The following is a 61,429-nucleotide window of genomic DNA, read 5'->3' on the forward strand; positions in this document are numbered from 1 at the left end:
CCGGTGGATGGCCGACACTTGGCCGGTTGGGGTAAGTTGAGATAATTTTAAGAAAGGGGAGATGAGAGATTTGAGTGAAATGGTTAAAATGAATGGAATTTGTGGGTTTTGGGCTATTTATAGGGAGGACTTTTGTGAAATTACCAAATAGTTAAATTATTTTCGCAGTCCCTGCAGGTTTGATGCGTAATTCATTTTGGTCACCTATTGTAATTTTACCTTGGAATTTTGGATTTATTCAATTTAATCCATGTTTATATTTTTCATATTTTGCAAATCGGCCCCTAACCTTTTTATTTTCTTTCTTGCGGCTCACTTTATAATCAATTTGACCCATAAATTTCAATTTATTTCAGTTTAATCCTATTTAATATTTATATTTTTTAATTTAACATTTATTTTTATTTTTTATTTTTTTTTATTTTTTATTTTTATTTTTATTTTTATTTTTATTTTTATCTTTATCTTTATTATTTGTTTTATTCTTATTTTATATTTTTAATTTAACCTTTTTTAATATTAATTTCACATTTTTAGACTATTCTAAATTTATCAAAGGTAAGTAATGCAGATCGAACTTCTAAAATTTAATTTAATTTTTAATTTTTAATTTTTAATTTTTAATTTTTAATTTTTGTAATTAAGACAATTGGGAAATCAAATTGGTTCCGATATGGCAGTACGAGGGTGCTAATCATTCCTTGACTGTAATCGACTCCCGAATCCGACATATTTCTGGTATTTGCAGATCAGATAACGGTAAGTTATGGTATCCGATCGACCAAATTAAAACGATCGGTGGCGACTCCATCGCACCAAATTAAGTTGGAACCCAATTCCAATACCACCCGAATGACGTTTAGGACAATATTTTACATAATAAATCTTGTAAATTATACAATTATTTTGATTGTAATCTAAAATATTATCGTAAAAAAGTTTATATGATATTTTCGATTATAACATAAATTCTAATTGATTGTATAAATTTTTAAAGTAACATGTAACACTTTAAATTAAAGGAATAAGGGAGTAAATTGTACGGTTTACACTCAAGCAGGGCGTGTGGAGATTCACTTCGTCAATCTGAAGATGAGTCGATCGTGTCCAATAAAGAGTATGAGCAAGCCGATCCAACCAGCGTAGTAATTGCTACAGTAATGATCAGTAAAGATTCTTGATGACCAGGTGTTAAAGCTATGAGACATACTAGTTATGCCAATGCCAATGCCAATGCCATTGCAGTAATGGCAACCCACATGATGACCATTAAAACCCACATAAAAAACCGTCGTCGCATTCGTAATCCACTTATAAGCAACATCATGATACTGAGAGACGCCAGAAATTAATAATAGAAATTAGTATATAAAAAATTAATAATAGAAATTAGTATATAAGAAATTAATAAAAAGACTTGATATAAAAAATGTCCAAATTATACCTTTTTCTCATTTAGGTGCTAATTTGGATGATCTGCAGGTCAAAAATTTGTATGCGAGAAATTAGAAAAGGTCAACAGTTAACACAATTTATGTTATTGTATATAACAAATTAATCAAAGGCTTAATACAAATAAAGTGTTCAAATTATACATTTTTTTCATATTTAGAAGTCTAAATTTTTCCGATCAATTTTGTGACCATCAATATTGTTACAACTAAGTATTTTTTTACTAGCCAAATGTTCAATACTATTAGCAATAACTCCGGCATTATTATATCAGTGAATAAATTTATCACAATTACTTGTATTTTTTTAGACTACATTTTTTTTGCATTATAATTAGCAAGGACGACCCTCCCAACTCAATTTGCTTAAGGGGTATAGAGTCTACTCTCGCTAGACCATCTGGTTGTTGGTTTAACATGTTACTTTTTGTTAAATTAATAGCATATACAATACATAACTTTTAAGATGATCGATCCTGAGACCTTCAGGGAAAGATCCCATTTCATTATTTAATTGTAAGTTTATGCATTCTATTGATCAGTGTTGGATCCAAAATATTTTTAAGGTGAATATATATATATATTAATAATATAATTTTTATACAAGGTATATACAAATACAATCTTAAAGTAGATACATTTAATAAAATAAATAATTAATAAAAATATTTGAATTTCATGATTAACACTTGTCCATCTTAAACAAAGTGTGCAACTCCGGTGCTAATGATTTTAAGAGAGATAACTAGTTAATGAAATTAACATATTTTAATATTATAGTTCTTTTTAAAATTTTGTTTTACTTTCATAATTAGAATTCATCGTAATTTTTATTCATTAATTATAAACTTTCTAAGAAACTTCAATAAATTGACTATACATACAACTGAGAATGTTTTTTTCATTTTTATTTATATAGTTTTTAAATATTAAAATAATATACATATTTTAAGAAATAACTAAATTTAATAATTTATTATAAATATTTTTAAGAGGTTAAATTTAACAATTTAATATATATTATTTTTTAATATTTTTTGGGTGGTCTCAATGGCTTTCAGCCATTGTCTAGAGTAGAGATATCCCATCACCAATATATTAAAAACTCATATTGAAAATTCATCAAAATAGTGATTTTTGTATATTAATTATAAACTTCTAAAGAAACTTCAATAAACATGCGTTGTATTGGAGAACAGTTGGATAAATATTTGAAACTCGTGGGTTATAGCAATGAGGAGACGTATTGGAATTTTAAAATGGATGGGAGTACTTGACTTAAACTTAGTGGACTTCGACTTTGCTCCAGTTGATAAGTAAAAGTTAAAATATTACTGAAGACCAAGACTTTCTCACTGTATTATAAATATGGGAATTTAAAATAGAGAAAATAATCTCATTGATCAAAAATGTCTTATAATATATAATTTTAACTAATTTTTTTTGAATTTGCCAAAATGACCAAGACTTTCTCACTGGAGTTTATCTGTATTATAAATATGGAAACAAGTGTTGGTAATGCTCAATCCCACATAGTATTGAAAACACTATTGGGAATAGTATTTAAGGCTTGGCTTTCCCACTTCCTTGTTGAGTGATAGAAAACAAGGGGGACTCTTGCGCGCCGCCGCTGCCGCCGCCTCCGTCCGTCCCGTCCTGTGTCATGTCGTGGTCGTGGTAATACGTGTCTTCGACACGTCCGCGCGAACTTCGATTTACATATTCGCATTGCGATAGTCAAAGTTCGCGTTGCGAATATGTAAACTGATTTTCGATACCGAAGATCGCGTTGCGAATTATCGATCGCATTGCGATTTACTTGATCATTTTGGCAAATCCAAAAAAAATTGGTTACAATCGTATATTATAAGGCATTTTTTGTCAATGAGATTATTTTCTCTTTAAAATAACATCTATTAATATTATGTTAAAAGAAAATTGTAATAGACTGTAAGTGAAATTTATTTCAAAATATTATTCTTTAAAGTAATTTGGATAAGATTTTCTTTTATCAAAAATAAAAAAAATATTATATTTATAGACACTCATTTTTATTCGGATTTCTTTTTATATTATGTAGTATATATTATATAATATGGTATATTATATAGTATATATGATATAGTATATTATATATTATAATTATATTTTATATTATATAGTATATATTATATATTTATATTATATAGTATATATATTATGTTATGTATATTATATAGTAAGTATTATATATATGTGATAGTATTATGTTATTTACATTATAATTGGGTTTAAAAACAGAGTCCAACTGAACCATGCCAGCCTGACTCAGCAAAGCAAGCCCGGTTAGGAGGAGAGGGTATGACCCATCCCAAGTCAACTAGGGTTCCAAACTCTAGTGGCGCTGCACGAGGGGCTCGAATGGTGTGTGAGGACCACGCGCCGGCATCACACGCTAGAACTCGCCAAACCGATAATCTCGGGGCAATTTTTTGGTGACCAAATCAGAATATTTCCCCCGATTTTCTCAGGAATATGACAATGAGTTCAACGGGAATACGAACACACAAGTAAAATCCCAGTAAAATCGGGATTTTGGTGACCTGATTCACCCTTTTTGTGTGCTATAAAAGCCTCCGGTGAGGCACTATGAAAAACACAAGGAAAATCGAGCATCAAGCAACCAAGAAACAAAACAATACACAACCAATATACGAAAACCCAAGCCAAAGTAAAAAGCAACAACATTCGAAATCAAAAACAGAAAAATCAAAGCTTAAAGCTTTGTTTCCTTGAAGGTCGTCGGGACGCGTAGAAGCCTTGTCTGGAAAGGAAAGCCACCGGAAGTTGAAGAGACATTGTTGGACTATGGTAAAACCAAAACTCTAACTGTAGAACTACGCTAGAAGGGTCCTTTTTAGGACGAATAGGCTCCGATTTTGCATATATCGAGTCGAGGAGAGTGTTTTAGGCTAGTTTGGATTTTTTTTGCCACCGGAGGTGGTGGCCGGGCGGCAGATGGGTGGCCGACACTTGGCCGGTTGGTGGTAAGTTGAGAGAATTTTAAGAAAAGGGAGATGAGAGATTTGAGTGAAATGGTTAAAATGAATAGAATTTGTGATTTTTGGGCTATTTATAGGGAAGGCCTTTATGTAATTACCAAATAGTTAAATTATTTTCGCAGACCCTACAGTTTTGACGGGTAATTCATTTTGGTCACCTTTTGTAATTTTGCCTTGGAGTTTTGAATTTATTCAATTTAATCCATGTTTATATTTTTCATATTTTGTAAATCGGCCCCTAACCTTTTTATTTTCTTTCTTGCAGCTCACTTTAGAATCAATTTGACTCATAAATTTCAATTTATTTCAGTTTAATCCTCTTTAATATTTATATTTTTTAATTTAACATTTTCTTTATTTCATTTTTTATCTTTATTTATTATTTATTTCATTCTTATTTTATATTTTTAATTTATCCTTTTTTAACATTAATTTCATATTTTTTTAGGCTATTCTAAATTTGTCAAAGGTAAGTAATTTGGATCGAACTTCTAAATTTTAATTTAACTTTTAATTTTCGTAATTAAGACAATCGAGAAATCAAATTGGTACCGAAAGGGCAGTACGGGGGTGCTAATCATTCTCTGACTGTAATTGACTCTCAAATCCGACATACTTCTGGTAAGTTGTAGATTAGATAACGATAAATTATGGTATCCGATCGACCAAATTAAAGCGATCGGTAGCGACTCCATCACACCAAATTAAGTCGGAACCCGATTCCGGGGGCGGTTACGACAATATTTTACATAATAAATCTTGTAAATTACATAATTATTCTGATTGTAATCTAAAATATTATCGTAAAAAAAGTTTATATGATATTTTCGATTATAACATAAATTCTAATTGATTGAATAAATTTTTAAAGTAACATGTAACACTTCAAATTAAAGGAATAGAAAAGGAATGAGGGAGTAAATTGTACGGTTTACACTCAAGCAGGGCGTGTGGAGATTCACTTCAACAATCTGAAGATGAGTCGATCGTGTCCAATAAGAGTATGAGCAAGCCGATCCAAACCAGCGTAGTAATTGGTACAGTAATGATCAGTAAAGATTCTTGATGATCAGGTGTTAAAGCTATGAGACATACTAGATATGCCTATGCCAATGCCAATGCCAATGCCAATGCCATTGCAGTAATGGCAGCCCACATGATGACCATTAAAACCCACATAAAAAACCGTCGTCGCATTCGTAATCCACTTAAAAGCAGCATGATGATACTGAGAGACGCCAGAAATTAATAATAGAAATTAGTATATAAGAAATTAATAAAAAGACTTAATATAAAAAATGTCCAAATTATACCTTTTTCTCATTTAGGTGCTAATTTGGATGATCTGCCGGTCAAAAATTTGTATGCGAGAAATTAGTAAAAGTCAACAGTTAACACAATTTATGTTATCGTATATAACAAAGTAATAAAAGGCTTAATACAAATAAAGTGTTCAAATTATACATTTTTTTAATATTTAGGAGTCTAAATTTTTTCCGATCAATTTAAGTGTCCAACTTTTTTCACGTTATACTTTTAAGTGTTTCGACCGTAATGGACGGTAAATATTATAGGTTGAGAATAGCACTATCGAATTTTATGTTAAATTGCTAATTTGGATGATCGGACGTTTAAAAATTTGTATGTAAGAAATTAGTAACAGTTAACACAATTTATGTTATTGTATATAAGAAATTAATAAAAGGTTTAATACAAACAAATGTTTAAATTATACTTTTTTTGCATATTTAGGTGTCTAAATTTTTTTCCGGTCAATTCAAGTACTTAACATTTCCAACATTACAGTTTTGGGTATCTTAGCTGTAACGAGCGTTAAATTATATCTTTAAGTGACATGTGTGGTGTTTATGTAATTTTAAAAATTTTGTTGTAAAAATTTAAAAAAATTATATTAAAAACCCATAATTTCTCTAAAATTACAAAAATAAAATCAAATCCCTAACCCTAGCCCTACCCCTATCATCGCTATTACCGGCCATAACTATCACCATCACCACCCTTAGCATCTCCTTTGTTGGTCGTCATCTTCTTTGTTGTCACATGCGCCGTCAGGTTGTCTGGGTATCGTGATTTTGTCGTTTGGGATTTAGATTTGTCGTTTGGGATTTAGCTTTGTCGTTTGGGATTTAGCTTTGTCGTTTTATTCATAGATTGTTTGTCAGGTTTATGGGTTTCGAGTTGTCGTGTTTAGCTGTTTGTCAAGTGGAGATTCGGTCGATGGCAACAACAGCAAACAGAGACAACAAACGTGGATATAGAGACTGGAATTAAGATTTGGTTTTGGGGTTTTTTAAGAGTCAAGAAACATTTGGGTTTTTCTATAAAAATATATAATTTTAAGTTTTATAAAAAATATAAATTTTTAAAATTTTATAAAGACGACACGCGCCATTTAATGATCGTGACGATATAGTCACCTAGAAGTGTAACGTTGAAAACGTTAGACACATGGATTGAACGAAAAATAGTTTAGGCACCTAAATGAAAAAATGTATATTTTAACACTTATTTTTACATTAAGCCATATTAAAAATTAACTTTTAAACAATTTACATGTAATATATTAGCAACAAGATTGACATTTGGCAAAGGGAGATATCTTCTCTTTTGATCTGTTAAAAAAGAAGCATTATTTAGAAAGTGTATATGAATTGAAAACGTTTTTTATTAAGCTAAGGTGATTACAAGTAGTATTTGTTCTAAATATATTCTCAATCATTTGACAATGAACGCTCAATCACTCTGCTACAGTCACTGGTGCTTGAACCCGTTACCTCTAAAAACAAAAACGATTGTAACACCCTAATCCTATACGACTCGAAAGTCGACTAATTAAGATATTACATTGAACCATCGAAATGGCTAACCCAAAAATCTTTCTTTTAAAACATGTGTAAAACCACATTTAAATTCATCAATCCAGTTATAAAACAAAAGCATATTGTTTAAGTTTACAACTATGAGGAGCTCCAAAAATATAATTCAAAATAATACAATCCGAGTATTTAAAAATAGAGTTACAACTCAATTACAAGAAGGTCTATGATGGGTACATGCCCTCGAAACGACTAAAGACGTACTATGATATGCTCTAGTTTTCTGGAAAGCTAATTGCGTGATAAGCTCCTTGAACGCTCCTCCTAAGGACTTGTGCATAGAAACATATTCAGAACGCTGAGCTCACTAGTCCAGTGCCACACTAACAACTAAATCATAATATAGGTAATCATCATGGTTAAACTAGCAAGTATGGAAGTAAGTAAGCATGCACTTGTGTTATGCTCGACAATACAAGGAATCATGGTATGGTTGGAGGGTTCGTTGCATCTTGGGACTCATACCCCTCTAGCCTACTTGGGGTAGGTTTCGAATTTTCTTCATCGGAAGCTACACCAAACTAACCCACTCCTTGTGAGTATTCAGGGCCTTACGCTTGGTTAGCAAGAAAAGTGCCTTGCGCACTAAATAAAGCATATTCAAATATTATATTCTAACCAGATGATTGTCATATGCAAGAGTAACTTGGGTATCCTTGGTGTTTCCCGAGTATCACACAAAGGCTAATTTTATGACATGTTAACTCATAAGAGTTTCTTGTATTTTTGATGTAGTTATTAGTTGTTCTTACTTATAGTTTTATTGATGAAATATTAACAATCCTTGACCCTGTCCCCATTATCCATTCCAAGCTAGGCTCGTGCCTAAATCTGCTCAGGAATATCGATACTCGCAAATGTAGTATCGATACTGACGCTTCAGTATCGATACCAACCCTTGCTATCGATACCAAAATAGTATATTGGAATTTGAGATGACTAGACGATATCGATACTCGTAGGGGAGTGATATACTAGATTTTGCTTCGATGTTTTGTGAATTTAATTGGGTATCGATACCCCTACTTCGGATATCAATACTCCTTACTCAATATTGATACTCTCATGAGTACCAATACAAAAATTGATTATTGGAATTTGAAATTCATTTAGGGTATTGATGTCATCCCTCGAGTATCGATACCATCCTAACAATATTGATATCTCTTGAAGAACGGTATTGATACTATTCTTCTAGTATCAATATTTGATCCCAGAATTGCTCCACTTGAGCATGAAATCACCCTTAACTCTACTCATTTGTCCCCCTTTAGGCCCTTAACTTTTATTAGAGTTTTATGTAAGTTTATATGAGTCAAAAAGAGTCAATTTTCATGTTGAATAGCATCAAAGAGTAAAATCTACCATGCAAGCTTTCACATGCTTCATAATCTCCAACAAGCTAGCTGATCATCTCTAATGATTCTCAAGTGGTATAGAGGAGTTTTAAATGTGTTACTTGAATTTCCTAGTTGTTGGAAAAGTTCCCAACTCAACTAAGGACCAACTTCTCTTTGCCTTTGGTCTTGGAGCACTCCCCGACTTCTTTCATTAGTCAAGACAAGATGAATGAGTTACCTAGAAGCTTGGATTGAAGTCAAAAGCACTTCCTACAACTTAAACCTACTAAAAACGAGCTAGAACCACTTGGATTCTAAACCCCCACTAAAATCTATTTTTTGGTAACCTTAGCCAAACCTGAGATTGATGGCTTGAAAGGAAGCTTAGGATGGGATGATTTCAACTCATACCTCTCGATTTTAGAAATGGGCTTGCAAGACTACCAACTTTTAAACTTTGCTAAGCTTCTTGATGGAGAAGAATAAGATAAGAATAAGGGGAGAAGACACACTTTATGAAGAAAAAGAGATGAAACAGAAACATACGTGATATCACCAACAATTAAGGGGATTTAGCTTTAGTTTAAAAAATTGGGATATTTGCTACTTTAGTCTTTCCACTTTCATGCTAAGATTAAATATGCCCTTTTTCCTCAATTATTGGGCTCAACACAAGCCCAAATCAATTAATTCTTAGGCTTCCTTACAACCAATGGGTTTATCCGAAACCTCTCTCAGTTTAGCCCGAAACTCCTAATCCGATTCGGGACGTTACAACGGTTTCTTTAATCACTGATGTAAATTTGCAACTTAAATTACATAAACCAATTATAGAGTGTGATATAACATATTTCATTTCTATATATTGGATGAAGATTAAAATTTTAAAAATACAAAAAATAAAAATAATTATATTAAGATATATGAATTAAATACATTACTTCATTACAGAACATGTACTAATAAAATATTTTGGAATACAAATCCTCTGCCCCTAAACTCTATCCCCATTTGTGCCCCTTCAAACAAATTGATCCACGTGTTCCCTTCTTTTTTATTTCTCATGTCATTTATTTTAAACATTAAATTTATTTTGAAAATTTTAAATTAAAAGTAAAATGTCGAATATAAATTACTAGGAAATGGTAGTAAAAATAATAAAATTATATTTTTTATTCATAGAATAGAAAAATAAAAATATTTTTGATTTTTATAGTTTAAAAATTTTAATTAATATTTTAATTTATACTTGACGTTTTTAAATTATAATTTATATTTTAAATTAATTTTTTAATCATAAGTGAATATAAGATAATATTGTTCGAAAAACTCTCAACTATTTGATATTGAACGTTCATACACTCATGCAGACGTGCTCAAACATCAGGGGATAATAATTCCATAACCACTGAGGTTGGCTCATGCAGATTTTAAAATTAACATAAAATAAATATAAAAATAATGTAAATAATATTATTTAAATAATTAAATTTATAAATTATTGTCAATTCAAATATAATAATAAAATTTCAAAATTTAATTAAAAATTATATAAAATTAAAAATAAATATATTAATTAATTGACACAATTTTAATGAGTTAAATATATAATATAAATGAAATATAAATTTTTATAGACTCTTTAACATATTTAAGTTGAATTACACATTTACTTAAATTATAATTGTATCAATTAATTAATATTTTTTTAATTTTATATATTTTTAATCGAGGCTTGAAATTATTTTTAAATGAAAAAATAATTTATATATTTAATTATTTAAATAATATTATTTGCATCAATTTTATGTTAATTTATATGTTTAAAGATTGACTATTAATTTAAAGTATAATTTAAGAACGCCAAGTATGAACCAAAATATTAATTAAAAATGTTAGTGTTGATGGTGTTTATACTCTTTGTCAATTATATTTATTTATTTATAATTTTTTTAAGTTGTTTGGTTGAGTTTTTAACCCTCTATTTGTACAATCCTATTTCATTATTTAATGGTTAGCTTGTGCATTCTAATGATCGATACTGGGTCCAAAATATTTATTTATGATAAACATATATATTAATAACATAATTTTTATACGAGATAGTACAAATAAAATTTTAAAATTAACACTCTTAATAAAATAAATAATTAAAAAAGAGTTAAATTTTATGATAGATACTTATCTACCCTAAATAAAACTTGTAAGGTGTAAACCCGGTGTTAATGGTTTTAAGAGAGGAAATGTTTATTTATTAATTATAAACTTTCTAAGAAGCTTCAATAAATTGACTATACATACAACATTAGAATTTAATGAAGTTCGTATTCATTTACGAAACTCTTATAAGGTGAGACGAGTTGACTTTTGTAAGAAGCCGATAACTGAGAACGTTTTTACTTCAGTTTTAGTAACGAATACACACGATCTTCATCTCTCGGACCAACCCTTGTGGGATAGTCTTATGACTAGTCGTGTTGATTTGTTTGACCAGAGGCGGCTATTAGGGCCTTAGGAGAGCACCCTGAATCCCTGATTGCTCATAGATGCCTCTAATTTTTAATCCTATCTTTTATATTTATAATTATTTTTTAACTTTTAAATTTCAATTTTTCTTTTTCTAACTGACCCCTTAACTATTTTTAAAATTTTCAAGTGAGACCTTAATTTTTTTACTTTTTTATATTTATAATTGAGGTCTTAAATCTTTTTCAATCTCACTTTGTACTTTTATAATTAATGCCTCTAATTTTTTAACCTCACTTTCTACCTTTATAATTGAGGCCATTAATGTTTTTCAATATCATTTTATTTTTATAATTAGACCTCTAATTTAATCATTTTTTAAGATTTATTAATGTAATATTAAATTAATTATTTAAGGTAATAGAATATACTTTCATTCTATAAAAATCTATTTTTAATTTTATTTAGGTCTCGAAAATATCCGAGACAACTCTATTTATCTCATAAATAAAAGGAATCCAAATCCTCTACCCGAGCTTATACCCCTAGGTGCCCCTTTAGAAAAAAACAAGCCGGATCTTCTATTCCACACATTCTAAGAACAAAACTTCAAAATCCACCATTAAAGATAACAACATAAGTATTTTTTTTATTTATTATGAAGTAATACATCTAAACCGTAAGACATGGAATAATTTATCCTACTAACTGTAATACATTAAGCTTATACATAACTACAGCAGAAGCCAAGCCAGCTGAAAAAGTTCGTCATTTTTGCTACCGCAGTTTGTGGAATGATTGTATGTGGATGGCTTTAAACGCTGCCCAGACGTGTGAAGATGGCATATTTCAATCTGATCACTGATTTTTGAAGAATCTTAACCAATCTCATTATCATTCGAATTGCGTGTCCAAGAAAAAGTAGGAGCATCAAAAGGAGCCAAGCCAACAGAGATATACTTACAGTACTATATATCGAAGTCTCTGTATGAGGAGGTGTTAAAGCGTCGACAGATTGTAGGTATGCGACGGCCATTGCAGTAACGGCAGCCCACATGGTGATCATTAAAACCCACATAAAAAATTCATACTTCAATGGTAATCCACTTATAAGCAGCAAGATGATGCTTAGTGATGCCAGGAAACCAAATGTATTAAATTTGACGAATTTGTCATATAGGCTTGGACGATTATATGCCAATATGGAGTATCCTGCATTATGAGACGTTACGTCTGAAACTTCACTCTTTCCATTTTCTTGCCAAACACCACTAGGAGGATTGATTCCCGCTTGGAATGCCATGGTCGCTAGCAAGATAGCCACTACCATCAGGGTCTTATATTGTTTTTCCACCCAAGCTTTTTTAACAGACTTCTTCCCATTTTCCCTTCTCTTTGGTTTCGATATCCCATTTGATTGATCCTGCGTGGACAATAAGATCTTCGTTCTTGTTGCTCTGAGTTCACGATTTGACAAAGGCTTGTATTTCGCACGAGTAGCTCCCATCCTTTGAAGTGACTCCACAACCTCCTTCATATCTCTTTGGTTTTGTGATAAAAGATCAAGTGCTGTGAAACCATCTTCATTCTCACAATTCACGTCTACTGTTGTGTTAGAAATTAGAAAGTTTATGGTCTGCACACAAGTTGTTTGCATTACTAATTATTTGGAGATTCATTTAAAACACTTCAAGGATAAAAAACAATTAAAAAGATACACTGCACGAGGATCAGTGCACACCTGTGTTTGTTTAGCAGCTATTGCCAGATGCAAGATGGTGTTACCGTCGTCATTCTTAGAATTCAAGAACTCGTGATCTGAAACTCTTTCCACCAACAATCGCAATGCGTCCAACTGGTTGCACCTCACGCATGCATGTAAAACTGTCTCACCTTGCTCCATTAGCACTCGAGCTGCCCAAGGTCTGGCATCAACCAGCTCTCTCAACAAACCAAGGTGACCCTTCATGGCTGCAATATGAATAGGGTTCCTCCCATCAACATCACAAACAAGACACATATCAGGGTCAACCTGCAGTAAGCTTTTCGCAACTTGCAGGTGCCCTTTTGCTGCGGCTAAGTGAAGCGGCGATGACTTGCGGGAATCGACTTCTTTGGCTAGCTCAGGCTTACGAGTAAGAATTTCATCGACGAATTCGAGATGGCCGAGCATGGAAGCAACGTGTAGAGGGGTTTCAGGGTAACGTCCAGTGATGAATCTGTCAAGAAGAAGTGCATCCTCTTGAAGCAAATTCAACAACGAACTCTTGCTGCCTTCCAAACATGCGTTATAAAGCCTCTTCTCCATTTTTTACTTTGAAATTCACAAAAACGAAACGGTATGATTCCTAAATACTGTAGTGTCCATATATATAGATAGAGGTTCAGTTGTAATAATTAGTGTAAAAGAAAACTAAAATGTAATTTAGGTTTATGTGTATGGAAGTTTATAAGCCGTCAAATCACGTTAATTCTATTTGTTGGTGCACTAATTTATATTAGATTAATATTTTATCTGTAAATTAAAAGTTGGTATATATTATTAAAAATGAAAGTAAATAATTTTTTACTAATATAATATTATCGATATAGAATTACATCTTATCAATATATTAAATTTAAATATTATTTATATATTATATTAAAATATTATTTTAATATTTTAATATAATATATGTTAGAAAAATATATGTTAGAAAAGAATGTAATTCCGAACATTAATAGGAAAAATAAAAGTCAATTTAGGAAATTAATTTTTAGGGTAAAGTATACAAATGGTCATCCGACTATAGGATGTCGTTTTGTTGAGTATCTCAACTATTAAAAATTATAAAATTGTCTCCCAACTATAATGCGTTGTTTTGTTGAGTTTCTCGGCTATTAAAAGTTACAAAATAGTTATTTGACTATTCATACGTTCTAAATTCATCATTTTATATTAAAAAATTGATGGTTGTGTGAGCTGGACGTTAACCTATTGATTATTATATGGTAAGCTTATATTTTAATGATGTATATTAGCATTAACATTGCTTCCAAACATGGCTCAACGACATAATATAAACGGAGAGTCGATCCACAAAATACATCTTTAACGATTATAATATCAAATTTTATCATATCCCAATTAACATGTTAACATTCATCTTAGACGACCGTCAATTTTTTAACATAAAAATATGAGTTTCAAACACATTAATAGTTGGGAGACCATTTTGTAACTTTTAATAGTCGGATGACTCAACAAATTAATGTCATATAGACAGATGACCATTTTATAACTTTTAGTACTAGTTGAGGACTCAATAAAATAATATTTTATAGTAAGAGGACCGTTTTAAATTTTAATTCCACAAATGAAATGAGATGAATTTAGTCCTCGCATCTCTAGATTTTTTTCTTTTAATTTTTTTATTGACTAAGAGGATTGTATCGTCAACCTTTAGTGAAGCTACCATCACCCATACTTTATCACATTTCATGTTATTTTCTCTTTTTTAATCTATTTAGTGTTTTTTATATTTAACTTTTTATGTTATTTTATTTTAATAAATATTTTTAATTTCTAATGAAAATTATGATTTTTTTCTCTTATACCACATTTTCTTTTTTTTCATTTCAGGGTCTGATTTGATGCTCATCTTTTAATAGACATTCATTACATCATTTTATTGATTTATCATTGTTTTAAACTCACATTAATTATATTTTATGGATATGAGCTCGCAATCACTAAAGGTATATCCTGATTGAGTGATTAAGTTATGGTAAAAGCAGTTTATCAATATGTCATTATTTTAATATATATTAATAATGTTTATCTTCTATCATCAATATTTTTTTTCTTTATGTCTATCATTTATTTTAATTGTTTGATTAATTTTTAACTCTATTGTAGGATCCTATTTTACTCTTTCGTAATTAGTTTGTGCGCTCTTCAAAAAATGAATTGTTAATGAAATTAGTCTCTAGTTTTATAAATTTTAGTTATATTTTATCTTTATTTTATAAAATTATCTATTATTATTAATTTTAAAAAAAAACTTTAAAAATGGTCATGTATGATATATTTCAACTAATATTTAAAGGTAAAAAATAAACAAAACATTAAAATAACTTTTTATTCTATTTCAGCAATATTTAGTAGATTAAAGGTTTAAAGCTTTACATTTAAATATACAAGTGATATTCTAGGAATCAGTCAAGAAGAGTTTTTTATTTGATTTATTTCGACTTAAAGCCGTTAAAAAGTCTGTAATTTTATTAAGGTCACGTTTAATATGATGAATCTTTACTTCCCAAACAGTGGTGGAAGATGATAAAATTTAGGATGACCAACTTAATTTAAAAAAAAAATAAGTGGTTTAAATTAAAAAAATTTAAAAATTTGAAGAGTTTAGTTTATATTTTTATAAATAAACTAGGGTCTAATTAAAATTTTTAAAATTTTGAAAGATTTAATAAGAATTTTTTAAAATTATGGAATGGGATTAAATTAATAACATTGAAAAAAATTTAAAGTTTAATATGAATTTCTAAAAGTTTTGGGGAATCAATTTTTTTTTTAATTTTAAGGGTCTACTTATACTATTTAAAATTTTGGGGGAGTCATGGCCCACTTGCCTTCTCACTACAAGAAAATGTACCTTTAGGGACAATGCAAATGGTCACTAAAAGCACTAATTTTAGACACTAAAATGCATAGTGATAAAATTTTCAAGTCATCACTATTACATTAGTGACAATCATTCTAACACTTGTCACAATTGTTCGTTTTTTGTGACCATCTATTCAACACAACTATCAATATAAATTGTGACGATTTTTTAAACTAAAAATATATTTTGTGACTATCAATATTGTCTAAGTATTTTTTACTGGCCAAATGTTCGATACTATTTTTAATAGGAATTGTAATAAATTTATTTGACACTGAAAGTATATTTTGTGACCACCAATATTGATTTATATTAGTGATGACTTAAATGAATTGTCACAATTACTTGTATTTTTGTGACTACATTTTTTGTGCATTATAATTAGCATGAACGACCCTCCCAACCCAATTTGCTTAAGGGGTCTAGTGTCTGCTCTCGCTAGATCATCTTGTTGTTGGTTTAACATGTTATGTTTTGCTAAATTAATAGCATATACAATACATAACTTTTAAGATGATTGAACCTGAGACCTTCACGGAAAGAGTGCAACGCCTAGCCACTATGCTGAGAAAGAAATATATGTTGTTGACAAAAAAATAATAATATTTATGTTAAATTGTTATTGAAATTAATTTTATTTATTTTAATATATATAATATTGATTATTATTGTAATAATTTTATTAAATTTTCTATGATTTCTCATATGAAATACGTTTGTGGAAGATAAATATAAAAAATAATTAGGTTTATTTTAAAATATAATCATATAAATATTAAGATTTAAATCTAAAGTAATACCAAACGTTCTTAAATTATATTTAAAAAATAAAAATATTTGACAATGTATTAACCCCTTGTAGTGAAAGTCCTAAATTAAAAAAGAAAGTACTAATAATTAACTGGTGTTTGCAAAATTCACATATATCTCCATAATGATCATAAATTAAACATAAAAATTAATCAATTATTTTAAAAAAAATAATCATAATTGAATATTAAATGACACTATCAAAGCTTATAGTATCATCGGTCATTTATTTCATTAATAAAATAAAAATCATAATAATATAATACAATATATTTAAAAGATTTAAGTAATTTTATTAGTCACTTATTATTCATATAGTCATTGTACAATTTGGATGGTTATTGAAATTTAAAATTTTAAAATGTATACAAACTAACATTAATCAAATTAGAGCATAAGACTAATAACAAAATTTTACCATTTGACAAACTAGTTTATCTTAACAACAATTTTAATTATTATTGATGTCAATATTTATCGCAACAAAAAGTAAAATTTTATGTGGCAGTCAACTCTATTGTCACAATAAATATCAAATAATAGTGATCACTTTATATATCATCACTATCATATCATTTCTCGCCAAGGAAAGAATTATGCCAATTTGCGTATTCTAGCAGTGTCAAATTTTTTGTTACGGTGAAATTTATATCATAATTATATAATTATAGTGAGAATTTAATTGTGAGAAAATTATAATCATAATAGTTATTACTATAATAGTGACGAAATAAAATTACATCACACTTATTTTTATGATAGTGTCGTACAAAATTTTTATCACCAAAAGTTTAATATTTATGACAAATTTACTAATAATCACTAGTAAAAAAATGTTATTGTCACAATTATGAATGATAATAGTGACCACTTAATATGTTATAACTATTACATCGTTTCTTGTTTAAAAAGGTGATGTCAATTCAAGAATTTTATTAGTGACTAAATACAAGTAGAACACAATTATTCACTTTAATAGTGATTAAGATTATTGTCGTCACAAATCACCAACTAACATTAATGACAAAAACAATTATCGTCACAAATCTCCAACTAAGATTAGTGACAAAAACAATTATTGTCACAAATCATCAACAAAGACTGGTGATAAAATATTTTCATTACAATTATGAATAGTAACAGTGACTAAATAATATATTGTCACTATTATAATTTTTTTTTGGAGAAAATAAGTTGGTGTCAATTCAACAATTCTATTAGTGACAAATTGATAATAACTTGTTTTGGTCACAATAAAACACTATTAGTGATGAATTACTTGTGATGAACTTCAAAGTTGTCAGAATTATTATCTAAAGAGTGACAAAATAAAAATAAGTCTCAATTACTCATTTCAAAAGTGACAAAAATAATTTTCATTATAAATAACATACCTTTTGTGACGAAAATCTTTAGTGTCATGGTTAAATGGTCACTAAAAAAACAACTTAATTCTTGTAGTGTGTTCCATCACTGCTCCTAATCTTGGTCCAACAGAAATTTTGTTGCATCCACAATGACATTATCTTCTAATGCAAACGGTTCATGACCAAAACTTCAATACAACCAATTTTTATTTCGATTTTCTTGAATCTCAAATTACATGCATGTTTTAAAGCATCGTGCACCACTTATAATTTAGAAAGGAAAGCATAATAAATTTTTAGACTTTGTGAACAGAAATATCTTATTGTTCCATTGTTATGAGCTTTGACCCAACCATAGGTAGGTCTTCTCCGTTGCAAAGCCTCACGTACAGTTGCATGTTGTAGCAAACCTTTGCCTTGATTAGTTGCAGCTCGAGCAAGGATAAACAACTCTCAATGGTGCTTTCATGTTCTACACATGCATCATCAAAGAAACATTTGTTTAACCTCAATTGAAACGATATTTTCTTTCTTGATTTAGTATTTTTTTCTTAAATACCTAGGTTTAAATTTAGGCACAAGTGTAGATTATGCTATCAGGCACAAGTATATATTACGCTTTCTGAATTCAAGTCGCTAAATTTTTTTTCCTTAAGCATTTAGACCACTCCAAGAGTTTTCTTTAAAAATTATTTAAATATAATATAATTTATTTATAATAAATTATATAAATACTTATATATTTTAATAAAATTTAATGACTTGAACATTTATATAATTCCATAATAATTATTTATTAAAATTGTTGATGAAAACGGTAAACAGTTCTGTTCAATGAACCGGCAATTGTTTTTCCTTTTCTTTTGTAAGAGGATTTTGGTTTAAGCTGAATTTGTTTACTCTCCTCTTACTTTATGTATAAAATAGACCTTAATTGGACTCGAGAATTAAGTGATTTAACTTATGGATTAAATGGGTATTTATTTGAAAAAAATAATAGATCAAATAAAGTATTATGTAAAAAAGCATGAATGCACGTTTGGTTACAAGTCGAATTGGATTAAAAACAGCAAGAGATTTATTGGTTTGTGGAGCTATTCCACGATACGTGGAGATGGCACTGGATCAGTATGGTCACAAGTCGAATTGTGTGTCCAAGGAGGAGTAGAAGCATCAATCCAATCCATAGCAGCACATCAAGGTGACCTTTCATGGCTGCAATAAGAAGAGGGTTCCTCCCATCGATGTCACTAACAAGATACATATCAGGATCAACCTGTAGTAACCTTTTCGCTATTTGCAGGTACCCTTTTGCCGAAGCTAAGTGAAGCGGCGATGACTTTCGGGAATCGACTCCTTTGGCTAGCTCTGGCTTTCGAGTGAGAATTTCATCGACGAATTCGAGATGGCCAAGCATGGAAGCAACGTGCAATGGGGTTTCAGCTTAACGGCCAGCGATGAATTTGTCGAGAAGCAGTGCATCCTCTTCATGCAAATTCAACAACGAATTCTTGTCGCCTTCCAAACATGCATTATAAAGCTTCTTTTCCAGTTTTTACTTTGTAATTCACAAAAAAAAAAAAAAAAAAAAAAGAGGAGATTCCTTCTTATTATAGTGTCTATATAGAGGGAGAGATTCAATTGTAATAAATAGTTTTACAATATCCTTTTTGACAAAGGGGTCGACTGCTTTTAGTCTATTAATTTATATAGATTAATATTTCATGAGTGAATTACATGTTATATTATTATTGTCAACAATTATTAAAGTAGATAGTTAAATACTCTTAATATCTTTCTTCTCTTTTAGGTTATAAGTTTAATATTCATTAGAAATAAATTCTCTTTTTCTTCCCCTAAATAGAAATTGTTAAAAAATTAGGGTAAAGTATAGTAATGGTCACTGAATTTTTCTAATTATCTTTAATCTTTCCTAGCTTCTTCATCTTTTGGTTTTAAGACAACTTAAGCTTTCCTTAAGCTTAAGTATTACCCAAAGACCATAAACCAATCTTAAATTCAATGAATAATCAGCTAGCAAGAAACTCACCTTGATAGATTTGGGGTTCACAACTAAAAGAAGAAGAAAGATGAAGAGATGTCTAGAAATCCTTTGTTTCCCCACTTATGAGCTCCACGTGTATATATCCTCACCATAGCACATCTTTAATTCATTTTCTAGTCAAAGGACCATTTTGCCCTTCTAATCATCCTTCTTTGCTATTCAGTCCTATAAAAAATTTCCATACAAGTCTCTGAACTTTTCAATTCATCTACTTTAAATCACTAAACTCTAAAATTTTATAATTTGGTCACTAACCCGGTGTTTGGGATGTTAAAGAATCATTTCCCGAGCAACAAACAAGGTTAGTCTTATTTTGCCCTAATTATTTATGTTTCTATGTTTGATTAAATACTTTTAATATTGTTCTCACTTGTATTCCTATTAGAGAGAAATAATAAGCTTGTGGAAAACCTCGACTCATCTTAAAATCCCTTCAAATTCACTACCTAAAAATGTATGATGGTACCGATACTGACCATTCAGTGTCAGTATTGCCCTTTTGGTATTGATATTTTGCCTTAAGTATCGATACCTTACTCTAATTTTTAACTATAAAGAAAGGATTAGTATCGATACTCACCTTATAGTATTGATACTTTCAGGCTAGGGTATCGATACTAAAACAGGTATCAGTACCAAATTTGACTTCGATGTTTTGAAAATATGAGTATCGATACTCCCCTGATATTTAAGTAAATTTTCTATTCTTATGAAGAACAATATCGGTACTGACTCATACAATACCAATACCCCTGCTCGAAAATACCTTATTTGGACTCAGAAATGACACTCAAACCTCCCAAATTCTCTACTATGATGTTTTCCACTTGTTATTAAGTCCTATAGGAAATTAAGAGAGCATAAATAAGGCTTAGAAACATGCTAAAACATTAAACATGAAATTTATCATGAAAATCTACTAAACATGCTTAAACTAAACTTTATAGATAAACTTCTTTCTAATAATTCTACAACTGGTATGAGTAAGCTATAAGTGTGTTACCCAGTTGCTTGAGTTGCTAAAACCTCTCTCAAATTAGCTTGGTGTCACATTTTCCTTCCCCTTGCCTTTGAACATTCTCCAACTGCTTTAACTAATCAAAGGGAAGAAAAGGGTTTACTAACTTATCTAAGGATTAAAATATGGACAAGAACACTCTAAATAACTCAAATTCACTAAAACTAACTTAAACCTTTGATTTTCTTAAAAATCCATTTTGGAATCCTTAACCAAAACTTGAAATTAAAGGCTCTAATTAAAGCTTAAGGGATGAAAAATAAGAATCTTACCTTGGTTGACTCTAATTAGGCTTGAAAATCTTAAAACCTTCTATCTTGGCTTGCTAAGAAGAGAGAAATAAAGAAGGAAAAATATGATATATTTTTGGGTTGGTTTTTACTTGAATTCTCTGGAAGAATAAGGGGGTTTTATCCTTTTTTTTAACCATCTATGGGTAAACTACACTTTTGGTCCCTCTTCTTTTTACCTCAACTTAAAACTACCACTTAACTTAACTCTTGGACCTACCTTAGGCCCAATACTCTTAAAAATTGGTCTAAATTGGCTTGGAAAATCTAATGAGCTCTACTGACGGGTTTCGGGTTGACCGAAACTACTGACCCAAAATTTAAGGTATTACAATCACTCTCCTAGAAGGAAACCAAGCCGACTGCAAGTGAGTTTATCGCATCAAATATAAAGCTGATGGTACTATTGATCGATACAAGGCTCGTTTAGAAGTAAAAGGATTCACGTAAGTTGAAGGCATTGATTACACTGATATCTTCTCTCCATTTGCTAAAATGACCTCTTTCAAGGTGCTACTAGCTCTTACTATTGTGCATAATTGGCATTTACTGCAACTTGATGTCCATAATGCCTTTTTAAATGTCGCTCTCAATAAAGTGTATATGAAGCTTCCTCTAGGTTTTTTCTTCACATGCAAAAGGTTCAAATCTAGTTTGTCGATTACACAGATCCATTTACGGCCTCAAGCAAGCCTCTAGGCAGTGGTTTCAAGCTTTTTCTCAAGTGGTGCTGCAGTTTGGTTTTGTTCAGTCTCCTTCAGATCACTCGTTATTTACAAAGAGTTCTGCAGATACATTAGTTGTTCTTCTAGTCTATGTTGATGACGTAGTGATTGTAGGAAAGAATAGAGAAGAGCTTTCTATTGTCACATCATTTCTTCAAAAACATTTCAAGTTAATAGATCATGGAGACTTGTGTTATTTCCTTGGGTTTGAAATTGCCGAAAATTCTATAGGAATTACCTTTTCTCAAAGAAAGTATGTGCTCTAGTTACTCGAAGACACAAGTGCTCTTGCAAAGAAGCTTGTCAGCACTCCTCTTCTGTCTTTGCACAAATTAAGCTTACATGAAGGAGATCTATTTGAAGATCCTCAACTATACAGAAGATTGGTTGGGTGTTTATTGTATCTCACAGATACGAGGCCTAACATCACTTACTCGGTCCATATTTCAAGTTAATTTGCTTAAGCTCCATGTGAACCTCATCTTATGGCAGCTCATCACTTACTTTCTTACATTAAGGGAACTCCTAGTCTTGGTTTATTTTTTTCATCTACATCAAATCTGCAACTCAGTGGTTTTGTTGATTCAGATTGTAGTGCTTGTCCTGATACTTGACGGCAGATTGTAGTGCTTGTCCTTATACTTGACGGTCTATAACTGGATATTATATGCACCTCGGAGACAATATCATTTCTTGGAAATCAAAGAAACAACATACGGTTAGTAGATCCCCTTGTGAAGCCAAATATAAGGCGATGGATTCTGCAACATGTGAATTAACTTAGCTAGCTTCTCTCCTTTCTTCCTTTCAAATTCATGTTCAGTTTGCTTCTATACATTGCGACAATCAATCAACAATTCAGTTGGCCTCTAATCAATTTTTTCATGAACGAACAAAGCACACCGAAATTGATTGTTATTTCATCCGAGAAAAGGTTCGAGATGGTTTTCTCAAATTATTTTATGTTCGACCACATAACCAGCTCGCAGACATCTTTACTAAAGCCTTACATTCTCCTGCTTTTAAAGTCTTCATTCACAAGATGAAACTCTTCCATATTTATTGATCTCCATCTTGAGGGGATGTTAGATATAGGAATATTAAAGAACTAACAAAAGTAAGTTTTCTGTTAGACAATTTACTTCAACTTGTATCATTATTTAAAGAAGATTGATTCCTTCTCATTGTAACTGACTTTTTCCTCAAGATATAACAAAGGATTTCTTCTGTCTTTACAATATTCTCTCACCAATTGTGCTCGAAATACTAGTTCAAGTCTTTGTTCATTCATGAAGAGAAATAGACGAGATATTAAGGTGAGACATATATATATAGCTAGCTGGAATAGTAAGACGAAGGTATGTGTATTATTGGACCAATTTCAAACATAAAAAATTATCAAAAAAAACATATGTAATACATGACAAATAGATAATATATTTATATACGTTTTAACTCTAATCATTCAATAAAAATACAAAAAATTATATATAAATATATGTAAAAATTAATACTCAATTAATATAACTTTTTATAAATATTGAATATATTAATAGTACTAATAATAAATGAATGATTTACGTAATAAAAATTATAGAAGCAATTGATTTTATTCAAAATATAAAAATATCTCAAATTAAAATAAATATTTACAGTCACAATCGTAAATTAAATATATAATTAGGACAAATTTCTATAATCATTGAAACAAAATTAGTAACTTAAAATCACTTAAGGATCATTCAAGAAAAGATTAAAAATATAACCAAGAAACTCAAACAAAGATAGATACAAATATATCTAATCGCATCGGCAAACTAACTATAAAACGAGATCAAGTTATTGAAAGACCACCGACAAGTCGCAAATCAAACTCGAGCGACGTGAATAGCTATCCACGAACGCAAATTGGGTATCCAAATCTAATTCGATGGTCCAAAACAGAGAAGATCAACAAGATATTAAAAATGTCGTCTTGATTAGTAATGATGATGTCAAATCAATTAAAAATATAAATAAAAAATAGTCAAACGATCAAAAAAACATATCAAAAGGCATAATAAAACATATCATAAAGACAAATAAAAACGTGTTATAAAAATAGACGAAGACGTATCATATAAATGGACTTATTAAATATAAAATAAAATAAAAATATAATATAAAAAATAATAAAAATATCAACGATCGATAATCAATATTAAAATTGATATCAATCGTTAATAAAAAAATCAGCACACAAATAAAAGAAAACTAAGGTTTTTTTTTTATGCGAGTGTCAAATATTTACGTCAATTGTTTACCTAATAAATTCTAGTGAACCTATTTTTTTATATTTTTTAAAGAAAGCTTTGCAATGATTTAGGGATCGTATACTTTAATCCCAAAATTATAGCATATATTACGTGTATATGTTACGTTACTGCGCTCAGAAATTTGGTGAGTTGGCGGTAACCTTAACATTTCTTTTTCGAACCCTAATCTGTAGGGATAAAATATCATTGGTCAAATCCTATTCAAACTACGCCCTTCAACTTCACTTGTTCTTGAGTTTTTCTTTTCTTTTTTATTGACAAAATTGACCATTACCTTTCATTTAGCCGGTTATTTGTTTGGATAAAGTCCGGGTTTTTTTCCTTGTTTGAAATTCTTGTCATTGAACAGAGAGATTGCTGAATTCTGCTTTGAGAATTTTGGGAATTCTGGGAATCACGCCAATTCGTTGATTAGGGGGTGAATCGGCTCAACCGGCTTCGAGAAGTATGGAAAATCAAGTGCAATTGCAGTCATAGTTACCGCTTCGAAATCAACCAGTGAGGCTACTTGAATTTTGGTCTGTAGATGTTATTTTCGTGCTAGTAAAAATGGGGGAAAGTGAAGGATCTGGTTCTGAGAATTTGAAGTCGACTCGCCCTACAGTTGCTGAGGAACTCTGGGATGGTTCCCTTAAGCTTAATTCTTCTGTAACTGTGTCGGTCGTTGCCTTCTTCAAAAGGTTATTCAGTTATTTCCTTTTTTTCTTTCTTTCTTTCAGTTCTGAGAACAAATTCTGTTTTTAGTATCAGATTCAGAGATATTCAGTTCTTTTGTTCATATTTCTTTATTCCAAGAAGATAAAATTATATAGCCTTTTCTTTGCATGTAATTGCTTTTTAAGTATTTAAATTTCTGTTTTATGAATTATTTTGGCAATCTGCAAAGTTATCATAACACTATCACTGCAAATAAAAACTTTATAATATTTTGTAGGGTGCAAAATCAAATCATATTACTAGTAGAACAAGTCAGCTCAAGAACAAGGGCAACTTGGTGCCAAATAAATTATGCAAATTGGCTGGTTAATTGGTTTATTATCTGCATATTTCTCTTCATATTAAATGGCATAGAGTGCTGTAGTCAAAGAGTACTTTGTTCCAAGAATTTCTTATCGAATACTGAAGTAGAAATGGGAAAATAAACTTAATCAAATTGATAAGAGATATGTTGATGCATGCAAGCTGAAGTTGGTTTGAAGTAGGATCAACAATTTTTTAAAAACAAAAATCATCTAATCAGAGATTGACATGGAAATGAGACCATATAAAAACTTTGGTACAATTCACATTGTTACTACTCACCTAGATATGGCATGAAACTGAAATTTATATTCGTCCAGCCACCAATATAGCCGTTTGTATAAAGAGGTAAATGATAATCATCAACTCTATTCACCGTGGATAGAAAACTTGAATGATCAAATAAATGACATGGTCTAATTTAAGTGACACCGGAATTGTGATCTAAACCTTGAAATGTGTGACTGATCAATGCATCCTCGTCTTGTGCAACTACCTTCTGTAAAGAGAGAGTTTGCTGTTAGTCATCATGGGAGCCTACCATTCTAATTGACTGTACATATCCCTATGCTTTCCGGCTTATGCAATTCATGGCAATTTTGAGTTTCTCATTACTAGAATCCTTATTTTCCTTGATTCATTCATAGATAATGTCGATTTTGCATGTTGTTAACAACTTTATGCAATTTATTTGCAAATGAATCTTTCAAAGTTAACAGTTTATATTTGTTGCACTGACATGTTTTGACAGTTTCAACTACATGCCTTTAGTTAGTAAATTCAAAAATGCAATCCATAATTATGATTCATGCATCATTGAGTCTAGTTAGAGAAGCTCCCCCTTCTCTCTAAAAATTTTAGGCGTTTTTCAAAAATTTCGTTCTCCTTCCCCTTTATTTCTTTTAGATGGCGAGTTAGGTGAGATCTGTTGGGAAAAGTTGCGTTACAGTGATTATTTTCAATATTCCAGAGTGTCTTCATCATCAGGGTCTTTGGTTATTGTTTGATAAATATGACGAGGTGGTCGATTCTTTCATCCCTATCAAAAGAGGCAAGGGAGGAAGCAGGTTCGGTTTTGTTCGCTTCTCTAGATTGGAGGACGCGAGGAGGGCTATCTTCTGTGCTGATAGATCTTGGATTCAAGATAATAAGGTTAGTGTTTTCATGGCGAGATTTCAACCTCGTGATGTTTTCTGGAGGAAAAAGTTTACTGGTTCAAATTCAGCTATGGTCAAGAGTAGAGAGGAGGATGTCAAAGAAGCTCCCATTATCGGTGTAGTTGACGAGGATAAACTAATGAGAAAATAACCTCATTGACCAAAAATGCCTTATAATATACAATTTTAACCAACTTTTTTTGGATTTGCCAAAATGGCCAACGAAATCGCAATGCGATCGATAATTCGCAACGCGATCTCCGGTATCGCAAATCAGTTTCCAGATTCGTAACGCGAACTTCGACTATCGCAATGCGAACTTGGACTATCGCAATGCGATAGTCGACTATCGCAATGCGAACTTAGACTATCGCAATGCGAATATATAAATCGCAATGCGATAGTCGACTATCGCAATGCGAACTTGGACTATCGTAATGTAAATATGTAAATCGTAATGCGAACTTCGACTATCGCAATGCGATAGTCCAAGTTCGCATTGCGATTTATTCGTTGCGATAGTCGAAATTCGCGTTGCGATTTATTCTAAATTCGCAACGACTGCATTTGTTTCTTAAGAATTTTCTCTAAAAAGATAGTATTCGCGCGGACGTGTCGAAGACACGTATTACCACGACCCGACCCGAGACGAGACGGACGGCGGCGGCGCGCATCACTCAACAAGGAAGTAGGAAAGCCAAGCCTTAAATACCATTTCCAATAGTGTTTCCAATACTATGTGGGATTGAGCATTACCAACACTTGTTTCCAATACAATGTGATTATTCAGGAAACAATTAACAATCATGCACCTTAAAACAACTGAATCAGAAACCAATTGCATTAGTATTATATGATTAAATATGTCATAATTAAAAGTCAATATACAATTAATCGCGATTATTGCAATTTTAAGCAAAACATTCAAAAATAATATCACTATTTAAGGCTCAATCCCACATAGTATTGGGAACAAGTGTTGGTAATGCTCAATCTCACATAGTATTGGAAACACTATTGGGAATGGTATTTAAGGCTTGGTTTTCCCACTTCCTTGTTGAGTGATAGAGAACAAGGGGGACTCTCGCGCGCCGCCGTCGCCGTCCGTCTCGGGTCGGGGTCGGGGCCGTGGTAATACATGTCTTCGACACGTCCGCGCGAATACTATCTTTTTAGAGAAAATTCTTAAGAAACAAATGCAGTCGTTGCGAATTTGGACTATCGCAATGCGAATATGTAAATCGCAATGCGATAGTCGACTATTACATATTCGCATTGCGATAGTCCAAGTTCGCATTGCGATAGTCGACTATCGCATTGCGATTTACATATTCGCGTTGCGAATCTGGAAACTGATTTGCGATACCGGAGATCGCGTTGCGGATTATCGATCGCATTGCGATTTAGTTGGTCATTTTGGCAAATCCAAAAAAAGTTGGTTAAAATCGTATATTATAAGGCATTTTGGTCAATGAGGTTATTTTCTCTAAACTAATTACTCTTAGAGATAGTTTGGTTGGTTGGTGCAGAAAATTTATAAAAATAAAAGAGTTTGCTGCTTTTATGCACAAGGAAGGCATTTTAGGCCCGAAAATTATGAGGTTAAGTGGTTTAGCAATTCTGATCTTTTTTGAAGATGAAAAGAGTAGAGACTTTGCACTAAACAATCAGATTGGAGCGTTGAATAAATGCTTTGACAAGGTGGAATTACGGTCGGAAAACTTTCAGTGCAGCAGCCGACGGGCATGGTTATCGTGTAGAGGAATCCCACCTTTTGTGTGGAGCCATTCTACTTTCAGAAACATTGCAGAAAAATGGGGAACTCTTATCTCAATTGACGCAGGGACCTTATGTCCTGGCTCGTTTGATAGGGCCTTATTTCAGATCATTACGAGCTGTAAAGTTCGAGTGGAAGAATCCTGTGTTTTGAAAGTCGGGGATCAGTCTTTTATAGTATTTGTTTCCGAGATTGAACTTTGCTTTAGCCCTGATTCCGTTTGGGAGGATTCGTCTGTATCGGAAACGGCAGTTGCTTCACCGTTACCCACGGAAGGGGACCTCGATGGTGTCTCGCCAGTAAAGTCTTCTGAGTTGGCGGTATGTGTTGGAACGTTTTCACGAGTTAATTATGATTCCACTAATATTAAGGAAGTCCAGCTAGAAAATCAAGCGTCTATTGATGGCACGCATACTGGGGGTGGTATGTGTGGTTCAGGTGAGGTATGGGCTGTTAAAGTTGTGTCCCCGACAGTCAGTAATGGGGTAGCTACGCATGGGTCTGATAGCCAGAAGAGTGGCACTTTTATTTCTTTGGAGGTAGTTAGGGGGGAGCAAGTGGGGTCTGAGGGGGAACTGTGTGATGCTATCGATGATAATGCGCATGGGTATAAGCTGCCGATTTGTGATAACCTGACAATTTGTTATGGGGTATCTACGATTGTCCAGAGGAGTGGAGACCTTAACATTTTGGAGGGAGCTAGTGGGATACACGTGGCCTCAGGTTTGGATGTGTGTGATTCTAGAGTTGATAATGCGCATTCGCAAGTTGAGCAGCACACGTTTCTTGATGTTAGTGGTAGGCGTTTGTCTTCTAAAAGAAATGGTGGCTTACGGCAGTCTAAGTTTTTATTCAATTCTAAAAGGTTCTCGGAGACCAAGAAGGTGGATTTGGTTAGTGGAGCAACTGTGCAGGAGCATGTCTATCAAAGTGGTGGTAATTTTCAGGCTTTGGAGAGTGTTAGTGGGGTACACGAGGAAGTGCTGGTTCACAATAAGAGAGGGGCAGAAGAAGACAGCAGGAAAAGGTGTGAGCCTGCACGTGCTTCTGAGGAATATACTTTTCATTCCCCCATGTTGGATGGACGTGTTCCCATGTTGGATGGGCGTCAGAAACAAAGAGCTGTGGAGGAGAGGAATGCAATTTTTAGTTCTCTCAGAAATTTTCAAGTGAAATTTGCGGCTCAAAAAAGGAAGCCTCGTTAAAGTTGAAGCATGAGTCCTCAGAGGAAGGTTTAGGCAGTGGATGTTTTGGAACTTTCAGGTGATTCTTTTCTTTTTATCTGTATGAAGTTGGCAATTCGGATGGTTTCTGTCGACAAGTCGAGCAGGAAGAAGCGTTTAGGCGGGAGCTGATTCTTGTACTCTGTTCGTGTGGAAGTTCAGGATTTTGTTTTTGATTTTGTCTTTTATGCGGATGCTGTTTCTGGTTATCTGTTTGTGCGGAAGTTCAGGATTTTGTTTTTGATTTTGTCTTTTTTGGATTGAGTCAGCTGTGATATTCGGCTTCTGGTTTGTTTTTGTGTTGGTTTTCGGGCTATGTTCAGATGTTAAGGCTGGTCAATCATTTTTGTGACTATTGTTGTAGCTTACAAGGTTTTAGCTGTGTTAGTGTTGTCTTGTAGGGTTTTTTCGGTTGTTCTTGGTTGTTTGCTTATGTTGGGGGTGGCGTCCTGGTTGTATTCTTATGTTTCTTATGGTTAATGAAATCTTTAGGCACTCTTTTCCTCCTTCCGCTGATTAAGGAGCTTTTTTGCAAGATCCTTTAATCAAGAAGGAGGTTTTTAACGAGGCCTGCAATTCCTATAAAAAAAATGCAATCCATTTTTTGGAACTATTTCAGGTATAATATTCGCTCCAAATTAAATTTGGTGTCGTGGTTGGATACCTGGTTTACAGTCTCTTGGCATAATAAGACGGTTGTTTCACTTAATGCATTGTTCGTCCGTTTGGTATGATATTATCTTACTAGGTTCATTACATAAAGATTTTAGTGGTAAATCTTCAATAGATAACCTTTTCTACGATGATTTTGTTGTGTAGTGGTGAGAAGATGCCTGATATCAAGTGGCCTGAACTTGTAGAAGTCAAAGGAAAAGTAAGGCTAGAGGCTTTTGAGAAATATATTCAAGAGCTTGCTCGCTCACGCAATAGAGGGTTGATGGTAAGATATCATTTTCATGAGTTACTGTCATCAATTCAGATTATTTAGTGTGTGATTTACTTTGCTTTACATAACCAAGGTTTGAATTTGATAAACAGTTGAATACCAAGTTCCTTAGGAAATAGAGATGTTAAAGACCTGAGGTACCCCAAGAAGTTTCTTCTTTGCATGTCTATAATCTCAAGTATAGAATGAATAAAGAGAACGTAGTCATTTTGGAAACAAATTCACAAATCATTATCAACTCTTCTTCCTTAAAAATGAAAACAGTAATGGTTCACATGCTACTTATTAGGCTTTTAGCTTAGGATTTTCACGTTGATAATTAGATACACACTTTTCACTGCTAATTTATGATAGATCAATGCAATTATATACAGGTAGTATCACTTTGCTGGAAAGAAGGGTCTTCTAAATCAGGACTGGTAGGCTTGAATCAGGTATGTTGGTAGAAAGGGAACATGATTATGGTCATCTAGTGTCTGGGGTGCATCTTGAGGATTTCTGCTCTAGTTATTAATTCTTACTTTCTTGTAATCTTAACAGATTGCTAAAGGGTACAAGAAAGGGGAAAGAGTGGGGTTTGCTCAGCTCTCAACAGGTATTGATCTTTACATATGTCCTCGAAGTGATGCCATAATCACCATACTTGCAAAACATGGATTTTTCAAAGGCATGGCAGCTATTGAATGCAAAAAAAACTCATTAGTTGGTTGTGTTGTTTGGAGAAGAAATCATGGACCTTCAGATTATATCACGGAGAAGCTTGAGAAAAAGCGTTCTTCCTTGACAGAGCAGCCCCTGAGTTCCTACTCCGAGCAAAAGGTTTCTGAAAATGACTTGCCATGTACTCGGCCTGCTCAAGAATCAGTGGCATGCACAAGCATTGAAAGTGCTGTAATCAATAGAAATGAAGGTGACAATGCAGGTAGTGACAGCCAGCTTGCACTGCATATGTCTCCTGCCAGTGCTGATCTCTTGCTTAAGACTTCAGCATTGAGAAACTTCTCAGATATTTCACTAGGACTTCAAACATCATCCTGTTCTGATTCTGTCTCACTCTTCAGACCCAAGGGGCAGTCATCTGTGAAGGAAATGCCTCGTGTGGATAACTCAAAACATGAGGAAATTAAACCATTTTTGAGACCTGAAAATCCCGTATTATCTCTGCCACCAGTTATTATAAAAGAGCACATTCCTTCCATTGATGATGATGATCTTCCAGAATTTGATTTTGGTGGGATATCTAAAACTCCAGGAAGTAAGGTTTTGGATACAACAGTGTTTGAAAAAAATGTTGTGGTGGAAGGATTAGAGAAAGTTGGTTTGACATTTCCTTTGACTTTGCCTACTATGCAGTCCCTACCTGCTCAGAATAAAAGGCTGGCAGAAGATTTCCTTCCTCCTGGGTTTGCATCCAACAGTAGCCTAAACTTGCCTCCAGGAAAGAAAGTTTGTAAAATTGATCAGGTATCAATTTTACCAGTTTTAGAAGCAAAACATACTGCCAAAAGCAGCTCAGTATTCACGCCTGTTATCACTAGTATAGTTGCACCACAAAAGTGTATTTTCGCTTATGATGATGACGACGACATGCCTGAATGGTATCCACCACATGTAGAGCTGCCCGAGAAAACATTTCTCGAATCAACAACGGTAGTAAGAACTTCTATCCATCCTACTTTATCAAACCCCAAGTTAAGAAGTTCATCTCCAGGTCATCCAAATCCCCCCTTCCCTTTAGCTTGTCAGTTGCCTTTTAATACCCAAAGATCAAGTTATGCAAATCAGTCTCCGCTGTCTGTCTCTGAGAAACCACTACAACCGAGACAAACTGAAAGATACATTCAAAGAGCTCCAAGTTCTTTGATGGGTTCCAATTCCATCCAACTTTTGAGGCCACCTATCCACCCTCCTCAGTGGGAGGGCAAGGGTCGATGAAACCAGCTAACTGCTCAATATATGTGAGATAGTTAAAGCACTGTACAAAGCTTGCTCCAAAAGAGGATGGATGATGATTTCAAAGGATCTATAAGGTAAAGAGAAATATGGATTTGCAAATAAAGAATTTGGTTTAATGGGGCTTCACTAGACAACAGTTTTCCATCTTCAATTTGTCAGGTTTTCTGCATTTTAGATTATAATGTCGTTTTCTAAATACTGTATAAACCTCTCTTCAGCTGAAGCAAAAACTTCCTAAATCTATGGTGAGAATTGTCTAAGGTGACACTTTGATCCTCTATGAAATGCAGAAATATGCTTTATGCTAATGTTTTCTGATATTTTTTTAGGCCAGAAGAGTAGCAGCTATGAAGGGCTTAATTCTCCAAAATCTTAAGCTTGTCTTATCTACTTGACTATCTAATTTGTTTGCGTAAGCTTTTTCTAACAATTTTTTTGGAAGGGTTAGATGTTCATTTCAGGTTCTATAGGTGTGTAGATTTTTCAGTTTGATACGTGAAGAAAAAGCAACCTCATTTTGATACCTAGTTTTCCACCGTCTTTAGTTATCGAACAACGCCATCTTCCATGTCTTATGAACTTCGTTTGCAATCTGCATGGCACTTTAAGTTGATGTTTTTCACTTCAACATTCCATCTTTTGCACTTTTCCCACCTGGGTTTTCTTCAAACTACGAAATTATTTGTTCTTTCATGGAACTTTCTATCTCTATTTCTCGTAGATCCCGATTGTCTTGTAAACCATCGTCTTCGACTGGGATGCAAAAGTCTATAGAAGCTGAAGTCAAAAGACTGTTTGACCCCTTTTATAGTGTTATTTTTAATTGTAAATGAAGTGATCTTACTTCAAAAAAAGTTTTTTTCTGAGAAGTGTTTTTGAACCAGTAGCAAGAGCTTCGCTATTGGTACAATTTTGAGCGTATAACTGCTTATTCGGGTTAACAAAGCACCTAAATTTTTGTAAAGAAGATGCAAGTATAACCATAACTAAATTTTATAATTTTATAATATAATTAAAATATATTTAAAAAGAGTTTATATCATAATAAATTCAAAGTAAATGTATATAAACTGCGACGTTATAATCCTTTACAAAGCAATGCATAGATATCATGGACAAATTTTAACAGTAGCACGTTTAGAGTTTACTCTATTTATTAGAACACAAGTATGTGAGAGTTTGATTTCCACAAGTACATAATTTCTAGAGGTGGAGAAGGATTTGTGAATCTTTACAATAGATCAATAATCATTTGGCCCTTACCACATCGACGAAATCATCGTCGGTGAGCCAGTCATTTGACTCCTCGCCTTCAGAATATTTATCTCGAGAATTTGATTGGCCTGTTTTCTGCAAATCGCCACGAGTTTCTGGTCTCTTGTTCAGCTGAACCCAGTCATTGGATCCGCTGGATGAAGGAGCTTTGTCACGCAGCTTCGACTTAGGCATGGATACTCTATTAGAAAGACAATTATCATCGTCTTCCAGATCACTAAACGAAACATCCTCTTCATGTTCCAGGTTGTGCTCGACTCTCAAGGAACTTCCACTGGAAATATCTGCTTCTTCCACCCATTGCTCAGCGTTATCTTCACCTGAGGTAATCTCTAATCCTTCTGCTGCATGTACAATTTCACTGACCCTGTCCTCGGATGAGACATTCTCTTCTATTGTCTCACCAAACTTGCCACTCTCCTCAGATGCATCAAGACTACAGTTTTCAGTTTGTGCATTCTTGTTTTGCAGCTTCTGCAGAAGTGCATCTCTGGTTTCAACAACCTGCAACATAAATAACCTTCAAGAAAATGGTTTTGATTGCATAGAACTAAACATGCTTTTCCAGTCACGAAGTGAACGTATAACATGCATAGAAATTAGTTAAAATAGAGTGAATAAGAAAAAACACACGCATAGGCATAGGAGATCAAAGAGAATATGCTACTGGCTAAAATAAAGTTGAATCCGTAGTTTAAATATTTGCCAAATACCCATAATGGATTGGGATATACAATTTTTTCTAGATTTTGGTGGATATACCACAGATTATTCTCTAACAACTTGATGAAAGACCAGCTTAGTGCTTCACATATTAAAGAGAGGAGAACAAGCGTTTCGGGGATTCAGAACATTACTATACCAAAAGAGTAGTAAAATCCGTACTACACTAACTTCAATGCTCACCCCCATAGAAAAGATTCAGCAAGTATATGCATATTACAGACACCATTGACATTATACAGATAAAATATAATTTGTGCACAAGGAATCCAGTGTTGATGCATTTGACTATCTGTAAATCTGTAATTGAGCGAACAACATCGTGATATTAAATCCTTATGCTACAAGAACATGTTTCTCGAAGAAATACACGTCAGAGAAAGTATGTTGACTAATTAATAATACAAAGCAATATAACATGCGTTTATAATATTATTCCTACATCATCTTTTTTAGGCCTAATTAATTCCTAAACCAAAGCGTGCGGAAAAGAACATACATGACAAACAGATACATATAAGGATGAATTAAGGAAAGCAACGGATGATAAGATCATTCTTGATCAGTACATAGTATATTACAATTCACTATTATGCATGCAAGTACAATTCAATAAAACAACACAAAAATATAAAATCTCTTGCCTCCGGAGTTGAAAGAAGCTCAAAATCATGCTCGTTCAGTCTTGGAAGCAACAGTATGAAATATATCATCCAAAATCTTTCCACTCCCAAGTTATTCTGAAGGCTAAACTTAAGAGCTTCAAAACTTGGGACTAGGTGTTCAATATTTTCAGCATGTTCTCTCTGACTCTCAGACATTTTGAAATCTGCGGTAACCAATATCTTGTTAACCAAAAATTTACCTCAGTTTTCATGGAGAACTGGAAAAGAGAAAAGAAGAAGCTAGAGGGTAAGTACTTCTCAAGTATATCCTTATACAATATGCTCCTATAACACTACGCCTATGGTCAAAACTCGAAAGTAGTGAGCATTAATCTCTCATTACAATGCGCATAAACCGGCCATAAGCAAAGCCAATCCAAAATGGCATAGGTTACCAATCCTAAATGTATCATATTTTTTAAGCAACACCAAAACAGTGCATAAAGAAATCCCCTTTAATAACGGACATCTCTAATCTAGTGTTCCACACTTGAAGGACAGGTATTGCAAAAAAGGAGGAAGCTGCCTCAAACAAAGCAATATATTCTGCATTTGACTTTCCCCGCTACTGTAACCAATTATAGATATGATTTTTAATACTTTGGAGAACTAATTTAAATCCCTAAATTTAAAACCTAATTTGGTGTTGATAACAATTCAGTAAAAAATGAAACGTAAAGAAAATTTAGTTTTATAGCAAGTAATTAGTCAAAATATAAATAAATAAATAAATACCGTTATATAGTGTGAGTGGAAAATCAGTCCAGAGCTCTGGCCGGTTGGAAATTTTGTTAACAAATTCAATCACCTCATCGGTAATCCCAGGCACTCCATCATCGTCGTCATCGTGATCATCATCTTCATTTTTATCGTGACCAACACGATCATCTTGATCAGGGAATTGCAAGAAACTCGAAGCGAATCTGGAGATCTCCGACACGGCTTTGTTGCTTGACAACAACGAAAGCCCGCTCTTGAAGCTGCCACCGATCTCCGCCAAATCGTTGCGGATCCCCACTAGCTTATCTGAAGACCACAGTTCTTCTTCTTCTTCTTGTTCTGTTCCTTTCTCGGCGGCGGTGACGGAAGGAGGCGGCGCTAAAAAGGCGGCGACTCCTCGTAGTTGGCGGCCGATAGTCTCACCGATAACCGAAAGATCTTCCTTGGCGCCAACGTTCAGGTTTGTTGGACTGTGATCTGGTGAAGACGTGGACGAACCTGGAACGTCTGATTGGAGAGACTTCAACAGCCAAGACATTACTGAATATCAAAATATTATAATCAATTTCTTTCCCTTTTTTGCAGTTAGCTGAAATTTGAGAGAGAAAAGAGCATAAATTTCAGTTTTTGCTCCCTTTTCCACAATTTTTTTTTCGAAAGCGAAAATTGAGTTCAATGAAAAAAGAAAAAGAGTTGAAGTTGAAGGAGAGAGAAGCGGTGGAGATGGCGGTGGCGGTGTTTTAGCGTTAGGCCGCGGAGGGGCTTTGGTTTATCTATCCATTTGTTTTGTTTGAAGTTTTTTGCTTTCTTTTTGCAGACTCTTGTTGCGTTTGGTTCATGGTTAATAAAAGATTACCGAGGAATAGTATTATTGGATATGTTGTATTTTGTGTTTGGTTGGTTTAACAAGAATGTAAGATTATCGTGTTTGGTTAAAGGAATAAAATATTATTGTAATGTATATTTGATCAAATTATCCTTATTATATATTTATTTTTTAACAAATTAAAAAATATTTATATATTTTCTTTAAAAAAAATAAATTCATAAAATTTATATATATTTTTTACAAAATTGAAATATAAAAAGATTTAATAAAAAGATAAAATTTTATTTTAACCTCTTAACTTTATATAAAAATTTAATTATAGATTTTTTTTTAAATCTAAAATAGTTTAAGGATAAATTTGTAATTTAACCTTCGTAGAATTTTTATTATTTAATGACAGAATAAGGATATTTTTGAAAAAAAAAATTAAGGGCATTTTAGTCTAAAATATTAATAATCCAATAATACCTAAGGAAAGGGAGGTAATGATATACCCCAAAAAATTCACTATTGATAATGTAAGATTACTGGAAATGACATTCCTAGCCAACCAAACGAGGGAATGTAGATTCTATTCTTATGGGAATCTCACATTCCCCCAACCAAACTAACCCTAATTGTTTTCTTCTTTGGATTTCTAATTGGGATAAAGCGACTTTTAATCCTTGATTTTTCAATTCTTGCATATTAATCCCTGAATTTTTCATCGTCCCCACTAATCCTAAATTTGACCCCAAAAAAATCTCATTTTTAGTCTATCTGATAACCTTACATGTGATCAAAGTATAGCTTATCACTTAAGAGTGTCAGATCATCAAAATATTAAACATCCAAGTTCAGGTATCAGAATGAACGGGCTTTTAATCAAGGATTAGTGGGGATCAAATTGAAAAAATTATTAAATTCAGAGACTGAAAGTTGTTTTAAAACTTTGAAACTTAAACATTTGCTCCGCACGTCACTGTTTCTTGTCGTTTTGGTTCTTCATCCCCACTCGTCTCCTTCCCCATATTTAATTATTTAAAAAAATGGAAGAAGATTTACTATGATGGCAATGAAACGGCTTCATCTATATGTTTTCAGAAGCATAAGTATATTTTTTATTAAAGAAATTTTATTTTTCATCATTATATATTAAGAACACAGCAATAAACTAATAAATATAAATTCGAGAAGATAAAGTATAATTTTTTAAAAAAAATGGATAATTGAAAACAAAACACTAATACATAATTACGTCCATGAAAATGAATGATGTATGTGTCGCTAGGATGTCCATCTCATTTCATCAATGATTACCATCCTAACCATTATTATATAATAAACCCCCATCACACAAATACATATGTATACAGTATACATGCTTTTCTTGCCTCGCAAGTTACGGTAACTTGGACTGTAATGATTGTATTACCCCGAAAGGTAAGATGTTTATTAGAATAATCCCCTACTCCTTTCGATCAAACTTCCATGTTCCATCTCTTTGCCTTTCACGTTTAGTTACAGGCTCTTGCCTTGCGGTCGGTCCCCTTCGAATTTCCTTTCTCCTTGGCCGTGGAGGCAATAAGAAAAACGTACACCGTATCCGACACTCACATAAATCTAAACATAGTTCGTAAACATTCGACATCGACTAATCACAAGCCATAGAGTAGGGGAAAAGCCAAATATTATAAAGAAATTATATCAACAAGGGGGCAATCCTGAAAGAAACAGTAAGGATGAAAGCTCCTGATTCAGTATCAACACTTAAGAAACAGGTTTTAAAGAAAGTTACCAAGTGTGTTCGCATTATTACCAACTTTGATCAATGAAAACAATCAATAACAAAATGCTCTCCCTCTCTCTCTTAATATTTAATAATGAATCTTAATCCAGCTAACTAGGGCACATTCACAACATATGGTACACAAATTTCCTATTCTTCAAGCATTCTTCCCAAGCTCAAATTTCACAACTGACGACGAGTTTCGCCTTTTTTTCCTTCTTTCCTGTGCTTAGAAATATAAAACATGCGAAGCATCTACATCATGCCTGCATATGGATTGTGCGGTTGAACCGGCATACCTGAGTTGTAAGGGTGGACGGGGGTTCCGTAATTGTTGAACGGATTTGAAGGCTGCTGTTGTGGTGCTGCCATCATCATCATCTGTTGCTGTTGCTGATACATAAAAGCCTGCTGCTGATTGGCCATTGCTGCCATCTGGACTGAATACGGAGCGGGAACCATGTTGGAGGCATAAAAGGGATCGTGCGCTGGTTGTTGCATCATAGCACCAGACATAGTAGGTGGTTCCCATGGATTATAGCTAACGTTCTGGTTGCTTCTTCTGATTGCATCATCGTAAAGGCTGTCCAATGTAAGCTTATCGAGTCCTCCGGCCTATCAGTTTAATAAAATTAAAAGTGTCAACATGCATCATGCATGTATATATCATATTATGTTACCAATGAACGATGCACAAAACATTGAAGTGTGTGTAATGTGCAACAGCCTTGTAATGTAGCACACAATCTGAAAGGTCCAAAGAGGAGATAACAACGGTAAAAGTACCAGTTTGCTAGCGGCAGTAGCACTTTCATTTGTGCTTGGAGCAGTGACAAGTGCTAATTCCCAGCCTGTAGTACCATTTGCTTGAAGAGGTGGAGCAGCAGTAGTTGTTTGCTCTGCGGAAAGCCATCAGTTAGTTAAACATGAACACAATTTCCCAATAAGAAATATGCCATTGAAGCACAGTTGATTCGACTTAAAACGTTGCAAGAAGAATAGCTTAGGAGCTTATAAGTTCAAAGATATAATACAAATTTGAAACTATTCATATTAGTTTTATGTGGTACAAACCAGTAGAGAAGCGAGTTGTTGAAGGTTCATGTTGTTTATGATTGAATTACTGAAAAGGAATGAATTCAAACTCACCAACAGGAACGATAGCCAATGCCAGGGCATTCTTCTCATCCAACTCCGAAGCAACTGGGACAGGATCGTTTAAATTCTGCCAAAGACAAAAAGAAGAGCTCGCAAATGAATCTTGGGACAAAAAAGTCTTATGTCGCAGCCAAGTTCTCATATAACAATATAGTAGGTATAGCAAAAGAGAGACTACAGACTTGATAGTTAAAATTAAAAAATAATTCAAATGAATTGTCAAGTTCTAATACAACGATACAGTCGGTAACAAGAAAAGAAGGCAATGAAAATTACCAACAAATCAGGTTGTTCAACAATAGGTTCTTCCACTTTCTCCAATTTTTTCGGTTCAGGAGGAGGAGGTGATGGCGAACGTTTCTCCTCCACCTCTGGGGTTTTCTTGTACTCAATGGCCAACACTTCCTTGGGTTTGTCAATCTGCTAGTTTAAAAATAAAATGTAAGACGACAATAATTGCAAACACCACTCTTTTGGCTTACTTTTCCAACACAAACTTAAAATCAGATTATTTATTTTGAGCAAACCAATCAAATAAAACTATTTTTACAAATTCGTAATCCAAACAGGATGACATTTACAAACATAATACATATATCATATCGCAAAGGCATTGAAATATATAAATTGTCTTCCTGTCAAAACAAAAAATCAATTTCACAGAGGATTTTTAGACCTGATCTTTACGAACTGCTGAAGACCGTGGAGCTTCTCTTACATACTCTTCCATGGCTTGTAGAAATGATGCAGGGGGCTACAGCAAAAACACCGAAAGTACATTAGTTTTATAATGACGACTCAAGTGGATTGGAGGAAAAGCAAATCAGTTTCAGAAGGCACGAAACGTGGAGGATCCTTACCTGCTCTATCTTTATAAACCTTTCCCCACGCCCTACATCCAGACTTTTACATACTTCATAAAATTCTGAAAGCCTCTCTGCCTGCAAACAGAAAGTGTTAAATTCCCCCAGAGTTTGAAATCATCCATATTCACAAAAAGGAGATGGCATTAGCGATACTGGAACAGAAATTTACCTGTTGGCCAGCCCTCCTGTATATGTCCAAAGCCTTCAGAGCATCAGGGCGTTGCATCTCAAAGAACTGTAATAGTTCAGGGCATCATATAAACATGATTCACTAAATAGAAAAACAGCTTATTTGGATTAATACTGCAGCTTACCTTGTCTACAAGATTGACTGTACCATCACTAATAGCTTGATAAAGTTTGACACTTTCCGAAGCAACCTGTTTGAAATGACAAGGAGAAGCAGAAGAGAATGTCATCTACGAATTCACCCTACAAATATCAGAAGCCTAGACTGATAGATGTTTAAAAAGTAACATACCATTGAAAGTGCCAACCGGATAACAAAATTATGAACAGCTGCACCTTGTGGCTGCACAGAAATTGCATTAATACTCTCACTAAATAAAGGGAACAAGAAATAGGAGGTACAGCTGTTAGCCTGTTAGCACAAACAAGAGGCGTTAAATGCTCACCTGACAACCAAGAACACGAAAAAGAAGCTGTTGCAAAGCAGGCAGCTGCTCAAGCAACTCAGCAGTGTCTAGATCTTTGGTTCTCTGCAGGAAGATTAATCTATGAACTCTCCCGACGGTTCAGTTTCAATAAAATTAAAGAGACTGCAAGAAACGGTTACAATTCTAACAAGATATTGACAAATATAAGGTGTTCACAGGGTAGTTTCAGTTGGTTAAACTTATAGCCCACAGTTACAGATGTGCATGCATGCTTCTAGGCACTAAAAGCTAGAGGATATTACAAAAGGATGCAGAAGAGAAGTTTTGAAACGTAATGTAATTTTCTATATTATAGGTTAAAATCCCATGTGTGGTTCATTGAAATGAAGCATGCAAAATTTGAAACCCTATACAAGATCCGTACCAAATACTACGTATGATGTTACACGAAAGCCATTAGAACCAAGTTAAAATTGAAAAGATGTAGAATCAAGAATAAAGATTATGTATCAAAATAAGTTTCTTACTGGGCGGTCCATCTCAATATCATACTTCAAGACACGGAAACATTCCAGCCTCTCCTCCAAAAATAAGGCATAAGTGCGAACCCATCCAGAATAATCCCAAGCTGTGAAGCAGATAGTAGAGGATTTCATAAACAAGGAACTTCAGTTTTATTGAAATTAATAACTAAGGTACCGTTTGGGCTGGAATCATCCTTGAAATGAGACATGTTAAGCATATGGCTTCTACTTCTTCCATAATTAATGAGTTCTTCATGAAACGTAGGGTCCACCTCCCTCAAAGCACGATGAATGACAATAAGAGTTTTCAAAGCAACCTAAATGGCAAACAAAATTCAGTCAACCAAATTCCACCAACATCTATGAATTAAAATATACTTGTTAACGATTGCAGAGATTGGCTACCCAATTAAACTAATAAAAGAGCACTAAAGGATGAAGCTCAACAATTATTCTCCATATGCCAGTCACCATCAAGTTAACTAAGAACCCATAAATAGATCATCTCTCTGATGTTTTCAGTATTAACATGCATGAATTATTCTCCATATGCCAGTCACCATCAAGTTAACTAGAACCCATAAATAGATCATCTCTCTGATGTTTTCAGTATTAACATCGCACGATGATAACCTAAGTCCCAAGTTTTGGAAGTAAACTCCCATGACAAACGATACAAGTGAAACTTGCAATTCTAGTAAGTTTCTGGCAATACTATGCAACCAAAATTGTATTTGTCAGAATTTGCTTCTTTAAATTAATGAAGGTATGGAGCATAAAAACAAGGAAAAAAGTGGACAAATGCAGAAGATCTTATATTTCATCAAGCACAAAAACCGATGATCCGCTTCTTGAGAACAAAAAAACCTTTCCTTGTCTTCAGTTTCTTTTCAGCATAAGAAACATTCTGAAATTTTAAATCTTATATGAAATGTAACATGATGGAAGAGAAGATGGGACAGATGATGAATCATCTGAGAGTCTTGATTCCTATCACAAGTTCAATACTGATTATCATAGATACCTTTAAAGATCTTTTAAAGCTAAGAGAAAGCATTATTATATACAAAAATATAAATGCACATACACACGTATATGTATAACAGAAATCTTAGTTAACCAATAATTCCACTCTGACAGTATAGCTTGAATTATATTTTTGAAGCAACTCGGGTTAACTCATAGTAGCACATCCAATCCTTGAAAATCACATCAAAATATGTCAGTAACAATTTAACATACCGCCCAATTATGAGTCCTTGACAACCGCCTTGCAAGAGCATGGATGCAGTAGGCGACATCAGCCCGAGGCCTGGTAGCTGAAATGGCAGCGAAAATTGCTGTGGAAAGGGGAAAATGCAAGTGTTATAATTATGTAACTCATCTACAAAGTTCTCTTTCTATGAGCCGATCAGAACTCAAACTAAATGATACCATCACCGTCCACCTTGGAAAGGCATAAAAAACGGAAAACAAAAACCCATTACCCACCTCTGATGTTTTTTTCCCTAGCTGGGCGTTCATAATGATTTGTGGCCTTAACAATAGCAATATCCAATTCCTGCAAAATGCAAAAATCCAAAACCGAAAAGGATCAGCAACATCCGTAATTGAAATAACCAGCTTGATTGTTATCGTTATATAAAATCCACCTTATAATCACTATTGACTTTAGCCAATGAAACGGTGGTGGTATCTTTGAGGGCGCCCAGTGCTTTCCTCAAGCTATTTTGTGAGCCTCCGCTAGACATTCTATCTCCCTCTCAATCACAAAATTCTGACAAAGAAAGGAAGATTTAAACAAATGTTATTTTCCTTCATGAAACATCAATTTTCATATAACCATGCAACAAAATTCATCATAGAACGTCAAATACAAATATTACTTCCTTGATCATAAAAAAAAAACATATATTTGCCCTCAACTCCCGAATTGCAAACCACGAGTTAAGATCTAACTATACCAAAAATCATATTTGCCTACATAATCCAATAAGCACTATTTAACTTTCAGCACAATTTGAGAAATTCTCGTCACAAGCAAATACATACACTCAACGTTGAAGAAACTAGCATTATGATTCTTGATGAAACCAAAAACAACCGATCGAAAAAAGAAATGAAACCCAGTAAGCAAAAGAAGAATAAAACCCATTCGAAACGAAAATGAAGCTAAAAAGCTTCAGAACTCGATCAAACAAAAAGTACCCACCTTTGACTTACCACCCAAAGGGGAAAAAGATCTAACCAAAGAGAAACGAAAACAAAAAAAGGCAATCGAGCAACAAGTCCAGAGTTATATTAATCTTCAACACAATATATTGAAGAAATCAGAGATCAAATAGCTTAATAAAGAGTTTTACCAGATGCTGTAATCAGAAAGAGAGAGAGAAATTGGTGGGTGGACTTCTGGTGTTCTAGAGACAGCAAAGAAAAGTCGAACAAATAATGAGCATCTTTGAGTTCTGCTGTGTTTGGTTGGTCGTCGGCGTCGCTATTTTTTATTCATTTTCGCTTTTTTATTATTGTTATTTATTTTTTGTGAATTGCAAATATTCAAATTTCTTTCTAGATTTTTGGTTTTCTTATTATTTTTTATGATCTGTCAGAAAATACGGTATTGTAAGAAATTGTACTGGAAAATTGGCGCGTGAATAATATGCGGGGCTCTGTTACTCTGCGTTGGCTTCACGCTGCACCCGTTTCCATTTTTTGTTTTTCTATTCGATTGTAACAATATTCTTTAATTAATTTAGGGTCAACTATCCTCTTAGCCATTGAACTTTGATCTGTGTATCAATTTGATCATTAACCTTTAAAACACTTCGATTTTAGCATTTAACTTCAAAACACTTCAATTTTAGCCTTAAACTTTAAACGCTTAAATTTTAGCATTAAATATTTTATATAAGTTTTCTTGTCATTGAATCATTAAATCATTAATAATGTGATTATGTGAATATTGTTTTCTTCATTTTTTGTAAAAGATCATCAAATCATCTAGTTATTATTGTCGGTCAATTGTCGTTCATCATTTGTTACTATTTGGGATAAGATAGAGATCAAAATGATCACACTTCATTCTGCTAGATTTGTATGAAAATCAATTAAAATCGACAAAAATCTTATCTAAAAATTCAACATTCTAAAGCTCTTATCTTCTTCAATGGTCGTTTGATAAGATTAATTTCAAGATCAATTATTTATTTACTTGAAAATATATTTCTCTTGTTCATGTTTTTTTAATAAACTTGTCAAATTCTAAAATGTTCTGAAATCCCTAAAATGATAGATTCTATATTAATGGACTTTTTTTTGAATTAATCATTGGTATTTGATTTATTGATCGACTAATCTAGATCGGGTACTGTAGAGGCAATGACGACCCTCCTAACCCAGTTTGCTCTATTCGCAAACGCATGATTGAACCTCTGACCTTACTTAAGAGACCTAGTGTCTCATCCCACTATACCAACTTGTTGATGGTTTTATTAATGGATTTTAATACACTACTAAAGTTCAATAGCTTAAAATCCATCTGCTTTTAATTTTATTTTTATTCTATTTTAAAAACGTGATCTTAACTCTATAATAGTATATTGTGGTGAAATTATTATACAACTATTGTTTCTAAATTATATTAACAATAATATTTACACAATAAGATAAGTCACCTAATTAATAAAGCAAATTGCCTTAGATAAAAAAGAGTTAATTATCACATAAGTAGATAGTATTACATAGAGATAAGCATGGGTCAGGTTTTTTGTCCACCTGACCAAACCTGAGAAAAAATGAATCCTCCACTCGAGACCCGACTCGACCAAAACAAGATTTCACTCTACTAGAACCCGACCTGATATATAACTTAAAAACCCGACTCGAAATAATAAAAAAATATTATTTTTATTCAATAAAACAGTGACTTAATTAAAAAATATATATAGAGAGGGGTATTATTGTAATTATTCCTAAACATATAAGGTAAAATTATATATTTTCGGGTCGGGTCGGGTATTTTTTACCCTAAACCCGGACCAACCAAAACATCACATTTAAAAAACCCGACCCGATTGGGTCGAGTAAAGTCGGAACCCGTCGGATTCGGATCCTATGCCCATCCCGAGTTACATGCCCATCCCTAGTTACATAAGTGTTAACTATAAATATAAAGTATATTATATTTTATTAAAATGGAATTTAAATTTTAAAAATTATAGGAATAAATTTTAAACCTAAGTTATAAACTGATAAGAAAAATAACAATTGGAAGGATCTTTTTGTTTTCGTTTTATTTGTTTATTATGTTGGAAAAAGAAGAGTGTGGTGAACGATAGCTGTCTTTTTAGAACAATAAGTCGCTTAGAAACAAGAAAACTTAATGCTGCCAGCTAAGCCTACTCGAGTGACAAAACACCAGCATTTTAACGTTTTATTTTTCAGATGAAATTTTATTAAAAAAATAACTTATTTTAATTAAAAACAGATAATACCTTGGTTCTGTTTTGAATAATTAATTAATTTTTTTTATAAAACTTTGAATATGACATGTTTCGATTTCAATTTGCTTATAATTAAAGCAACATTTATTGGAAAATATTATTATTTATATCTCCACGTAAAGTATGTTTTCTTAAGGACAATTCCACAAAAAACATGATACATGGAACTAATTTTAAGAATTATACCATAAATGACAAGATTTTAGATTAATTATTCTTTATATTTCCACGTGTAGTGTGTTTTCTTAAGCACGAAAAACATGACACATGGAACCAATTTTAAGATAAATGCCTTTTTTTTGTACAGACTACAGTCAGACACGTTAGAAGTCGGTGCCACGTGGAAACCAGGTGAAAAATTATTGGACAAGAACGGTGAGGGGAAAGACGATCGTACCCTCTTCTTTTGAAACGAGAAGAAAACAAAGGAATAAATAAAAAACAACAAGGGCAAGATTAGTCCTTTAGAAAATTGTCATGATTCTTCATAGAACAAGAAAATGTTCGATTACCAAGTACTTTTTAAAATTGGTTCGAATTGTTCTAAAGAATATCAATATAAATTAAAATTTTAAAATAAATTAATATATATATATATATGTATATATGTATATATCTACAGCATAAAAAATAAGAAAATGAAAGGAAGTGGACCCCGAAAACAACCTTCAATTATCATTGATATTATTGGCCTCAAAACAATAAATTCTTTTGAGTTCGACTTTTTATCTTCTTTGTGCTCCATGTTTGATGCTACAGAGGAGGCTGCTTGGGCGGGCTCCACAAAGCTTTTTTTTTTCTTTTTTAGTTATTCTTTTAATAAAATAAATCGAAATTTCTAAGCCGTGGATTAAGCTTTTTGGACGTGCAAGATTTCGTTTGTTCTTTGAAGCTCTGGCATTAGTTGGATCTTAGATATATGATTTTATATATGTTCCAAGATCACGGGCTCTTTGCATTTATTATATTTCTGGCAAATTTAAAATTCCATGCACGGTTCATATTTTTATATATTTGATGGGAGAAGAGGAATAATCTAAAATTTAATTGAAAATATAATATTAACAGAAATTAAAGCAATTTTTTTTAGAGAAAATCGCCTCAGTGACCAAAAAAAAGTTATAATATACGATTTTAACCAACTTTTTTTGGATTTGCCAAAATGACCAACAAAATCGCAACGCGAAATAAAAATCGCAACGCGATCCCCAGAATCGCAAATCAGTTTCCAGAATCGCAAATCAGTTTCCAAAATCGCAACGCGATTCTTGAAAATCGCGATGCGATAGTACAAATTCGCATTGCGATTTTCCATAATCGCAACGCGAATATGAAAATCGCAACGCGAACACATAAATCGCAACGCGTATCCGTAAATCGCAACGTGTATCCGTAAATCGCAACGCGTATGGGTAAATCGCAATGCGTATCCGTATATCGCAACGCGTATCCGTAAATCGCAACGCGTATCCGTAAACCGCAACGTGTATCCGTAAATCGCAACGCGTATCCGTAAATCGCAATGCGTATCCGTAAATCGCAACGCGTATCCGTAAATCGCAACGATAATCCGTAAATCGCAACGCGTATCCGTAAATCGCAACGATAATCCGTAAATCGCAACGAGAATCTGTAAATCGCAACGATAATCCGTAAATCGCAACGAGAATCTGTAAATCACAACACTGAAATTTTGGGTATATAACACTGAAATCATAAACTAAATCCCTAAATCGCAACTCATTCCATCTCCATCTATCACTCTCTCCGGCGACATCCGTTCCTATATCCAACGACATCCTTCCCAATCCGGCAACAGGTTTTAGTTTCGCAGCTCGTCTGTTTAGTAAATTAATTTACAACCATGAAATCATCTAATGTTGATCATGTTTGGATAGATTTGTGTTTTGGAGGGTCATGGGATAATGTTCATGGTGTTTTACAATATATGCCTTTACCCATGAATCTTCAACTAAAATTGTCTTTACAAAAGTTAACTTATGAAACTCTAATGCTACGTGTTTCAAATAAATTGAATTTAGAGCCCCTAAGTGGATTTAGGCTATCTTATCAGAGAAATGGTAAAGTTTATTTGTTAACCGACAATGAAGATGTTGAACGATTCATTGCTTACATTAGTGTTTCACAAGATGATGTTACATTGTATGTTGTTGAACCTAGAAGTAGTATTGTTGGGTCAGTAGCGGGTAGTAATCAACTAAGTTTTTCTCAAAACCCACAACCTTTCTCTAATCCAAATCCCAATCAACTTTCAGCACCAAATTCCGGTTTTCGTATTGACCAGTTAGACGATGATGAGCCAACAGAAAAAATTGTGAGTACTAGTCAGTATTCGAAATTTGGTCTTGGTCAATATCCGGACTTTGATATTGGTCAATACACGGATTTTGATGATGTTTCAGAAGAAGAAACAGACCATGCGTGTAATGATATTGATATTGGTCAATACCCGAATTTTGATGATGAAACAGCCGTTGCCGAAGAATGTAATGTTGATGATAATGAGGAGGAAGTTACGACTGTGAATGAACATGTTGAACATCCATTCTGTAATTCATATAATCCTGAAGAAGAAAAAGAAGAAGAAAAAGTCCCCGAAGAAAAGAAAATGCCACGGGCGTATAACTGGAATATGCCAGAATTACTTCAGATACCGGAAGAAGAGTTGATAAAGAAAGCAGTTGATTGTTACACAAAAGTTATTCGTATCAAGAAAGATGATTGTTTTGATACAAAGGAAGACTTGAAGATAGCTTTATATACGAAATGTGTGGAAGATGGCTATCAACTAAAAGTTAACAAATCAAGCAAAGATCGTTTCGAAACAAGGTGTATGATTGACAAAAACTGTACGTGGCGTATGATTGCAAAGAGAATAAAAGATTGCAAAATGTTTCAAGTTAGGACTTTTATTGATAAACATACATGTTCAAGAACCCAAGTTTTTCCTCACCATAGACAGGCAAACAAAAAGGTGTTGGGTGGTTTTCTGGCTGAGTTAATGTTTTTGAATGGCAGGGTATATCGGGGACATGAAATTATGACTGACATGAATGCTCGGTTCAAGATTAGTATATCATATTCTCAAGCTTGGAGAGCCAAATGTTATGCCTTGGAATTGTTGAGGGGGTCGCCAGAAGCATCGTTTGCCCAACTGCCGGCTTATTGTCACAATTTAAAGCTGAAAAATCCTGGGTCGGTAACTCATATCAAAACAGATAGAGATGGACGCTTTGAGTTGCTGTTTATCGCCATTAGTGCTACGGTTAGTAAATCAATATAATTTTGTTGACTCATTTTTGTTAGTTACATGCATTTCACATTTAAATGATTATATTTCTTGTGTATATTATTTTGTAGATTCGTTCGTTTATTACTTGCATGCGCCCAGTTATTATAGTTGACGGAGCACATTTGAAAGGTCGATACCTTGGAGTAAACTTATTAGCAGTAGCCATGGATGCTAACAATGGGATATTGCCAATAGCTTACGGGGTTGGCAAATCTGAAACCTCTGATTCATGGACATGGTCGTTCAAGCAACAAAAAGATATCATCGGTGAGCTTGCATATGTCAGTGAAACACCCCTTGCTCCGCTCATGTAGATAAAAATCAACTGCGGTCTTAGCCCAAAGGGTGTTATCCAAAATTGTGTCCGGTAGTTGTTCCCTCTCCTCTTCAGATACCGGTATGGTACTGGCCGGTAACTCATACGAGAGCCAACTCTCATCCATCATGTCCGGAACCGGTGGGGGTTTCTCAATACTTCGATATATTACCCCATGTGAATCAGACTCTGGAATGGTGGGAGGGACCTCTTCAACGATGACAGTTGCCTCTTGAACGGTGGGAGGGGACTCTCGAGGAATGATATGGGGGGCCTCTTCAACGATAGGAGTGGACTCTTGAGGGATGACAGGCGAGTCGGGCTTCTTCTTGCGGTGTCTTCGCACTATTGGGGTGTACGGAGACTTAATAGCACGTGCACGCTGTCTGATGCGTGAACTCCGTCGTGCAAGCATAACCCGACGTAAAGCATCCACTCTATCGGGCCGCTAAATAATTAAATACAAAAATCAGTAAATAAACAGACATGATATTTAAACAGTGAAAACAAAGACAAATATGTTTCAAACTTGCATTGTATTCACCCAAGTCATTATTCTATCATAGTTCACAAAATGCATCAGATAACAAAGAAAAATATGTTTCAAACTAATACCCTGAAGTTAGTATTTATCTTTGTTTTGTCTATTGGTTGAAGTAATGCAATCCATTCAAGTTTCAATTTGCAGAAGAAGAAATAGTTTACTTTCGCAACACGAAACTTAAAATCGCAACGCGAAACCAAAATCGCAACGCGAAATGAAAATCGCAACGACAGAATCGCAATGCGAAATGAAAATCGCAACGAAAGAATCGCAACGCGAAATGAAAATCGCAATGCGATTTTGGTTTCGCGTTGCGATCTTGTCGTTGCGATTTTGGTTTCGCGTTGCGATTCTGTCGTTGCGATTTTCATTTCGCGTTGCGATTTTGGTTTCGCGTTGCGATTTTAAGTTTCGTGTTGCGAAAGTAAACTATTTCTTCTTCTGCAAATTGAAACTTTCAACCAAAAGACAAAACAAAGACAAATACTATTTCACAGTGTTAAAGAATACACAGTTTAGCAGAATTGGCAGCAACCGAACAAATTTACTTTCAACCAAAAGACAAAACAAAGACAAATACTATTTCACAGTGTTAAAGAATACACAGTTTAGCAGAATTGGCAGCAACCGAACAAATTTACTTTCAACCAAAAGACAAAACAAAGACAAATACTATTTCACAGTGTTAAAGAATACACAGTTTAGCAGAATTGGCATCAACCGAACAAATTTACTTTCAACCAAAAGACAAAACAAAGACAAATATATTTCACAGTGTTAAAGAATACACAGTTTAGCAGAATTGGCAGCAACCGAACAAATTTACTTTCAACCAAAAGACAAAACAAAGACAAATACTATTTCACAGTGTTAAAGAATACACAGTTTAGCAGAATTGGCAGCAACCGAATAAATTTACTAAGCAATCTAAGTGAAATGGCTAATCTAAGTGAAATTACGAGTAAATTTATCATTAAGTTAAATATGGAAAATCTTAAACTTACCTCATTGCGTAGAGTATGAACCTCATTCTGCAACGATACTATCATCTCACGTAGAGCGGCAACCTCACCACGTAAAGTTGACACCTCCACACGCCATGCACCATCGTTATCGCGTAGAGTACCGATCTCCTCACGCAAGGCATTGACCTCATCACGTAACTCCCTTGACTCATCCCGTTGAGGTGGAGGTGGAGAACAGGGAGATAGGAGTCGTGGCATCTTTGCCGGTCGCCTATCATGAGGTGATGGTGGAGAAGAGGCTCGATGATGTGACGGGATAGGTGATGGCTCTCGTTCTAGAGGTGTATAGTCGGTTCGATCGGGTGATGGCTCTAGGTGAGGTGATGGCTCTCGAATTGGAGGAAGTGGATGCTGCTCATCATCCGTGCCATCAAAAAAATTCTGACTAGCTTGCCACCAATCAGTGGCAAGCTCTTCCTCCGTGGGTGTCAGTCTTTGTAATGGAATGTTGGCCTCCTAAAATATAAAACTCAAACAAAGTTAAACGTCTACTATTAATAACTTGTTTATATATTATATGAAAGTATTTGTGTTAACTTACATTATTTATTGTGGCATATGGTATTAAGTCTTCCCAATCCAACAGAGTTTTCCTCTTCCAGGAAATAGCCCTGGGAATATCATTTGACGTTTTTATTGCATATGTACGCATGCTGGGGAAAGCCTCGAATATCCAAATCTACAAACAATATAATAACAAAATTAGTAATTGTTAAATAATTAATTATAATTTTAGAAACATTATATAGAAATTCTTACCTTAAAGGCCCAAACAAAGCCTGACAAAGTGTATTTGGACCCATCGCCCCGCAATCTTTTGCGGTCATCAAAGGCAGACGACAACTTAGTCCAGGTAGCTTTCCATATATACGAACCCCACGGAAACAGATTCCATGCATTCAGGTCCTCTACCAATATTATTAGCTCCCGATGAATAGGTTGTCTGGCCTCTCTGCCTAAAAAGCCGGCATACACAAGTAGTAGAAGGCATACTCGGACAACATCGACGTCTTCCATCCGAGTGAAACCAGCTTTCTTATTAAATAATTTCTTCAGGTCGTCAACATGTAGGTTCGGCTTCTCCATTGACTCATCCGGAAAAACCCGGGATAACCATGATGGGCGGGCGATATGACGAGTGTACCGGCCTACATCATCGTGTCCGAATCGTAGACCAGTGATTAAGCAGAACTCCTTCCGCCCAAAGCAAGTATACGCTGGTGGAAAATGAAACCATATCTCTTCCTCACCACGTTGTATACTGTCGGGTAGATTTGATGTCATGGTCTGAAGCCACAAATGGGTCAAATTAGCATCTCCACCCGGATGCTGTACTCTCAGCCATGGCCCGAAGCAGGTTTCCTCAAACAATTGTCTTTGAGCAGGTGAAAGCTTCTTTGCAATTGTAGTGGCCAGGCTGACTTTATTTCTCAAGGTCAATTGAGCCGAAAAAAATTTCTACAAAAACAATAAACATACCAAGTTAGATATACCAAAAACTACACTGTGAAGATATACCAAAAACAATAAACATAAAAAGTAGTAGTTTATTCTTGAAACTAAAATTTGCAACACTGTTTTGTCTTTTGGTTGAAATGAAAATCGCAACGAGAGAATCGCAACGAGAGAATGACTGTCGCAACGAGAGAATCGCAACGCGAAATGAAAATCGCAACGAGAGAATCGCAACGCGAAATGAAAATCGCAATGCGATTTTGGTTTCGCGTTGCGATTCTCTCGTTACGATTTTCATTTCGCGTTGCGATTCTCTCGTTGCGACAGTCATTCTCTCGTTGCGATTTTCATTTATCTCGTTGCGACTCTTCTGCAAATTGAAACTTGAATGGATTGCATTACTTCAACCAAAAGACAGAACAAAGACAAAGACAAATACTAACTTGAAAATCGCAACGAGAGAATAGCAACGCGAAATGAAAATCGCAACGACAGAATCGTAACGCGAAATGAAATCTAAGTGAAATGGTTAATCTATTATTGAAATGACCAGTAAACTTATCATCAGTTTCAATATGAAAAACCTACAATAATGCAAACATTTCAAAATAAAAATAATTAAAAAAACTAACCCTCGGAGGTTGATTTTCCATTTCTGAATATTGTGAGGGATTTCTGACCGTGAATGGTTATGAGGGATTTCGCCGGAGATGGGGACAGAAATCTTCGGAGATGGGGACGGATTTCTTCGCCGTAGAGAGTGAGAGATGGAGATGGGACTGAGTTGTGATTTTAGGTTTTAGGTTATGAGTTGCGATTACGGGATTTTGTCTTAATATTCTTTTTGTAATTTGAAAATAAAATACGCGTAGCGATTATAATGGCGCTTTAAATATCGCGTTGCGATTTACGGATACGCGTTGCGATTTTATGTATTATCGTTGCGATTTACGGATACGCGTTGCGATATACGGATACGCATTGCGATTTACCCATACGCGTTGCGATTTACGGATACACGTTGCGATTTACGGATACGCGTTGCGATTTATGTGTTCGCGTTGCGATTTTCATATTCGCGTTGCGATTATGGAAAATCGCAATGCGAATTTGTACTATCGCATCGCGATTTTCAAGAATCGCGTTGCGATTTTGGAAACTGATTTGCGATTCTGGAAACTGATTTGCGATTCTGGGGATCGCGTTGCGATTTTTATTTCGCGTTGCGATTTTGTTGGTCATTTTGGCAAATCCAAAAAAAGTTGGTTAAAATCGTATATTATAACTTTTTTTTGGTCACTGAGGCGATTTTCTCTTTTTTTTTATCAGTATATCATAAATTTAATTGACAATAATAATTATATATATATAACATTTCCCCCCGCAAATGTCATCCCCTGGCATTAGCAAAGGAGCAATCTGCCGACAACGATATAAATATTAAAATTCATATGAACTGGTTAGTTCATCACATCACTAACTTTTCCGGTCAAATTATTGACCAGCACCAGCTTAATGGCAACCCTTTTCTTTTTCACTTTTTTAATGCAATTTGTTTACCAGAAAGAACAATAGCAAGCACTCTGAATATAAAATAAATGGAGCATGTGGCCTAACGCCCATAGAAAGTATACTTTCCGTGTCGAGTGTTATGAACAGAAACACAAGTTTGATTTTGAAATAGCGAAGATTAATTAATGTTATATTATTGAGATTTTTTTTAAATATATATTACATTATATTTATTAAAATTAATAATAAAAAAAGACCGTAAGAGGTAAGCAGAAAATGAAGCACGAGCAATTTAACTGTTGAACTTTTTGTCGTCGTGGGGCGGCCGACTTTGTTATTGACCGGAGAGAACGGAACGGGGCAACCGTTTTCGCCACGAAGTTTCATTACAATATCGCCTTACCAACAAATAACGAACGACCACGGTGAGTGCTACCATCCAATTTAAGGGTCAATTTAACCAACCAACTGTACATGAACAACCATTTAACGAACTGTTTGTAAAATGAACAAACGTTTCACGAAATATTAGTGAATTATTTATGTTTATTTATTAAGTTAAAAAAGTAAATAATTTTTTTTATGTTTATTTAATAAACGAACAAACATAAAAATAAATATGTTCAATTCATTTATGTTAGAGATAAATCTAGGAAAAAAAATTGTAGACCGGACCAATGTAAACATAATAATTTTTTTATATAAAATAATTCATATATATTTTTAATTTAAAAATATAATAACAATTATATATTTATATATATGGATTAAATCTAGAAAAAATATATTAATCGAACTAATATAATTTTCTTAGCTTAATTCATATATACTTTTTATTTAGGGCAAACTAACTATTTGATCATCCCACATATTACTTAATTTATGTTTTGATCACTTAACTATTGTTTTTTTTTCAAAATCATGGGCAACATTTATGATTTGGTTTTATTTTGATCACATATCGTTAAAAAAATTGAAGAATGATGTTAATATGATATTTTTTTAATCATTTTTTAATCATGATGTGACATTATCTTATTATGATACGTCAACATTACCGTTAATCTTTTAAAGACCAGTGACCAAAACAGAACTAAAATGTAACATTAAATATGATTTAAAATAAAAAATAATTGAGTGACAAAAATAGAAATTAAATAATAAACGAGTGACTGAATGAATAATTTACCTTTTTCGACATAAGGGCTATGGTCTATGTAGACCTAGGCCTAGATACGCCCGGGTTTATGTCATGAACAAACTTATTTATTGACTCTTTTATCTACTTGTTTCAATTATATCCCTAAATAAAAGGGTGTATAGGGTTTAAAGGAGAAAAAAAAAACCGAATTTCAACATTATACAACCGTGATCATGGATGGTAGAAAAAATATTTAACATAATTCTCTAATTATGTTAATTTTAAAATAAAAATTTAGATTTCACAAGTGAAAGAAATAAACAAACTCAAATCAAAATTACTTTTTATATGTATTTATAAATTATTTGTTACTATTTCTTTTTTATAAAAATATATGTAAAAACTAATATATAATGTACTAAAATACGTTATTATATTATAATTTATTTTAATTATATGTTATTATATTAAATAAATTAATATTTTATTAAATCATTTTTTATTTTAACAAAAGATATATAAAAATTTAAAAATTATATTAAATTAAGTAAAGTCAAATATCAGGTTTTCAATTAAATTTTCAGATCGGATTAAAAATTTATTAAACTTGGATTGAATTGAAACTGAATTTTATTAAAATAATGTCGGATCTGATTCGAATGAAAAATATTTTAAACTTGAGTTAATGTCGAATCTTATTAATATAATATCGATTTGAATTTGAATATGTAGTGATTCTTTGTATATTATCATGGACGAATACTGAGAGAAGAATACTTGACTTCAAGTACAAATCCCAACAATCTAACCTTACCAAAGTTACAAATACGTATATATATGTGTATAGCAAAACAAACGAGCATTCCTCGTAGTTAAATGCCTTAATTGAAGCAAACACGAACCCTGCTTTGTGTGAGACGACAAAGAAGAGCAATTTTAGCAGCCATTACGGTCACGCCATTCCAAGAATACAAGAGAAGCGCCATAGTGAGCCAATGCACCCATCACCACTAGAACATGAAAGATTTGATGACTATGCCCCGCTATGTCGAACCATCCGGGCTTCAACCGCTCCGGAATCCGAGTCACATAGAACATGGTCCCTGTTAGATAGGATACAGCCATGGCGAACTCGTAGGCCAGGGTGATGTTGCGACGCGGATTCGACCAGTTGACCATTGCAGCATGGAGTCCGGGGACAACGCCGAAGAGCCCCATGGAAGTGAAGAGTAGGGCTCGGAATGAACGGAATTTGCCTGTGGACAGAGTCGGGGATAGCAGCGTTACAATGGTGAACAGGCCTAGAGCGGTGATCCCACCGAGATAGACGAATTGCCATCGCGGATCACATTGGAAAATGTAGTAGATAGGAGGGAAAAATGATGTTATGATCATGGCGGTGATCCCGGCATAGTCGAGTCGCAGCAATGAAAGGTTTAGATTGTGTGAATGGCAAGAAAAGAGGTGGCAAACGCTGCTGGATAGGAGGCAGAACAAGGAGCCGCATAAGAATACATAGAACGGCCAACGGGTAACAGGCGTCACCGGGACGGTCATATCCAATTTGCCGGTCGCTATTCGATTAAAATCGACGAGATTTGTTATTCCCTGCAATTCTCCAACCATCATCTCCATGGCATAACCAAAATGAAGAGAAAAAGTAGGCCATGACAGTAAATGCCGTGGGACGTACTCACCAGAAATAGGTCTTTAGAATTATGAGAAACATCGGTGTCTCCATCAGAGAGAAATGACCTGCACCAGTTTGCATAACAAAAACTTAACTTGGGTGTTCATGTAATCGTCTTTGACAGATGAAATCTGGTCCGAATCGCGTATTTAATCCGAATCCGAATTTGCTTGAAAAAGCTTTCAAGACTGAACCATCCATACTCTTTGTTTACAATCATAATAAGACTAGTTAATATTATATTGTTTTTTAGATTGATTTATGAAGTAATATAATTAAATTTTTTATATTACATAGACTTTTCATGTCCAGAAATTCTTTAACTGTCTTCAAACCTGTAATGCATTAGGAAAATGTTGGATCCCCACTTATATTTCATTACAATTAATCAATTAGAAAGAAACCCTTGGAGTGTGATCATGTCATTTTTGTTCCTTTGAAATTGAGAAATAAAATTAGGACAAAAACCTTAAACGAACCTGGTGAAGAATGTAATGAGATCCGCTAGTTGTGGCAGTTCCAATAAGTTCGCCATGGTTAATCCCAAAAATAGAAGAAACCCAAGCAAATGCCTAAGCAATCCAACACAAAACCAAAACTTAATCAGAAAAAAAAAAACACCGAACTGTAGATCTTTGTAAGAAGAAATGAAACAAGAAATCATGCTTATTAAACATACGTCCACACATTAAGTGTTTCATTATGCCAACCAAAGACGCTGAAAAGAGCTTCCTTGAGAGACCAATTAGCCCTGTAATAATTCAGTATGAACTCGTTGTCCTTCATGTACTCCGGCAACTCCTTGTACGACACCAAAACACACGAAGACGATGACGACGTCCGCTTTTTAACCTTGTTCGGCCCCTGCCGCGGGCGGTCGTCGTCGCCTAATTTCTTCCCGCTTTTCGTATCGGAAACGAGCTTGGACTCGACAGTCGGATCCATCTTCCCGAGCTTTTTTTTAAAAAATAATATAGAATCCAGAACAAGAGCTTGATGATCTTCAAGAACAATAGAGAACCCTTATGAAAGATTTATATAAAGAAGAACGAATTGATGATGAAAATTAAAAAAAGGGTACTATTAGCTTGTGGGGATGGCAGATAGATAGGTAACTATACCAACTGCAAGGGGAGAGAAAATCAAAAGCCTCCGCCTCTAGAGCTTACTCAAAACTACATGTAATTCATTGTTAATGGAAGAATTCTAATTGTTGCATGCATACTGCAAAAGCAAAGAGCAGGGGAAGGGAAAACAAAGTTGTTGGTAGGCGATCGACAAATATCATGGGTTTTTGTGGGACCCGAATAATCTTTTTGGAAAATCAATTAGCTCAAATTTTGATTATATATTAAGATTTCGTTTAATGGTGAACATGAGATTTAATTACCATACCTTTAAATTTGGTTTACATTTAAGGGTAAAGTGGTCCGTCAACTATACGGTATTATTTTATTAAGTCCTTCAATTATTAAAAATTACAAAATAGTTCTCTTACTATAGAATGTTACTTTATTAAGTCCCTTGGGTATTAAAAGTTATAAAATGGTAACATGACTATTCTTTATGTTGCAAACTCGTCATTTTCCGTAAAAAATGGCGGTTGTCTAAGATGGAAGTTAACATGATGACCGAGATATAATAGTCGTTTGAGATTCTAAGATTAGATTTTATCATATCACTGTCAGCAGATTAACATTCGCTCAAAATACCATCAACTTTTTAATATAAAAGAACGAATTTGGAACATAATGAATAGTTGAGTGACCATTTTATAACTTTTAATAGTTGAGGGACTCAACAAAGCAACACTTTATAGTCGGAGGATCATTTTGTAACTTTTAATAGCCGATGAATTGAATAAAGAAATATTCTATAGTCGGAGAACTATTTACGTACTTTACCCTAAATTTAATTACAAATAAAAAACAATCAGTTCAGTTTAACAATAATGGAAGGTTAAATTTATCATAGTATTAACACAGTTATTCTAAAAACTTCACCTAAAATGTATCAAATAATTAGGTATGTCGACATCATTTGTTTACATTGTGATATTAATAACATTCAAATATATATGTAGGTATCTAAATTTTAATGTTATGTTATTTATATTATTATTTTTGTCATTATTATTTATATTAGATCGATATCGATTATAGACTTTGTATGTATTAAATTAATTTAAAGAGAATAAAAAATATACCAATATTATAATTACATTTGTCCATGGATAAAGTGATTTGCCCTATTCAGTATTTTAAATAATTTATAGTGATTATAATATATTATTTATTCATAATTTTTTAAATTATTAACAAAGTGCGTATAGGGGCGGATGCACTAAGTCCCCTAGGGATCAAGTGCATCCCACTATTTTGGAAAAAAATTAAATTTAGTTTATATGTCAGGGAAAATGGAAAAAATAATTTTTTTTGCATACACATTATTTTTAAGAAAAAAAAAATTAAAATTTTAGACCTCATTCTCAAAATTTTGGATTCGTCATTGCATACACATACCCACAAACACAACTGTTTAACATCAAAATCTCTAGGAAGAATAATATTATCTTTGACCATTGAAATCAGGTGATATATTCGGTATATATATATAATTATAAATACATACTTAAAATATAGTTGTATATCTATTATATAACATATACTTTCTTTGTGGAAGAATTATGTTAAAAAGAGTGAATAATCTCAACAAAATTTTTAGAATAATAATATAAAAAACTACTCAAATAATGGTCAACCGAAACTATTTGTTCGAAAAATGCATTTACTATAGTGCAAGGGTTTACTTAATTTAAAAACAATGGATTAGCTGGAAAATTAGGCAACCGTTTTCTTTTATCACTAAAGGGACAGGTGGCCAACCACAAGACCGTCGATTTCTTTTGTTTCGTTTTTCTGGTTTGCCCTTTTAAGACACTTCAACCTAATGACTGCAAAAAAAAAAAAAAAAAGTCTCTACTTGTTTATAAATTATAAATATTGGAGCAATATTTTCTTTTTAATATTAATAAGTTTTTTGAATGTAAATGTTAATAATTTATTGTATTCATGTTGTTTTCTATATTATATTTTTAATCATTTCTCATTTTTTTTAATTATTTCGGGTAAACTACATGTTTAGTATCCCCAATTATCACTTTTATTTTGTTTTGGTCACCCATTATTTCTTCTTAAAATACCTAACATTTAGTTTTGATTTCCTTTTAGTCACCCGTCGTTAAAAATTAATGGTGATACTGATGTGTCACCGTAAGATATTATCACGCCATTTTTAGAAAAAAAAAATAAAAAAAAATTATCACATTAGTAGTCCTGTTAATTTTTTTACGGTAAGTGGTCAAAATGTAATACTATGTATGATCTTAAAAAAAATCAATTGAGTGACCAAAACGGAACAAAAATGATAGTCAATACACTAAACATGTAGTGTACCCTTAGAGGGTGTTTGATTCAAGGATTGTGAGATTACCGGTAATGTTTTATTACCAATAGTAGATTTTTTTGGGTATATTATCGGGAATGTCATTACCTCCCTTCCCTTAGGTATTGTAACATTACCGACGTTTTGGACTAAAATGCCCTTAAATTTTTATTTTTTTCAAAAATATCCTTCTTATGTCATTAAATAATAAAAATTTTACGAAGATTAAATTACAAATTTATCCTTAAATTATTTTAGATTTACAAAAAAATTCTATAATTAAAATTTTATATGAAGTTCAGGGGTTAAATTTTTTTTATCCTTTCATTAAACATTTTTTATATTTTTAATTTTGTAAAAAAATTATATAAATATTATGAATTTAATTTTTTAAATAAAATATATAAATATTTTACAATTTGTAATATTATACAAATATATAATAAGGACAATTTGGTCAAATATACATTCCAATAATCTTTTATTCCTTTAACCAAACACGGTAATCTTACATTCCGGCTAAACCAACCAAACACAAAATGCAACATTCCCAGTAATCCTATTTCCTAGTAATTTTTTATTCTCACTGGTAATCTTACATTCCGTGAACCAAACGAACACTTAATGTTTTTAATGGTGTAGGCATTATGTTTGGCCAAAATAGATAGGGGCATGCATCCCAACCATCACTGTTTTAATGCTGTTCGGTACATATTTAATCACCGGATTAGATCCTATGTTTATCAGACTGAATTTGTGTGTCCCTCACACTTTATCTTATTATTATTATTATTATTATTATTATTATTATTATTAATTT

The 61,429-nt window shown here is 33.2% G+C and overlaps 5 protein-coding genes across 8 annotated transcripts; 1 reads left to right on the forward strand and 4 right to left on the reverse strand.

Moving 5' to 3' along the window:
* Positions 1–5,455: 5,455 nt before the first annotated feature.
* LOC120161083 (ankyrin repeat-containing protein At5g02620-like) lies at positions 5,456–13,503 on the reverse strand. Its single transcript, XM_039171371.1, has 4 exons — positions 12,937–13,503; positions 12,226–12,831; positions 9,174–9,176; positions 5,456–5,596 (listed from the first exon to the last, which is right to left on the reverse strand). The coding sequence occupies exons 1-4, from the start codon at positions 13,501–13,503 to the stop codon at positions 5,456–5,458; spliced, it is 1,317 nt and encodes a 438-aa protein (XP_039027302.1).
* Positions 13,504–24,731: 11,228 nt separating this feature from the next.
* Positions 24,732–32,888, forward strand: LOC120161558. Of its 3 annotated transcripts, XM_039171797.1 has the most exons (5): positions 25,103–25,123; positions 25,378–25,465; positions 30,440–30,560; positions 30,941–31,000; positions 31,107–32,888. In XM_039171797.1, exons 2-5 carry the CDS (start codon positions 25,452–25,454, stop codon positions 32,499–32,501), a joined length of 1,590 nt encoding a protein of 529 aa, XP_039027728.1. In that variant the 5' UTR covers positions 25,103–25,123; positions 25,378–25,451; the 3' UTR covers positions 32,502–32,888. The 3 variants fall into 3 exon arrangements, with proteins under 3 accessions (XP_039027723.1, XP_039027717.1, XP_039027728.1); XM_039171786.1 differs by lacking the exon at positions 25,378–25,465 and having other exon boundaries at positions 24,734–25,123; positions 31,107–32,707; XM_039171792.1 differs by lacking the exons at positions 25,378–25,465; positions 30,941–31,000 and having other exon boundaries at positions 24,732–25,123; positions 31,107–32,708.
* A 754-nt stretch (positions 32,889–33,642) lies between these two features.
* LOC120161612 lies at positions 33,643–36,710 on the reverse strand. The gene is made up of 3 exons (XM_039171836.1): positions 35,921–36,710; positions 35,165–35,349; positions 33,643–34,301 (listed from the first exon to the last, which is right to left on the reverse strand). Exons 1-3 carry the CDS (start codon positions 36,441–36,443, stop codon positions 33,771–33,773), a joined length of 1,239 nt encoding a protein of 412 aa, XP_039027767.1. The 5' UTR covers positions 36,444–36,710; the 3' UTR covers positions 33,643–33,770.
* A 1,710-nt stretch (positions 36,711–38,420) lies between these two features.
* Positions 38,421–44,175, reverse strand: LOC120161580 (putative clathrin assembly protein At5g35200). 2 transcript variants are annotated; one of them, XM_039171804.1, is made up of 16 exons: positions 44,031–44,175; positions 43,320–43,444; positions 43,159–43,228; positions 42,910–43,007; positions 41,843–41,984; positions 41,671–41,771; positions 41,162–41,245; positions 41,008–41,058; positions 40,841–40,906; positions 40,696–40,761; positions 40,521–40,601; positions 40,337–40,414; positions 39,937–40,080; positions 39,652–39,727; positions 39,289–39,401; positions 38,421–39,117 (listed from the first exon to the last, which is right to left on the reverse strand). In XM_039171804.1, the coding sequence occupies exons 2-16, from the start codon at positions 43,416–43,418 to the stop codon at positions 38,758–38,760; spliced, it is 1,629 nt and encodes a 542-aa protein (XP_039027735.1). In that variant the 5' UTR covers positions 43,419–43,444; positions 44,031–44,175; the 3' UTR covers positions 38,421–38,757. The 2 variants fall into 2 exon arrangements, with proteins under 2 accessions (XP_039027735.1, XP_039027741.1); XM_039171810.1 differs by lacking the exon at positions 44,031–44,175 and adding an exon at positions 43,880–44,017.
* A 12,078-nt stretch (positions 44,176–56,253) lies between these two features.
* LOC120161622 (heptahelical transmembrane protein 1-like) lies at positions 56,254–58,395 on the reverse strand. The gene is made up of 4 exons (XM_039171845.1): positions 57,845–58,395; positions 57,645–57,737; positions 57,173–57,230; positions 56,254–57,083 (listed from the first exon to the last, which is right to left on the reverse strand). The coding sequence occupies exons 1-4, from the start codon at positions 58,108–58,110 to the stop codon at positions 56,412–56,414; spliced, it is 1,089 nt and encodes a 362-aa protein (XP_039027776.1). The 5' UTR covers positions 58,111–58,395; the 3' UTR covers positions 56,254–56,411.
* Positions 58,396–61,429: the final 3,034 nt, after the last annotated feature.

Source organism: Hibiscus syriacus, unplaced genomic scaffold (genome assembly GCF_006381635.1).
Source record: "Hibiscus syriacus cultivar Baekdansim isolate YM2019G1 unplaced genomic scaffold, ASM638163v2 tig00002880_pilon, whole genome shotgun sequence".
Classification (NCBI taxonomy): domain Eukaryota; kingdom Viridiplantae; phylum Streptophyta; class Magnoliopsida; order Malvales; family Malvaceae; genus Hibiscus; species Hibiscus syriacus.

Bases quoted from the DNA above. Each gene is read 5' to 3' on its own strand.
- LOC120161622 (XM_039171845.1), bottom strand. From the start codon at position 58,110: ATGGATCCGACTGTCGAGTCCAAGCTCGTTTCCGATACGAAAAGCGGG. The intron at 57,738-57,844 runs GTATGTTTAATA...TGGATTGCTTAG, and splicing joins GAAACACTTAATGTGTGGAC to GCATTTGCTTGGGTTTCTTC. The intron at 57,084-57,172 runs GTGAGTACGTCC...GGAGAATTGCAG, and splicing joins ATTCTAAAGACCTATTTCTG to GGAATAACAAATCTCGTCGA.
- LOC120161612 (XM_039171836.1), bottom strand. From the start codon at position 36,443: ATGTCTTGGCTGTTGAAGTCTCTCCAATCAGACGTTCCAGGTTCGTCC. The intron at 35,350-35,920 runs GTATTTATTTAT...TGGTTACCGCAG, and splicing joins TCCACTCACACTATATAACG to ATTTCAAAATGTCTGAGAGT. The intron at 34,302-35,164 runs GCAAGAGATTTT...TTTATGTTGCAG, and splicing joins AGCTTCTTTCAACTCCGGAG to GTTGTTGAAACCAGAGATGC.
- LOC120161580 (XM_039171804.1), bottom strand. From the start codon at position 43,418: ATGTCTAGCGGAGGCTCACAAAATAGCTTGAGGAAAGCACTGGGCGCC. The intron at 41,985-42,909 runs GTATGTTAAATT...TTTGCCATTTAG, and splicing joins CAAGGACTCATAATTGGGCG to GTTGCTTTGAAAACTCTTAT. The intron at 40,415-40,520 runs GTAAGGATCCTC...TTTTTGCTGTAG, and splicing joins GGTTTATAAAGATAGAGCAG to CCCCCTGCATCATTTCTACA.
- LOC120161558 (XM_039171786.1), top strand. From the start codon at position 24,993: ATGGGGGAAAGTGAAGGATCTGGTTCTGAGAATTTGAAGTCGACTCGC. The intron at 25,124-30,439 runs GTTATTCAGTTA...TTTGTTGTGTAG, and splicing joins GTCGTTGCCTTCTTCAAAAG to TGGTGAGAAGATGCCTGATA. The intron at 30,561-30,940 runs GTAAGATATCAT...AATTATATACAG, and splicing joins CACGCAATAGAGGGTTGATG to GTAGTATCACTTTGCTGGAA.
- LOC120161083 (XM_039171371.1), bottom strand. From the start codon at position 13,503: ATGGAGAAGAGGCTTTATAACGCATGTTTGGAAGGCAGCAAGAGTTCG. The intron at 12,832-12,936 runs GTGTGCACTGAT...ACTTGTGTGCAG, and splicing joins TAGCTGCTAAACAAACACAG to ACCATAAACTTTCTAATTTC.